The sequence below is a fragment of the Solanum stenotomum genome, chromosome 11 (assembly GCF_019186545.1).
Source record: "Solanum stenotomum isolate F172 chromosome 11, ASM1918654v1, whole genome shotgun sequence".
Lineage (NCBI taxonomy): Eukaryota > Viridiplantae > Streptophyta > Magnoliopsida > Solanales > Solanaceae > Solanum > Solanum stenotomum.
The window spans coordinates 431,644-493,783 of record NC_064292.1 but is presented as its reverse complement, the minus strand read 5'-3'; the positions used below and the strand labels follow the sequence as shown (position 1 = coordinate 493,783).

The following is a 62,140-nucleotide window of genomic DNA, read 5'->3' as shown; positions in this document are numbered from 1 at the left end:
CAAGGGTATTCCCGTCATTTCCTTCCTTAAAAGAGCTCCTACCAATACTACCAAACCTATCAAAAATGGCCACGTAGGGCTAATTAATATTTCTTTCTTTTAGCACTTTTTTCATCTCATACTATATAAGTGGTGGTTCCCTTGGACTATCAAGGGTATTCCCGTCATTTCCTTCCTTAAAAGAGCTCCTACCAACACTACCAAACCTATCAAAAATGGCCACGTAGGGCTAATTAATATTTCTTTCTTTTAGCACTTTTTTTTTGCTCTCAAATGCTACCAAACCAATCAAAAATGGCCACGTAGGGCTAATTAATATTTCTTTCTTTTCGCACTTTTCTTTGCTCTCAAATATTGCCCGTGCCTTGCACGGGCACCCTTATCTAGTATATATAATAAGTGGGAATTAGAGGAGCTTGAGGTCAAGTTTCTCAATTTACAAAGAGAGGAACCAAGTTTTTTTTTATCACAAACCTGGCCACCTACTTTAGTTCCTTTTTATCACCTACTTACAAATGCATTATAAAATTGTCTCCTCTCTAATTTCTTATTGGCTCACCTACTTTAGTTCCTTTTTATCACCTACTTACAAATGCATTATCGTATGTGTTTAATCTGTTAATATTCTTTAATGTTATAATATTTAAATATATGTGAACCTGTTATATCCTTAAGTTTAGAATAAAATTTGTATAATATGATAATTATTTATTATATGCTAAAAAAGAGGTATGATATTTACTTATTTTTATTGGGTGTGTGGATGCTATATTCTACTTTTATAGTTGAGGTTTTGATAAGATACATTTCAAATTTTTGTGTTAATTGTTCTCCTGTATGTATGCTTATTAGTTTGTTTATGTGGATTATTATGGATCATTTTCTGGTATAATAATGATTATTAGTAGGTGGTATAATTGACATCAACTCGTATTAATTGTAGTTTGACTTATGTTATTTTGCTGGGCACAATGATATACTATATTGATTTAATTTGGTTTTGTTTTAATAGTGAATTAGTTCATAAAAAATAATAATCTAAGTAGGGTACTAGTGTTTATTGACTTAGTGTTTATTGTATATGTCCAACTCCTTAAGAATAAGGATGTTTCCTACGTAATAAATGTTCATAGTATAATTTTATTTCATGATTATATAAGACTTGATTCCAATATTATGAAATTGCTCAAAAATTATGTGTGTTTAATTTTGATATTATAATGTTGAAATATAATTGTTTAAATCTTACACATCACTAAACAATGAAGATCTTTAGAATGTTGAAACTATTTATTTTAATATTTCAGGAAATATTTTTAATGTAGTATATTGACAATTATTATAAGAATAACTCATGTGCACAGGCCACGGCCTATGTCGCTTGACCGATGCGTGCATGCCACACCCTATCTCACATGGCTTATACGCGCAGGCCATGACCAATGCGCACATGCCACAGCCTATGTCAGTTGACCGATGTGTACAGGCCACAGGCGATGTGGGTAGGCCACGTCCGACATCGGCAGATCGGTGTGTACAGGCCACGGACGATGTTGGTAGGCCACGTCGGACGTCGGCTGACTGATGTGTGCAAGCTACGGAAGATGCTGGCAGGCTACGTCTGACGTCGGTTGACTGTTATATGCAGGCCACGGATGATGCGGGGGTCTATTCCCGAACCCGTCGGTTGTCGGTGGATTGCTCGAGTTGCTCCCGCGACCAGAGTAGGTCGCCGCGTGCCGGCCGGTGGATGGACTGGGAACGGTTCCTTTGGGGGCCTTCCTCAGGAGTCGAACAGCCAACTCAGAACTGGTACAGACAAGTGGAATCCGACTGTTTAATTAAAAAAAAACATTACGATGGTTCCAACAGATGTTTACGCAATGTGATTTCTTCCGAGTGCTCTGAATGTCAAAGTGAAGAAATTCAACCAAGCACGGGTAAACAACGGGAGTAACTATGACTCTCTTAAGGTACCCAAATGCCTCGTCATCTAATTAGTGACGCCCATGCATAGATTGACGAGATTCTCACTGTCCCTATTTATTATCCAGCAAAACCACAGCCAAGGGAACGGGCTTGGCAGAATCAGCGGGGAAAGAAGACTCTATTGAGCTTGACTATAGTCCGACTTTGTGAAATGACTTGAGAGGATTAGAAATTTTTTTTAATTTTATTTAATTTGTTAGTTCATGTAACAATAATAATTAAATTACATCTCAATTAAGAATGTGGCTCCACATCTTTTTGAGATACTTAAGAAACTCAAGGATGCGGTTACAGACCTTGGCCAAATTCAAGGATGCGGTTACACACGTTAGCCAAATTATTTTAATAATTAAACTTTCATTAATTCAAATCAAGATGTGTAAATAGGAATTATTAGGTGTGAGGTACTCGAGAGAAAAATACCGTTATGCCTCTAAATGTCAGGACCAAGAATGTGGTTACGCATCTAGGTTCAGACTATAAAAATTCAACAATAAAAATAAGTAAATCATGGCCTACAAATAAGATATCCAAAAAAAATTAAGATAAGTATAAGTCAATAAAAGCGACCGTGCTAGAACAACGGGACTCGAGGGATGCCTAATACCTTCTCCTTGGTCAACAGAATTCCTTACCTGAATTTCTAGTTCGCAGACCATATAAAGAGTCATTTCCTTCTGATTAGGGATTAAATAAAAAGGTGACTTGGAACACCACATCTCAATTCCAAGTGGCGACTCCGAAAAAATAAAATGATCCCTTAATCAATACCGTCACTTAAATTGAAAAAACCCTATTCGTCGTGTGCAAAAAGGGGTGTGACACTTATCACCTACTTACAAATGCATTATAAAATTGTCTCCTCTCTAATTCCCGCTTATTATATATAGTAATAGTAAACTATTTTATTTTTATAATTTATTTTTATTTTGATATTTTCCTTTTTAAATAGTACTAAAAAATAAACTAAAAATATTATAAATTTGGTTAACTCTCAAAATTTCACGCCTACTCCATAACTGGGACAAAGAGAGTAACATATATTATTTGAAAATTACATTAAAAATACCATCAATCATAATAATTAACAACTTACAATATTTGAAAAACATATTAACTTTCAAAATTTCACATGTACCACATAATTTAAATAAATAAGATAACATATATTATTTGAAAATTACGTTAAGAATACTATTAATCACATAAACTAAGTTTCTTTTTATCACAAAGGTGGTCCACCTACTTACAAATGCATAATAAATTTGTGTTGTTGGCTGGGCAATTGACCGGTTTGGCCTTAATATTTTATTTTTTAAAATTTATTTTTATTTTAATATTTTCCTTTTTAAATAGTACTAAAAATAAATTTAAAATATTATAAATTTGGTTAACTCTCGAAATTTCACGCATACTGTATAATTTGGACGAAGGGAGTAACATATATTATTTGAAAATTACATTAAAAATATCATAAATCATAATAATTAACAACTTACAATATTTAAAATATACATTAACTCTCAAAATTTCACATGAACCACATAAATTGGAACAAATGGGGGTAACATATATTATTTGAAAATTACGTTAAAAATACTATTAATTGCAACTTAAAGTATTTAAAAACATATGAATTAGAGCAGCTTGGGATCAAATTTCAAAATTTACAACGTGAGGAACTTGCTTTAGGTACTTAGGGTCAAGTTTAGAAATTTATAAAGACGGGACTAATCTGAAATCTAACCTTCATATACTACTTTATCCAATTTAATGGTTCTCATCATTAAACAACAAGTGTGTAGTGCCTTTTTCCTAACAAACTTTTCACTTCTCCATGCAAGTATCTAAAATTACTTCTTATGTCTTTAGATTCACTTTCCCTTAAAGAAAAATTTTAACTTAAAACTCAAACAATCTCAAATTTAAATTAACACTGATAATTTTAAAAAATGTGATTAACTTTCGAAATTTCACATGTACTACATAAAGTGGGACAAAAAAGGTAACATATATTATTTAAAAATTACGTTAGAAATATTATAAATCATACATATATATATATATTTCAGCACATAAAATGAACAGGAGAATGTTGGTGTTTTAAATTTTGTGTGTTGAAATTCAACTACTTATAATAACTAATCATTTACATCCTGTGGTGAAATGTTAAGCGAATTAATCATTACGGTTGGCAATTGAATCTACTTATACAACAATTATTTAATTACAACTTTAATTTTGACGGCTGCATATAGTAATTATTTTACCTTCTAAAATCAAACGTTACAACTACAAGAATTTGAAATATGAAATTTTTATATCTGCCTAGCCTTTTATGAAATGAATTCACGCTGCACCCAATTTTAATTCTATGAATATAAACCCTACATGTATTTCTTTTGTCTTTATGAGTTTGCTTGAATTATTATTTATTTTTTTTTGAGGAAAGAGGGTCATAGGCTAAACAAAAGTTAATACTCATTTTTTCATCAATACGAGTTTTGGTGCAGTGATGAGATTGTTCAATCCTTAACTAGAGAGCCTGGTATGGAGAAAATCATGTTGAAAGTGCCACCTCCAAATGGACTCTGCAGTGCGCGATCCGAATTTAGTCAAGGCTTCAATATAAACTCCGGACATTGAGTGAGAAACCGATTTTTTTTTTAGAAAATACTTATTTTGTCTCAATTTATATGACACAATTCAAATTTCTTTATTTTAACGGTTAATTTGGACATACAATCTTTAATTTTTTTGAAAAATAATCTATATTTTTAGAAACTACATAAAGATATTATAAGTCTACAGATAAAAAAATAAACTATTTAAAATGCATATGAATAAAATGCGGTAATTTCTCTTTTGTTTTACTATTTGAATTTTGAATTATATATAAATCATTTAAATAGGGAGGCCAATGTTTGTTGGAAGAAAAAGAATATTGGGACAACGTGATCCTTATTTCCTCTTTCTCATAAAATAATAAAACTTTTATTGTAATTATCAATTGCGCATTAGCATTTTTTTGGGTTTTTAGTATAATTTATATCCCTTTTAGGATTTGTGAACTATGGCATAAGAGTGAATTTATTCTGTACATACTCGAAGAATAGATAGTAACTGCAGATTTCTCCGAGGTTAAAAAAATATGAATCTTTGGCCACCCCCATATATATTGGAGTGTGTATATATATATATATATATATATATATATATATATGCAAATAATATTCTCAACTTACTTAGATACACTACCCTTTACATGTGGAGCATCATGCTTTTACATTTTTATATAAAATGAATTAGTAGTTCAATACAAGTGATAAAAAAAATATATAAAAAGAAATGATCACTACAAATGATAATACATAATTCATGGAATTAATAATCTAAAAGAACAATAGCTTGCATTTTTTTTATTTTAAAAATTGGAGTAAGGTTTGGAGAAATAGGAGAGGAAATTACCCGGCAGAGAACTGAATTTTCACCTAACAAAATAAAAATTCAGACAACTAATTAATTGAGGTACTAATGCTAACTTAAAAATTATTCCCTTTGACAAGTACTTTTGTGAAAATAACTTTTTCAAGAAGTAATTCATATTTAATTCATTCATTTGAGAAGTATTTTTTACGGTATATGATAAATAGATTATGTTTGATTAATCTTTTCATAAAATACTTTGGAGTATTAAAATAAGGAAAAACACATATTATGACTTATTTTACTGTTCATATTATCTAAAACAGAAATAACTTTAAATAAATTTAATATTTTAATACAAATATTTTTTATAAGGACATAACTATTAACTTTGAGAAAGAGGAAGTAATAATTAAACATTGTTTTAACCTTTTATAGCTTACCCTCTTCTTGGGGAACTCCCAAGAGTATCCTCGATACATTTGAGTGAAGTTGGAGTTACTTCTAGTTTATTTTTATTTGTCATTTTAGTATATTAAATTTTTTATTTATAATTATATATTTATTAAATTATTTTTAAGATATAATTATAATTATATCTTTGTGACAATTATTATTTCTTAAGAATCATATATATTTCAAAATGAATAAATAAAAATGAACAGAGAAAGCATAAATCTTCAGCTTGGACAATTAAAAAAACGAAAACAGTTGTTGGTAGGCTTATCATTAACGACGGTGGTGCAATGAGTAGGGTTTCTCTTTTCTTAATGTTTCGAATTTGAGTATAAATATGAAAAAATTCTTAATAGAAAATATTCTCCTTATTTGGACTCTAATATAGATATCGAATTAAAAATAAAAAATCTAAAAAGAAGTTGGCTTTATTAATGTTGTATCCAATGCATCCAACTCCCTAGTCTAGTCGAAGTAATGATATGAATTGAAAAAAAAAATGATATGAGACTCGTGTGATGATGAAATCATATATTAATTTATCTTTTAAAATTCCTTCCCTATAAATAGGTCTACACCTATATATTATAGTTTTTAGGTGATGAATGAGTGTACTCATTTTAATTATAATTTTATTGGTGTCGACATGTCTGCTTCTAGTTAAGGAAATTTTTGAATTTTTTATTTTATTTTATTATTTATTTATTTTATTTTTTAGTTTGTTATTTATTTAAAAATTACGTAAAAAATATTATAAATTACAATAATTAACAACTTAAATATTTTTAAAATAAATTTAAGAAAATTAATTCTTCAAAATTTATTTATGTCACATAAATCAAAATAAAAAGAGTAATATATATCATGTCTATGCTATCACAGGCTTATGAGATTCATAGTTTTACAAATATGAAAATTAATATGTTGTCAAGAGTAAAGCTAGCCTTCAGAATACGAGTGTAGAATTCAATAATTTTGATTATAACTTTATATTTATATAAAAAAAAAATTCATCCCACATGCATTAATAATTTATATAGAATCCAACAAGTTAAAAAATAATTAAGATTTAAAACTCATATAAATTTAAAAAATTTATTCCACCTCTACCCCAAGCAATATGTAAATATAATATGGTCATATTAAATTAATTTCTTACCCTATATGTTGACACCTAGCTTAAAAACGTAACTCTTTTAATTATAACTACCAAAATTAATTAATTAAAATAAAGTTAGAGGCGGAAATCAATTTCATTGAACCCACAATTAACCCTATTTAAAATATATGAATGAGCCTATATAGACACACAAGTTAATGTAGTTTCAGAGTGAGTTAATTTTTTCTTTTGAATAGTACATGCACTTCATAAAATGTACAAATTAACTTTCATTTTGTTTAAATATTTAGAATGACTAGACACATATCTTGTTGGATGAAAGTTTTTATAATATATGTTGTGATTTGTGAAGTAGTAGTACAATTGTAGGTATATTCTTAAAGAAGTGTAACATATAAATTTTTATGAGTCCGTATTTTTCACCAGAATATGTACACACAAAAGTTTAAAGGGTTTTTTTTTTTTTTAAAGGAAATTCCTTTTAATTTATTGGCTTATGTTTGAGGATAGATTAAAACAATAATTGATTAACTTGATTTTTTAAAAGATGAATAAAATGAAGTTGAGTTCAAGTTTTGTGTTATTGTTGAGAGTTTTTTTGAGAAAATGAAAAAAAAAAAACTCTTAGTGTTTGGGAATAAATTCAAATGATTTTTAAATATTGTTGAATAATTCTGATCTTTTTAAATCGTCAAAAATCAACACTTTTAGTCTTCTTTAAATATTTAACAAATATTGATTTTACGATTTTGAAAAACCATGATTAAAAAAACAGAATCACTAGGAGTCCCATCAAACCTCATACACTAGGAGTAAATCACAACAAAAAAAATTAAATCAAACACTAAAAATTTAATAGATTAAAAATAAATAGCAAACAATTACACCATGCTTAGAAAAAGAATAAAAATTATTATCAAAACTACACCTCTAAATATGACTTCATATTAAAATTATACCCGAATTTTTATCTTATTGATAAGCATTCAATTCTGAAACTTTTTAATCCTGACTTCTCTTACCCAATGTAATAAAAAAAATAGGTCCCTTGGTTAACAAGTAGAATATGAATAATTAATGAGTCTATATGAACAAAAATATATATTCTTCATCCTCCCTTAAACAATCATTCACAATCCACAACTGTCAAAATCCTCTAAATACATACCTAGCTATATAGATAGTAAAATTAATATTAATGACCCTAACTCTTTTTTTTTTAATGTGTAATGCACATTTTATTAAATTCAGTCCCACAATAAATGATATTAGGATTAATTCCAAACTACCCCCAATATTAGGCACCCCACATCTTCAATATCTTTTTTTCTCTATAAATAGATATTAAAATCTCACTTGTCCATATAGTTTAATCATCAAAAAATACAATATGCAAGTTTTGAAAAGAGAAAAAATGGCAAGGCCAACAAGATGGAGTCCAACACCAGAACAACTTATGTTCTTAGAAGAAATGTATAGAAAAGGCTTAAGAAATCCAAATGCTACACAAATACAAAGTATTACTTGTCATTTGTCTTCATTTGGGAAAATTGAAGGGAAAAATGTGTTTTATTGGTTTCAAAACCATAAAGCTAGGGATAGACAAAAACTTAAGAAAAAACTTCTTGCACAAATGAATCAACAACAAATATTAGTTCAATATCCTATTGATGCTCATAGTACAACTACTGCTAGCAACTCCAATAATAATAATACCCTCTTTCATTGCCCTTCTACTGATCACTACCAAACATGTCCTGGTGGCCTTCTTCAAGAGGTATACACAAAAATAGTGTTTTTTTTTTTGGTTTTATTATTGCATGAGGAAACTATTTCATAAGTTTTTTCTATAGTTAGTTTAAGTATCTTTTTTTTTTTTTTTACAAATTTATACCATTAGACAGAGCGTCTCTATCTATGTGTTTGATTTTGTTAGAGAATATACTTGTCCCTAGTTGATTGTATAAGAAATTTAAGTAGTGTTTATGATGTCTTTGGTAACTATATATTTAAAGCGATAAGATTTTGGATTGGATGATTAGATTCTTTTATATGATATGATGTTAGCATTATATTTTGGTAATTATACATTTTCAAGTAACGTGTAAACCTTAGAACTAAGTTATATATTAATATGAGATGATGTTATTAGAAAATACACTTATTTCTCATCGGTTATGAAATATTTTCAAAGAGACTTATATTCGTGTTGGCTATCATTTTGATGGACAACTGTTTATGTCAATTTCTCTTAATGTATTTATACTTTCAAGATCTTGATTTTAATTCTTATTTTTCTTCTTTTTGTGTTATATAGGGTGGAATCAAAGAAGCATCATCTCAAGTAATGACTTATGTCTATCCAATGGATCTCTCAAGACCAACTGATCAAAATGTGGAAAATTGCATGATAAGACCCTATGGGAAAGATTGGATCGTGATGATGAACATTACTCCGAATAATTTACCATATTGTGTCGATCGACCCCTCAAAACACTACCACTTTTTCCCATAACAACAACCAATGACCTCAAAGACCAAACAACATCTTCCACTAGTTTAAGTCTCTGAGTTTAAGTTTTATATATTGTTATGAGTATAAATAATTTTTTACATCATCAGATTATTCCGGTGATACTATCTGTCATAACAAATAAAAATGATTTGATGGTGTAAATATTATTTATACTGATGATTTATATTGCTATAGGTCTATATAATAAAAGTCATTTTGCATGAGCTCTATGCGTAGTAGTGCAACTATCTATTTTTATTTCTTTGTACCAATAGAATTCTTTGCTTAAAAAAAAATGATGGCATAATAAGATATAGTACCTAGTTTTACTGTTTCAGTGTGTACCTTGTAAAGAGAGTTGAATGTTATTTAATTGATGGTTTCTGTTAACAGTTTGTATAGTTGCAACTTACCCGTAGTAGAAATATCTGAATTGTCTAATTCTATGTGAAAAGTTATTTTGCATGATGAGCTCATTGCAAACTAGTAGTACTTGACAAGGATTTAAATGTCATGTCAAATTAAAATTAGACAAATTAATGAAACAAAGTGAGTAACAAATATTCTCTTTTTGATTAGTTAAAGTTTTTAAATAAGGTGGTCAAAATGATTCAATATGATACTTGCTCTGTTTGTATTTAAAATAGATTTTTATTTTTATTTGTCACTTTTAACGTTTTAAGAAAAGACAATTAATTTTTTTCAAGACCTAATGCTAAACATCAATTAATATGAGCATTATGGTAAAAAAAAATATTCGTATCAATTATTATTTCTTAAGAGATATGCAAAATCTAAAATGTACAAGTAAAAATGAACGGAACGAGTATAAGATTAGACAAATGAACTTCAGGTTCAATTCTCACCGCCTCCCAAGAAGGAAAAAAAAAGCATTTTCGTGTCTTTTGTCCATGAAAAAGAATTAGTTAAACACAGAAACAGATCCAAATTTTAATTAATCTTTGATAATTGGTTCAAACTTTTGTACTTGTTGAACCTATAGTGACTTTTCTTGAGCCGTATATCAGAAATTATTTTTTTATTTAGTAAAAATACTTAAAATTTACATACATCTTATTTTTTAAAATATTTTACTGATCAGTATAATGTTATTGTTGAAATTATAGTAATTTCTTACGTGTATATCTATGTTTTGCTCTTTCCAAGCAAGAGAGCTTCTTGAGACATGACATATAATTAAAAAATAAAAAGTGTAATTTTTTTTATTTTCTCTGTTTCAATTTATATAACTAATTGATACAAACTTATAGAAAAAAAGAAAAATTTTAAAATTTATGATCTAAAATAAATTATAATTTTTTATGTGAACTATAAATTATCTTATTAAAAATTAAATTAAATTATAGTTACTATATAGAGTATAAAAATATATCATTCTTTTAAATATTTAACTAAAAAAATATGTCATTGAAACAAAAGAAGTAAGGGAATGTTTGGTAGAGTGTATTGGAGAAGATAATGTTTGCATTAGCTTGATGTATTATTAGTAACTTGTTTGATACACTTTTCTAACCTATGCATAACTAATGCATGTATTAGTAATTAATACACTCTATTGTGTATTGAAGAGTGTATTACTAATACCATCTATTTATATGCATTAGTAACTCAATGGGTTCTAATGCATGATTTAACATTATTAAAGACACAATTGCCCTCAAAAACGTTTTTTACATCCTTTCAATTATATTTGTGGAGGGTATTTTTGTAAACAAATATTTTTTCTAAAAAAATTATGTAATGCATAATATTTTTAGTACACCCAACCAAACATTGCATTAAAAAAATCTCACATAACTAATGCAAGTATAACTAATACAAGTATTACCAATGCAAATATTACTAATATACTATATTTTACATTTACCAAACGACCCCTAATAGTGTAATCATTTTGATCAAACAATCACACACTTCAACGAAAAAGTGCCATAAAATATTGCCTGCATGCAGTTTAACTGTTTGAGTGTGTACTTATTAGTCTGTTACCAGTCTGAGTACTGGTAAATAGTATCTGAATTGCCTCAATCGATTTTTTTATTAAGACAATTTAAAATATATATGTGTAATTATATAAAGAAATCGAAGGAAATTTAATATATATATATATATTTTTATTTTTTTTTATCGAAGAAAGTAAGAATGAATCCCTTAGATCCGTCAATGATTCAGCTAAAATATTCACTAAGGAATTCAAAATATGAAAAAGTAAATCCACAAATTGATCGAAGAAAATCCAACATCTATCATATATATATATATATATTTATTTTTATTTTTATTTTTTTTATAATATTTATATAAATAATTAATATAATTTTTCAGTCAAGAAAATTTAGATAAACGTCACGTAGCATCAAGTTGGATCCACCCCTACGAAAGGCTAAAGCTGACACAAATACATTTATAATGAATGCATGCAGATTACTATAAATTGGAGTATTAATGGACGTTATATATATGGGTGTGCTCGTAAGAGAAAAAAATATCAGCTACTATAACAATTCATTATTCATGTCATGAATCCATCTGCTTCAATCTTGGTGGACAATGAGGAATTTAATACAACACAATTATCTCTTCGTTTATATTTATTTATTTATTTTATGTCTTACGGATTTCGTAAAAGATAATGATTAGCATGAGTATTTTTATTTTATATTTATTTTAATTTTTAATTAATGTATAATTTTATGCCTTAAAAAATAATTTGGAGAATAAATAATTAATTTGAAGATATTTTTGAAATACTGAAAAAGTAAAAATTAACGGAAGGAGTAATCTTTATACTAAAAACAGATTTGTTGTTTTCTTTTTATAGGGAATATTTGTCTCAGACGTAACTATCTGTTGGGATTATTAAAATTAGTTAATTTAAATTATCTATCATTTTAAAAGTTTTAGGAATAATTAATTATTTTTCTCATTTTATCCTTGGTAGATTTTTGTCATTAGTAAAGATGATATATATATATAGAGAGAGAAAAAAATAAACATTTGATGGAAAGAGATTATAATTAAGATATAAGAAATAATAGAAATTTATCATTTTCTTTAATATACCCTCATCATAAATAACTAAGTAAAGTACTACTAGTCAAATGTAGATTTTTTCGACGTGATTATTAAGTAAAGCACTAGGTTTACTTTGGGACTCAAAGGTGAAAGGATAGAAATTCATGGATGAAATTCTACATACTTGATAAGAAAATATTTGATAAAATTCTTAAATTTGAAGCTTGAAGATGAGGAATCCTAGTACTTGCTTGAGAAAACTTAAAACATATTGTTATGATGATTCTAAGTGATAGATGTGAATGAGCATGTTTAGTCGACTAAATTCTCCTTAATCCCAATTAGAATAGGCTAAAACATCGTGATTTAGAAGTTAAAACAGTGGAAAGGGACCAAAACAACTTTAACTGATCGAAAAGTTGTCGAAACATTCCACAGGGCCATCTATGGATTGTGGTTTGATCTATTGCCTGTAGGTCCCATCCGTGAAATTCAGGCTGAAATTTATAGTCTCAAAAGTTCATACTATGAGACCAATTTATGACTCATTGATTGATTTATGACCCATGGAAAGTAAACTAAGTAGGCGTTTGGCCATGCGATACCATATCACGATATGGTGTCATGAGATGGAATCAGCGTTTGGACATGCGATTTCACACTGATTCCATCTCATGATTCCATATCATGAGAGGTGATACCATATTCTCTAAAAACCATGATATGGAATCACCATGTGATTCCATATCATGATTTGAGATATTTTAATACAATAATTGATCCATGAGTTTATATTTTGTTAAAACAACCCCACATTTATATCTACTAACCATTTGTTTCATATGTACATAAAATTTATAATCACATAATTACTTTTTAAAATTTATTATTCTCACCAATATAAAATTTATTATCACTTTAAATTTGGTGAATATAAATGATAAAGTAGAAATTCATTTGGTGAATATAAATGAGAACGAAGGGAGTAATACTTTTTTGATTTTTCATAATAAAAAAAAACGTCTTAATCTTATGACTAAGCATAATATTGATAAAAGACAATTTTCATTGGCGGTGCCGCACTTTCTTAATCTTAGTATTTGCAAAATGTTCGTTCACATGACTGAAGGATATCAAGTCCAATTGATTGAGGACTTAGGAAAATTTGATCAATTAGTTATTAATATTTAGTCAAGTGGACTAGTTATAATTTTTTTGATTAAATTTTATTAGAAGTGTTTTTGACTCAAACTTGTGGTAACTTTTTAAAATTTCGTTATTCAATAATATTTAACTATTGATTTTTCTTGTAAATAGTTAGAAGTTAGTGATGTTTGTTAATTTTTATCTTAGTGCATTTAACTTCTAAGTTAATATTTACTCACTAATGTATGTTTTTTTTCTACTTTATAGGTTATTTGTAAGAGTAGTTGAGAGATATGAACATATCAAGTACAATTTATGTTCAATTTTTTTTAATTAAATTAAAGTTAGATGAAACAATTATTTAACTGAAGAACAAATAACTTTGTAATAATTTATTATGCGATTTTATAATTTTTGTTTATTTGATAAGATTGAATAAACAATTGGGGCTATTTTAATAGTTTTACAACTTATGGGATTTTTATGTTTATGAGAAAATATACAACACAAAAATTCCATATCGCATGTCCAAACAAACCTTCAATTTCATCTCATGATTCCATATCATGATACCATATCGCATGGCCAAACGGGCACTAAAAATCAGCTTCAAAAGTTCATTTTATGAGCTTAAATTACGAATCGTAATTTGATATTTGACTCATAGATTGAATTTGTAAAACTCAAATTTTGAAATCTTTGCTGAATATAATTATATTTAAATAATTATAACTTCAAATATTAATTTTTATTTAAATAATTACACTCACAAATCTCTATCAGTTCGACACTTGATTTAATGACTTCATTATTTGTACGATTACAAATATGTCTTTGGGAGCAATAGTTTTTTAAAAAAATTACCTAAAAATTTATAAATTTCTTTGAAAGGATAAAGGAATTTGAAAAAAAAAAACAAAACCAAAAAAAGGTTGTTGTGATTTTTGTTGACTTTTGTATTTTTTTAATTTAATAACGAGTTGACTTTGTATTTTTAAGTATAAAATTAAAGTCCTGTTCAACCATTAATTATCATTTTATATAATAACTGGTTTGATGGAATTACGTTGTCATCTTATTTTTCTTTTCATTTTAATTTGCAATCACATTTAGGTACCACTTTTATAATAGTTTTACTCATTAATGAAGTTAGTGATTTGACAAAGGGTGTGTGCAAATTTTTTTTCTTAGTTGTGCTAGTGGTGTGTAAAATTAAATATACTCTCAGAATAACTAACAATTAACATTGTATACCTCATATTTTTTCGGTAAAGGATGTGCATTGGACCACTCTTTGCTTAAGGTGACTCCACTCATGTCTCTACCCTGTAATCTATATTTCTTGCAGATTTATCTTTCAAATTATTAATATGTGTGTAACATTATATAACAATAAAAAATAATACAATGTATCCAAACATTATATTATATTCTATCGATGTAATGTAACATAATACAACACAAATATAAAATGGAACCACAACTTTTGGTGATATTATATGTTGAAAATGATATATGTATATGAGATTTAGTGAATTTGAGGAGTATATTCTATATTAGCCACTCGATTCAAGCAAAGATGACCTCACTCTCAATATTATAAAAAGGGAAAATTGCCTGATATATTCTTTAATTTTATCATTTAGAGCTGATATATCTCTCATTATGAAAGTGGCTGATACATATTCTTATTGTTATAAAAGGAGCTCACATATACTATTCATCTAACGGAAGTGAAAAATTAGTTTTTAATTTATTTTTTTGACTTTATTTTTTTAAAAAAAAAACATGTAGGGGTATATATACGATCCTTCTAAAAAAGTTCAATGTATATTTTAATTTTTTTCATACAAAAATTATTTTTTGACTTCTTTGATTATCATTACTAGTATACATGCCCGCACGTTGCACGGATAATTTAAAATGTAATAATTTTATAATTAAAAATAATTAATAAAATATGTTATGCACTTAATAATATATTTAATTTGTTACAATAATAATAATATAATAATAATACAAATCATTAACTTATTTATTTGAGCACATTGAATTAATATTATTAGTACACAATTTATTTTAACTATAACTATATCAGCTACGCTTTTCGTTTTATAATATATCAGGTTAAATTCTTTGTAAGGATACTATTAATTTTATGAACATCTTATCTTTGATCAAATATCAAATACTTCAAATAGTTTTGTTTGTTTGTACTTTATTCATATCGTTTGAATAAAAAAGTATGTTAGTAATTTATTAATTCTAACATTTCATAAGAAATATTTAATATCATAAAATTAGATGGTATGTTGATACATTTTTTATATATATTTTATTGAAAATCAAAAGATTTTACAATTTTGTTTTTCTGTATTAAATTTGTGCTACAATATGATAGAAAATTGATTTAAGGTAAAAATAATTTTAATAAATACAACCCCAGTGAAAGTAATTTTTTTTAAAAAAGAAGTAACCGAATATAAAGGTAAAACTGACATATTGTTGAGATAGTCAGTTTTTAGAAAAATTAATTTTAAATAAATTAAAAGGAAACAATAGTTGAGGTAATTTTAAAAATAGTTTTTTCTTTTGGATATTTGTAAATAATCCAAATGGTTGATTATTATTTTTAATGTTTTAAATATTTTATTTTATGTTTAGTTTTATTATATTTGTCATTGTTTTTATTAACTAAAAAGTAAAAAGATAACAGTATTAATATCTTTATTTTGAGTTGATATTATTTCAAACTGTGTGTGCAGTTATATCCTAGACAAATTTGATGAAGATATGGTTATTATAACTTGAAATTGTTTAAATTATTTTATTTTTAAAATTAGGATTTAATTGTCAGTTTTTTATTTTAAAAAATAAATTAAAATGCTCAACTTTCACAGTTAATAGGATTCCATAATTCATGGCTAGTTGGTGAAAGTCTTTATGTCGTATTTTATTTTAATTGAAAATAATTTTCAAAATCATCTCCTAGCCAAATTTGATGAAAGTATGATTGTAACTACTTGGAACAACTCTTTTTAAAAAAAGAAAAAGAAAAAAAGACGAATTAAATTGCTAATATTTTTAGAATATAAAATAAATTTAAAACTATCAATTTTCACAGTACGGTTCCATAATTTGTGGATAGTTGGTGAAAGTCTTTACTCATCATTTTTTCCATTTAAATTAATTTTCAAACTTATCACCTATCTAAATTTGCAACACAAATTTAAAACATATTTTTTTGAAAAAATTAAACACAAAATTATAATTGTTGTAAATCATTTTGGTGGTTAAATGGATGACCATAACTCCTTGGTTAATTTCCCTCCTTTATGAGTAGTAATGTTGTTGATAATGTGGTCAAATGGATGACCATAACTCCTAGGTTAATTTCATCCTTTATTGGTAGTAATGTTGTTGATAATATGGTTAATTGGATGACCATAACTCCTAGGTTTATTTCCTCCTTAATGGGTAGTAATTCTCAAGGTTTAATGTAATGTTTATGACACCTTTTGGTATTCCTCAATGTAATCCTATAAATAGTGGTGTTGAGAATAATGTTGAATACACTTGAAAGAAAGAATGTTAGTTTATATTGTTCCTCTTGTCTTATAGTCTTCTTCTCTTCCTCTTTATATTGTTCTTTTGTCCTTAAGTTTTACAACACGTTATCAGCACGAAACTCTAATATCATTTCGATTTTTCCAAGTTAAGCTTCTGATAAATAAAATTCCCTAATCTTCAGTTGGTTCAAAATGAGTAATGGAGATATGTGTCTTCTTGATAGTGCTATAACTCACACTATTTTAAGAGAAAAGAAATATTTCTCTACTTTGATTGTGAAAAAGGCTTATGTTAATACAATATCTGGTAGTGCAAAATTAATTGAGGGCTCTGGAAGAGCGGTCTTACTACTACCTGGGGGAACGATATTAACTATTGAAATGCATTGTACTGTAGTGCGTCTCAAAGAAACTTATTAAGTTTCAAGGTTATTCGCAAAAATGGATATCATGTTGAGACTGCCAATGAAGGAAAGGTTGAATACCTTTACATTACTACAATAAAATTGGGGCAAAAATATGTGCATGAAAAATTACCCGCATTTTCTTCTGGATTGTACCATACAAGTATTAGTATGGTTGAATCACATGCCATAGTAAACAAAGGGCTTTCTAATTCTAATGATTTTATCATTTGGCATGACCGGTTGGGTCATCCCGGTTATAATATGATGCGCAAAATTATTGAGAATTCACATGGGCATACTTTGAAGAATTAGAAAATTCTTCATTTAAAGAAATTCTCTTGTGCTGCTCGTTCTCAAGGAAAATTGGTTATTAAACCATCAGTAGCTAAGGTTGGGATTGAAACCCCTGCATTTTTGGAATGTATACATGGTGATATATGTGGGCCAATTCACCCTCCATGTGGGCCATTTAAATATTATATGGTCTTGATAGATGCATTTACAAGATGGTCACATGTGTGCTTATTATCAACTCGCAATATGGCTTTTGCGAGGTTGTTGGCTCAAATAATAAGATTAAGAGCATAATTTCCAGATTATGCAATAAAGACAATTCGTCTTGATAATGCTGGTGAGTTTACATCGTAGGCCTTTAATGATTATTGTTTCTCCACTGGAATACATCCAGTTGCTCATGTTCACACTCAAAATGGTCTAGCGAAATCTTTGATTAAGCGTCTCCAATTGATAGCTAGACCATTGTTAATGAGGACAAAGTTGCCTGTTTCAATATGGGGACATGCTATTTTGCATGCAGCAGCATCGGTGCGCATAAGACCAACTAGTTATCATGAATTCTCTTCATTACAGTTAGTTTTTGGTCATGAGCCAAATATTTTCCATTTTAGAATTTTTGGGTGCGCGGTATACGTTCCAATTGCCCCACCGCTACGCACAAAGATGGGTCCCCAAAGAAGGTTGGGAGTGTATGTTGGGTATGAATCTGCTTTTATTATCAAATATTTGAAACCTATGACAGAAGATATATTTACGGCAAGGTTTGCTGATTGTCATTTTGATGAATCAGTATACCCAACATTAGGGGGAGAACATAAACAGTTGGAAAAAGAGATAGATTGGAATTCATTATCTCTATCTCATTTGGATCCTCGAACAAATCAATGTGAGCAAGAGGTTAAAAAGATGATTTATTTGCAAAATGTTGCAAATCAATTGCCAGATGCATTTACTAACCTTCCAAGCGTTACTAAATCTTATATTCCAACTGCAAATGCTCCAGTTCGAGTTGATGTCCCGATAGGACAAATTGTTAAAGCAAATGAGTCTAAATCACGTTTAAAACGTGGTAGGCCAATTGGTTCAAAAGATAAAAATTCTCGAAAAAGAAAAGGAACAAATGATCATGAAGATCATACCATAGAGGAAATTGCTCAAGAAGAGTCCCGAGACATAACAAATGATAAGACCACAAAGAAGGTCCAAATAACTGAAAATAATGAGAATGAAGAAATCTCAATAAGTTATGTCTCGACAAGAAAAATGTGAAATCGAAATAGTATTGTGGTGGACAATATTTTTGCTTATAATGTTGTTGTTGAAATAATGCAACATGGTGAGGATTTTGAACCAAAATCTGTCAATGAATGTAGACAGAGAAATGATTGGCCAAAATGGAAGGAAGCAATTCAAGCGGAATTGACTTCACTTGAAAAACATGACATTTTTGGACCAATAGTCCAAACACCTAAAGGTGTCAAGCCAGTGGGGTACAAATGGGTTTTTGTGCGAAAACGAAATGAAAAAGGTGAAGTCGTCAGATATAAAGCACGATTTGTGGCACAAGATATTTCGCAAAGGCCTGACATTGATTATGTGGAGACATATTCTCCAGTGGTGGATGCAATTACCTTCAGGTATCTAATAAATCTGGCATTTCATGAAAAGCTTGAAATGCGTCTAATGGATGTTGTCACAGCCTATTTATATGGCTCATTGGACCACGATATTTTCATGAAAGTTCCTGAAGCATACAATGTGCCTGACGCATATAAAAATTCGCAAGAAAATTATTCGATAAGGCTTCAAAAATCCTTATATGGATTGAAACAATCAGGGCGAATGTGGTACAATTGTCTTAGCCAATTTTTGCTAAAGGAAGGGTACAGAAATGACCCTATTTGTCTTTGTGTTTTTATAAAAAGGTCTGGATCTGATTTTGTTATAATAGCTGTATATGTTGATGATTTAAATAACATTGGCACTCCTAAAGAAATTTCAAAAGCCGTTGAGTGTTTAACAAAAAAATTTGAAATGAAAGATCTTGGTAAGACAAAATTTTGTCTTGACCTACAGATTGAGCATTTGAAAAGTGGAATATTTGTTCATCAACATACACAGAAAAGGTTTTAAAGCGATTTTACATGGATAAATCACATCCATTGAGTACCCCGATGGTTGTGAGATCGCTTGACATACATAAAGATCCATTTCGACCTCAAGAAAATGACTTCTTGGCAATGAAACTCCATATCTTAGTGCCATTGGGGCGCTTATGTATCTTGTTAATAATATTCGACCAGATATTTGTTTTGCAGTAAGTTTATTGGCAAGATTCAGCTCGTCTCCAACAAAGAGACATTGGAATGGAGTCAAACATATATTAAGATATCTTCAGGGAACCATTGATATGGGATTATTTTATTCTAATAAATCCAAGTCAGAAATGATTGGTTATGCAGATGCTGAATATTTGTCTGATTCACATAAAGCTCGATCTCAGACATGCTATTTATTTACATATGGAGGCACAGCTATATCTTGGCGTTCAATGAAGCAAACATTAGCTGCTACTTCTTCAAATCATGCCGAAATAATAGTCATCCATGAAACGAGTCGGAAATGTGTTTGGTTGAGATCAATGACTCAACATATTCAAGAAATGTGTGGTTTTTCTATGGAAAAAGATATTCCAACTACATTATACGAAGACAAGGCTGCATGTATAGCTCAACTGAAGGGAGGATATATTAAAGGAGATAGAACAAAACACATTTCACCAAAATTCTTTTTCACTCATGATCTTGAGAAAAAAGGTGAAATAAATGTTCAACAAATTCGCTCAGTTGATAATTTAGCGGATCTTTTCACTAAAGCATTACCAACCTCAACATTTGAAAAGTTGGTATTCAAGATTGGAATGCGTCGTCTCCAAGAAATTAAATGATGTTCGCAACAGGGGGAGTAAACTACGCGCTGCACTCTTTTTCCCTTGACCTAGGTTTTATCCCAATGGGTTTTCCTGGCAAGGTTTTTAACGAGGCAACAAACAAAGCGTATTACAAGATATGTGTACTCTTTTGTCCTTCACTAAGATTTTTTTTTTCCACAGGGTTTTTTTTTCTTAGTAAGGTTTTAACGAGACATATTATCATCAATGGTCATTCAAGGGGGAGTGTTGTAAATCATTTTGGTGGTTAAATGGATGACCATAACTCCTTGGTTAATTTTCCTCCTTTATGAGTAGTAATGTTGTTGATAATGTGGTCAAATGGATGACCATAACTCCTAGGTTAATTTCATCCTTTATTGGTAGTAATGTTGTTGATAATATGGTTAATTGGATGACCATAACTCCTAGGTTTATTTCCTCCTTAATGGGTAGTAATTCTCAAGGTTTAATGTAATGTTTATGACACCTTTTGGTATTGCTCAATGTAATCCTATAAATAGTGGTGTTGAAAATAATGTTGAATACACTTGAAAGAAAGAATGTTAGTTTATATTGTTCCTCTTGTCTTATAGTCTTCTTCTCTTCCTCTTTATATTGTTCTTTTGTACTTAAGTTTTACAACAATAACGTATTTTTTAAAAATTTAAAACTCCCAATTTTCATATTAATGGGATCCATAATTCATGGATAGCTAGTGAAAGTCTTTACTTAGCTTTTATTTTAATTTAAGTTAATTTTCATTCTTATATCCTAGCTATATTTGATGAAAATATGATTAGAATTACATGGAATTGTTCATTTCTTGATTATTATTTAAAATAACGAATTTAAATTTTTGAATGTTTTAAAAATTAAAAGGAAATATATTTATTTTTTACCATTGCCAGTATAATCTTGAAATGATCAAAAATGAAAAATGATGATGTACTTTGTTGTATTTCTTTTATCATTTCAGTCATTGTATGTTCCTTCTTGATCTTTTTTTTCTTCTTCTTGATCTCCTTCGTCATCTTAATATTTCTTTTGTTGTCCACTTTAATCTTCATTGTTGTAATATCGATAACATCAACGTCGTCGTCATTATCATTGTAGTCGTTGTTGAAATCGTTGTCATATTAACGTTTTCAACATCATTCGATAAATAAATAAATTGCAAGCTGATATATGTCAACTTTCATTTATATTAATATAGAGAGATAGTACTATTATCTTCATTTATATGTAAATTAAATATAGTTAAATACATTTATTAACATATGAAAAGATAAATTTGTGAAATAGTAAGAGTTTATTTAGAATTCTATAAACATGAGTTTCTAGTTTTAATTAAGTTAATTTTTTTTTTTTTTGAAAATATAATATCTTCAAATTCAAATACTTCTAATCTTTCAATTCAAAATTTCCATTATAGTTTCATCATTAACTGCATGTTAAAAAAAATAAGATTAAAGAATTATAAATATGAAATATGCAGTAAGCAAAGAATCATAAATTATATGTAAATACATCAACACAGTTTGATTTTAAAACAAAACATAAGATGAAAAAAATTAAAATATTACATGCTTGGCATAGTTATCGAATATAGTCTTAAAAGTGTTTCTCCTTCTACAACAACATATATTCATTACATAAATGGCTTGATCGTAACTTCATCAATTGATCATCTTCAACATCTAAAACTTCCAAAATAAAGTACAATTATTGATAATATAAACCACATAAAACAGAAGAAAAAGATAATAATAAAAATAATAAAAATTACCTTTCCATGAATGGTAAGGATTATTATTGTTTAGAATTTCCTTTATTGAGATGCATTTTTTTCTTGGAAAAACTAAAGAAAAGACTACCGTATTTAAATTTAGTGAGTTAATACGGTTGAGTTTTTTTGGGGAAGGAAGTTAAGTAAGTGGGTGAGGAATTTTAGGGATAATTATTTATAGTTGAAGTTTCTTTTTATTTTTTTAAAAAACAAAAAAAAAAGTTAAAAAAGAATAGATAATTAGATAGGTTTAGATTTCTTTACAATTTTGTATATCGCTTAAATATGCTTTAGTGTTATTTAAACGGTAAGTTGCAAAATGTATGTTTTTTTTAAAAAAATTGTTTTATATTGTTATTTATTTTTAAAGTTGAATTTAAATATTAAGCTCCAAAATATATTTTTTTTAAAAGTAGTTTTATATTGTTATTTGTTTTTAAAATTGAATTTAAATGTTAAGTTTCAAAACGTTTTTTAAAAAAAAATGTTTTATATTGTTCTTTGTTTTTAATATTGAATTTATTATTTAAATTAACTAAAAATATCAGTTTTAAAACTAAAATTTAAGAATAATTGTGGTAATGACACGTGACATTTTTTCTCTCCTATTATATATAGCTACATTATTATTATTATTATTATATTGTTATTATCATTATTATTATTATTATTATTATTATCATTATTATTATATTAAATTGTACTTCAATTTTAAAATTGTATTTCAAAAAGAAAAATTTTAAATTCAAATTTAAAAATAGTTTTCGTGGAAACAGATTCCTTTAAAATCCAAATTAAAAACAGTAACCTTTATTTCTTTTTGGTTAATTTAAGATAGATAATTAAAATATTTTTAATTAATTTTTGAATTTTAAAATTGTTAAATTTGTTTTGATGTTGACATGTGTCATTCTAATTCTAATTATTGACATGTGTCTATATTTATTTATTGATTATTAAATATTTAAAAATATTTAAAATTCTGAAAATTTTGTGGTGTTGAGATGTGTCATTTTTTCTTCTCCTTTTATATATAGATAGATTATTATCATTATTATTATTATTATTATATTAAATTGTACTTCAATTTTAAAATTGTATTTCAAAAAGAAAATTTTTAAATTCAAATTTAAAAATAGTTTTCGTGGAAACTGATTCCTTTAAAATCCAAATTAAAAACAGTAACCTTTATTTCTTTTTGGTTAATTTAAGATAGATAATTAAAACATTTTTAATTAATTTTTGAATTTTAAAATTGTTAAATTTGTTGTGATGTTGACATGTGTCATTCTAATTCTAATTATTGACATGTGTCTATATTTATTTATTTAATTATTGATTATTAAATATTTAAAATTATTTAAAATTCTGAAAATTTTGTGGTGTTGACATGTGTCATTTTTCTTCTCCTTTTATATATAGATAGATTCGAGTTTCTTATTCATATTTTCTTTCATTCTTTAGTGTAAAGAAAAAATTTAAAACTAATTTTTTTCAGCTATATTGTAATTTAGTTTTTGTATTGTAAAAAAAATAAAAAAATGGGGCATGTATAATAATTTTACAAGAAAATTAGTGAAATATCAAAAAAAATTAACCATCAAAATAATAAATTTAAATTAGTCGTTGAAACAAAAAAATCAAAAAAAAAAAAAACATGTGAGGAGGATCAAATACACCCCATATGGATATTATTTTTTTGAAAAAAAATAATTTAAAAAATTAAATTAAAATATTTTTTTCACTTCTATTGAAGGAAAAGGGTATATGTGAGCCATTTGTATAAAAACTAAGGATATATCATATCCTTTTCCCTTATAAAAATTAAAAAAATATTTGTCAATATCAACATATCTTTGACACCTCTGTATCACTTAATTAAATTTGTTGACTCTATGCCATATATGCCACTCAATCGAATCAAGATGACAGCACTCTTATATTATTAAAATGTTTATAAAATTCTAATGTTTATCAACATATCTTAAAAGTTGTTAACTAATTAAATGCTACCATTATTTTAATTTATTTTCATGTGGAAATTTTCAGAGAATCAATTCAGAAAATTAAAAGAAATAAATATGTAGTGCTTTTATAAGGGGAGTTGATATTCTTAATTGATAAGTCACGAGAATAATTATTGCTCAAAGGGAGACAGTGTGAAAAGAAAAATAATATGGAGAAGCACATGCACAACTTTAAGGATAGTTATTAATGCCCAAAAAAAATTCATTATATTTTGTTACTCTTTTGTCTTAATTAAAGCAGACATGACATTAGGGAGTATCGCTATCAAGTGAGTTAGACCACAATGTGTATGGAGACATATCAATTAAAGTAAATTAAGTAGGGAGTGTATTATTTCATTAGTGGGTCTATTAAGCACAAATTTAAATTAATTGAGCTAATAAATTTTGAATATCGAAAGACTAAAAAAAAAATCTATCTTTTAGATGAAAAATCTTTTAATTTCCATTTCTCGTAAACTATAAAATATAGTTTCAATTGCTTTAACAAGCATCTCTAGAAAATGATTCTATCAAAGACAATATATGAACGCATGTATACGTAATGAATCTAAATTGTATAAATAGTGAATAGTCGTTTGGATGTGATGTATAATTATATAGTAGAGATGTAAATATCCATATACACTGTTATACAGTATTTATATATTGTAGCCGTTCATCTTTATTAACGAGTTGATTTTTTAAAAATCTTGACTAGCTTAAATCTCCTCAATCTAGTCCCAAATTTTAGATATGATCTCCTCTTGATATTTTGAGTCTTTTGATATATTATTCACTCAAAACAATTCACGTTTACGATAAGTCGAATTTGAACATTCGAGCTTTGAAACTCTTTAATGGCGGATGGCATCAATTCAAATCTTCCTCTAAACAACTCAAATTTTAGATGGGCTCCTCTCGATATCTCAATTATTTTAATATATTATTCACTCAAAAACGGTTCACGTTCTGACTGAATTTTTAAACAATATCAATTGTTTGTTTGTCTCCAATTATAAGTGAAAAGGCCTCTTGGCCCTGTATAAGTCCACCCAAAAACATGATAAATATCAAACATTGCAATCCCTTCTATTCTCAGCCCAATAAGTGAGTAAAGCCAAGCCCAAAAGTGAACTCAAATTGTAATTAGCCAAACTAGGCAAAGGTCATGCTTGGTATGTCTCACATCACCCGTTATTAAAAAGAACTTTCACGTGTTTGATTCATAAAAAAAAAAATCAAGCCGCATGTGAGAGCATTTGGGCATGTCGGCTCTCTCTAACAGCTTAAGCTTTACGTTGTCTCAAAGACTTGTGAGAATGGGAAGAAATGAACCTTCTCACTATAGTATCACATGATGCTCTCTAAACTAAAATGAAGAGATACATAAAGACTTGAGACTGAATGTACAAATTTGCAACAAATGAAATTCCACTTTTATATTTCTCTAAGTAAACTCTCTTACAGCTAACTAGTATATAGTACTAGTACAAACTTAACTGCAAACATATTGATACCGATATTTGTAGTGAACTCACAAACTATGAAATCATCGCGTACTCTAGAAGTTCTCTTTGTGGAAGTTGAAGCGCGTGGATGAATTTAAGCTAAATTCTTGACACAACCTTTTGAGTGGTTTGGTAAGTGTTGGACTTCCACAGTAGAAAACACCTGTGTAATATACCATAATGTTTCAAACATGTTTTTATAGACTGAACAATGAAGTAGTTGAGTGTCCATCAGTGAAATTAACCTTGAAGTAGTTCAAAATTAGAGGCTTACCAATGCGAGATGATGGATGTGTAGCTGCTAATTGAGCAAACACTCTTTTCCAATTTGGTCTAGAGAAATGTGTTCTTATCTGTCGGAGAATCAAGTGTTAAAACAGTTCTAATAAAAAAGTTGAAGCTAGTAGTGCAGTGATCATTAGATCTAAAGAAAATACCCGGCTTTCTGAGACAACATCAACTCCATTTTTAGCATGTTGCAGTGATTGGACCATTGTGATTAGTGCTGATCGAGCGTCCCCTTCTTCATAAACACTAGTCAAGTAGTTGTGCATTTCTATCACTTCCTGCAGGAGAATATCAAAGTTCCATGAACATGAAAAGTGTATTACTCCGAGTTTACGCTAATTGAGGAAACTACTTATTGAGAATCTCAGGGTTCAAAAACCAACATTTTCGTCGTGTTCAGCAATGTCATCCATTACACCCTTGAACCAGTCGAATGATCCTTGTTCTCGTGTCACCCAATAGAAATATGCTCTTTGAGGACCTTTCTTGCTGTCATCTTGCTGATTCTGCAGTTGTTGGATTATGTTATGTTTTCTTTTGTCTCTGTTGTTATTATTAACAAAATACTTCTATATGCATAAGCTCTTACATATCCCGATTTCTGGTTTAGTATGTCCTTTATAATGCTGATAAATGGTGTTGCTCCAATTCCTAAGCCAACTAGTAGAAGGATATCATACTTCTTGTAGTTCTGAGCTGGTGCACCATAAGGCCCTTTGATAATGATCATTGGATTTCTGATTCAAAATTTAAGATATAAGTTTCAAAGCAACATGAAGATGGATACTATTAGCAATAGAACATTGTAGCATACTCGGCTTGAGATTGTTCCGCATCCGTCTGGTTATACGCTTTAGTTTCCATTCTAACAAGATTTCTCGTCTTGGATGGTGTAGCTTGACATGCCTGTAAATGCGAGCTTTAGGATCCCAAGAGCAAAGAACAATAGGAATAAAAAACCTTAAAGTTCCTTATTCATTTCAGCGCATTATGTATCTTGATTTTACGAGTCATGCCTTAGTAAATTGTCTCCTACTATCCTACACAAAGACATTGCAAGAAGTACCTGACATAAAATACATATCTGCTTACTATGTGATAATTAAGTGTCAAACCGTCAACGATATGGCTGGATCTATGTGTTCCAAGTTTGTTTTGGTATTAGTTCATACCTTTCTTTACTCAGTCAAGTTTTGTACACCGCAGAAAATGAAGAGTAAAGTTGTTTTAAGAAATGAAATGTAGCATAGTATAATACCTTTTCAAATCTGGTTCTAAGCTCTGTAGTCCAGTCTCCTAATGTACGAATGTGGACACTTAGATAGTCGTCATCTGGTGCAGAAGTGATTGAGAATGGATGCCTGTAAGAGACAAATAGAAATTTCTTAGCACAAGGATATTGACAGTATTGAATACGTTTGATTAGAATTTGTGCTTTAGTTACCATTCAAAGTTCGATATATCTGGACATTTAACGAACAGGTACATTCCGCTCTTGTACTTGAATCCTGGAGGTTTAGTCATATATAGTGCTAGTACATTCCCTGTATATATAACAGCCTGCATTTTTTGTTTTACGACACAGAAATGAAGCTGAATTTAGAAATTTTGCAATTACCAAGAGTTTTTCATCAATTGATATAAGTTTCTTGGAACTAAAACCTTTCGGATGTTCACGTGGTAGCGGTTCTCATTGATGATAAGAACTCTTTCTGTAGAATATAGAACTACTGGGACTGCAAGATACATCCATGTCTGCATATTAAAGGTATTTTAGCTCATTCAATCATGACTTTTCGATAGAAAATTCTTTAACTAATTTGAAGAAACATTGAACTAGCTATCAAGAGTATAGAGCTTATATTCATGCTACATTTTCCTCAACATTTCGGACAACAATATGATTTATGTGCATAATTTTTGTAGTTTATCAAAGTAAACCTACAACTAGTACTTCTTTCAATACCAGGTTAACAAGTGTGATATGGTTATCAAAATGAAAGTGGGCATACCGTCTTTTTGTACCATTCTTTGGTAAGGAATAGGAAGTAGCCGTGGAGGATCAAGAGCACGTACACAAATATCAGCAGATGATGTGCGTACCAAAATGCATTAAATCCAGCCAAACGATGAAATGACCATGGCAATTTGATGATATTTCTTCGGAACGAATGTGTTGCCAGTGTGAAGGAGAAAAGCATGAAAAGGGTCATTAGTATCCCCGTTACGCCTGGAACAGATACTACCAGATCCATGTAAGTTGGTTGCTGGTAGCCAAAATTGCTTCCAAGAGCCGTCATAAATTTACTCTCTGGACAGGACGCTAACTTTACGAAGTTGCAACTTGTGTGAAACAATACATGAATAAAGGCCCCTACAGTAATTCCTACGGCAACCATTTTATGAAAATTGATGTTATCATCAAAAGGTATAATATAACCAAGGAAACTTTCTCTAATCTGAGTAAGAGTTCTTCGGCATACTGGAACGAGAATTAGAGCCATATTGAACTTGAGAGTTTCCCCTGCAGCTTTAGCTAAACAGACACAATATCCCATAATCTTGAAGGCTTCTCTCCTTTTAAATTGTTCAATCTTCCATATAAATAGTATGATATTAATGGACAACCACAACGTTACGACCCAAATTCTTTTCCAGTTATCGTATATCTTCTCTGAAGTTTTGCTAAAAAACTTGCTTACTGGAGTTCTATATTGTCTAGGGATCATGGTTTTTGCTAGTGTTTGTGATCTCTTCATGTTCTTTTGCCCATCTTCTGATCCAACCATTCCTCTTAGTAGAGATTCAAGTTGCCATATCTGTTTCAAAGTTGAAGATTTTAAAAACAAAAAGAAGACGACTTTGTATAGAAAGATGGCAACTTAGAGTAGAATTTTACCTCAATATATCCTAAATGGTCAGGATCAAACTCTTCCATGATTAAAGCTGCATATGTTGCTGCATGTTTCTTGAAATTTGTCAATTTGTTGGCTGCAGCACTAATCACTAGAACCTTTCACAAAAAAGTATTAAGTAGATTGACTCCCAAAATAAACAAAGAACATATTCACTTGTGAGTATGTTTTTCTCACCTCCTTGACCTCTTCTTCTGATAGTTTCCCATCACCATTCTTGTCACACCTGCAAAACAAAGAAGGATGGAGCTTTTAAACAACGAGTTCATCTGAACTCCGTATCTTCAAGCTAGACTTTTATACATGTAGTGGCTGTGCCAGAATTTTCACTGAAGGGTTCACAAAGAAGTTAAAGGGGGTTCAATAGTTACTATATAATGCGCATAAAAAATAATTTTAATCATATATAAACAATGTAAGTTTTTCATCGAAGGGGATTTGGATGAACCCCTTGGCCCTACGTGGCTCGGCCCCTCAATACATGCATGAAAAACCACTAAACTAAGAAAAAATATTGAATTTTGATCTCATAATTTCAAAAGTACAACATGTTCAATCTTAAGAACATTACACGTTGAATCCATCAAATTTAAATCATGAATTCATTTGTACTACAAGATTGACATGTTTAGTCCCTCCAGCATATGTTCTTAGTTTTTATTCCCTCCCAAACCCCCAGCCAGGGGTTTGGCTAAACGCCATAACTTTAGTTCAAACCATATATACATATTTAAAAATCCTATTGAATATGCACACAACTCCGTAACTTTAAAAGATTAGAATTCAGAACCCATAAGCTTCAAATCGCGAACAAAACAAAAAGAAAAAAAGAGAATTTCTTACATGTCAAAGAAAATATGAAGCCTTGTATCAGGACATTGAGTTGATATATCATCCCAAAATTCTCTAAGTTCCTCAATTGTTATCCCATTTTCTGCATTAATCTTTTTTCTCCTTGCCATTGTATCAAACAACTCCCCTGCAAATTCCTTGCTTTCCATTCCTTTCATTTCAAAACAAAAACAATATCACATTCTATCGAGAAATCTTAGTAGCTCAGTTGGTAAAAATCTTCTTTCCCTAGCCCCAATTTTAAAAAACTTTTCATACCTATAGAGGGTCCAAATTTGTCTTTAAAAAGAATGCCATTAACAGCATTTAGATGAAATCTTTTCTCAACATTTTTCCAAGCATCTGCTTCTTTTCCTGTAGTATTATCAAGAAAATGAAGGCTCTTGAACCCTCTTGCTGCCCCTGATTCTATTCTAACCATTTTTTTTCTTCCTCCTCCTCCATTTTCTAAAGGGGTTTCTCCCATTTTTACACAAATTTCTTCTTCAACTTTTGATGATTATTAAGGTTGATCTGCACATAATATGTTGCAGAGATAAATTAATAATGAGAGGTTTGGAAGAAGAAGACATGAATTTTATACATACAGGTGGCATAAAGGGTTAAAAAATGCAAAGTTGTTAAATTAGTATATATATCCTTCGTTCCGAATTAGTTGTCATGTTTAATTATTTTTTTAAGTTAAATAAATGAATTGTCTAAATTTACAACCATCACCACCACCAACACATCTCGAATAGTGATAGTTTTTGTTACTGATAAGTATATATATTGCTCGAATAGTGTTTTTTCTAATATATTTTAAAAAAAATTAAAGATAGATACTATGATTTTAGATAGAAAAGTATGGAAATCGTATATTAAAGTAATTGGATAGTAAGTAATTAAATGTTGATGTACTTTTTTATGTGGGAAAAACCGAGGCTAATCTCGTCTTCTCTGTAGTTGGTCTTTGCATGGTATTTTTTCTTCAATTTTACTTATCTTGTTATGTTGTTGTCATTTTGTTTCTTTCACCCTCTGCTTTGATTATACTTCTTTTGAGTTAAGGATTTGTTGAAAACGATTTTTAACTCAATTAAGAGAGAGAGATAAGGTTAGGTACATTTAACTTTCTTCAAATTTCACTTATAAAATTACCCAAATATGTTATTATTATTGTAACGTTTGTAAGTATTAGCACGATTAAGAGTTAGTACTTAGTAAATTTATTAAGAAAAATGCTTGCAACCAAAAGTTATGAAATTTATTTTCTCCCTTTTGGTGAAAAATGTGTTCCGGGAAAGTTAACTTATCTAATTTTCAATATTAATGTGTAGACATTGTTTCTTAAAGCAAATTTTACAAAATGAAAGACTAATGTACATAAAATATTGTGTTAGCACAATTCAGAAAAAGGTCGCATCCAAAAGAGAATAATGTATAGACAAACTATCTTAATATACGTATTAGTGGTTGTTTGTGCAATTTAAACTCGTGATCTGTATTTTATTTATTTATTTTGTGCTTTTTTTTTAATAAAAGTTTATTTCAATTCATTAGCTTAATCTTGGAGGATATTACAGCTAACTTATTCCCCCATGATGCAAATACAACTGTAGTACTAGCTTGATTTTTTGGGACATATTTATTTGAAAGATCATATGATAAGATTCGTTCATCTAAAGTTTGGTCTTTCCTTTTCTTTTTCTTTTTTTTTTTTTCAATCGCTACAAGGAAACTTGATTTTTGTGTAAATTTTATATTTGTTTTAAGAAATGATATAATACATAAACGTTTTCTTTGACTTGATCTCATCTTATATCTATATTCGACACCCTTTAATTTTGGATGTGCAAAAATACACACTTAAACTCGTATAAAATTGAACAAGTAAACACTCACATCCTACATTACATAATACAAATCAGTTCGAGTATATCTCATGCAATTTTTCATGACTTGTTCAATTTTGTACAAATTTTAATGTCTACTTATACATATTAAAAAATAAATTAAAGGACATAGACGTCAGCTAAAGTTAAGTTAAAAGACACATCTATGTATTATGCCATAACAAATCTATTAAATATATATATGTATAAATAAAGTTCAACAGATAATTACTACGTAATTCATATTTTTACTATTCTATAATTTAAATTTACACCAATCAAATCCTGACTCCGCCTCGATTGATCTATCCTATAAACAAAGAAGTAGGTGTTGAATGCATTATGGACAAACATTCTTGTAACCAAACAACTCAATTATTTTTAATGGTAGGTAGCAGACTAAAAAAATTTCTGCATAACGTGCATGTTTCTCAATTTTTTTTACTTAACAGATAGCTCTATAGTTGTGAGCACGTTATGCTCCACCTTTTTTTTTCTTTTGTTCTTTTTCTCTATTTTTTTTTTACGTGTAAATACTTTTATACTAGCGGTTAGAATATATTAGAATGTATAAATGTACTGTTCTTAAATTTAACCTCATTTCATATTTATGTCCTTTAATTTTTGGTGTATATATAAGTAGACACGTACACTTATATAAAATTAAACAAGTAGATACATGAGTTCTAGGTAGAATAATACATATAGGATGCTATATAGAAATAAAAATTTAAATGAAAACTAGAAAAACAAAAAAGACAAAAGACGGAATATATTTGGGCTTGGGAAGGTGAACGATATGGGACGGGTCAAATAAGCAAGAGGGCCCATTTTCTATAGCAGCCCATTTAAAATCCACTTCAGACTTGCGAGTTGAAGTTAAAAAATTTGGGCTTGAAGTTATAAACTTAGGATATATGATGGGCTGATACATTAATTTGATGCGCGAGATACATTAATCGTTAAGTAAGATACATTATATTTTATACATGATACACTAATATGATGCGCGAGATACAATAATATAAGCGTTGATACATTAATCTTATGCGCGAGATACACTAATCTGATGCGCGAAAATGAGGGATTTTGGAAATTGTAAAACTTATAGGGGATAATGGTAATAAATAATCTAAAATGTGGATTCGTGTAATTTTTCCTATAATGATTCAAAGTTGGGAAAATTACATATATAAACAAATATATACTAGTTAATTATCCATTTATACAATTCAAAATATTCAAACAACAAACTCATAACCTCTTAACCTCAATGACTAACTCCAACTCATTCTTATGCTCGTTCACTAATTTTGTTAGAGATATCTATTAACTTAAATGACATATCATAATTAAATACTTTTTTCAATTTAATCCTTTAAACATCATATTTAATTTAACTATTTGTTAACCATAGGTTTTTAGTAGCTATGTTGTATAATTGTTTTGGTTTTAGTTAAATTCTATTCTACTTAAAATTTTAAAAAATAAAGCATTAATGTAATATTTTTTTTCTTAATTGCATTGCTAACACACACATTGTGGGTGCCTCAGCATTAAAGTAACACTTGCAATAGCACAAAGATCCATCCTACCCTGATTATCATCTCTAAGGACATAGTATCATAAACTTGCTTATTATATATCTTTCAATTAATGTAAGTCTGTTCAATCATAGAATCATTTCTTTGTTTCTATAATTTTAAAAAATAAAATTAGATCAAACCTTATCAATTTGTAAAAAAAATTAGAATATATAAATTAATTAATATAATCAATTTGCTAATGACAATCAATACCAATTATCAAATTTAATTGTACCTTAAAATCCTCATATTTATATCTCATTTTTCAAATTATTTAGCATGTCTTTTCTTTAATTTGCCTTGAGAGAATCATAGAATTTCTCTTCTTGATCTGAAAGACTCGATTGTTCCTTTCTTGTCATATTGTATACACAACGAGCAAGAGTCTCAATCCAACACATTTTCTCTATTCATTTCATTACGTTTCTATTATGTTCATATCAGTACGAGAGTTTATTCCAAACAACGGTCGAAAAAAAGCATTTAAAGAACAAGTGATCCGTTGATTCCTCTTGTGTTTCATATATAAATTCGTGTATACTTTGTTCTTTCCAAATTTTCTCTTGTAAAATTATAAAATTATTTATTACACTTGATATATTATTATTGTTATTTAATCATTTGATTTGAGTTTTCTAACCCACACTATTTCCCCGAGTCATCCCTGTCCCTGACTCAACCCCTTCTTCCTCGACCCACACACACACACACTCTCTCTCTCTACACTCTACTACTATCTCCTTCAAGCTCTCTCCGATGCCCTTTTTCGTCTTTTCATCTCTCAATCCAACGGCGATGCCACCATCCACGTCCTCATCTTCTTCTTCTTCTTCTTCCCCTTTTCCCCCTTTTTTTTTTCTCGTATAGTATAATCCACTGTGCTCTTCCAAACACCCGCATAGCACAATATAACCGCCTCTTCTCTTAGGGTTTTCTTTCTATTTCCCTCACATTACCTTCAAGGAATTTTGGGTCGCCTTTCTGTTTCTTGCTTCTCTGTTCATCTGTTTCAAGGTAATTTCTTCTAATTCAATCTGTAATTTTTTTTGTTTACACCTATTACATCACATATGTATATGGGTGTGTTTATAGTTGTTTTGACGAGATGGGCTTTTAATATTTTGTGTTTTTTCATTATGGGTATGGAGAATTTCTGAATTTTGGCATGTTTGGTTGATTTTTTTTTCTAGGGTTTTGAATTTGGATTGGAAGGTTAGTGTGCTGGTGTGGTCTGTTTATTGTTTGGGTGTTGTTTATATGTTGAATGGTGATCGAAAAGGGAAGCTTTAAGGCATCGCGATTTGATTCTGAGTTTTCTCCTCGTAGTAGGGACAGTATGTCGAGTGAGGATGAGGAGTTTCAGAGACGAAACGTCGGAGGTGAGGTTGAATCTAATGGCGAGGATGATGATGATGATTTTGATGATTGTGATTCAGGGGCGGGATCGGACGACTTTGATTTGTTGGAATTAGGGGAATCTAAGGAGGAGTTTTGTCAAATTGGGGATCAAACATGTAGCATTCCGTTCGAATTGTATGATCTTTCGGGATTGGGGGATGTGTTGTCATTGGATGTTTGGAATGAGGTGTTGTCTGAGGAAGAAAGGTTTAATCTTGCTCAATACCTTCCTGACATGGACCAGGAAACGTTTATGCGAACATTGAAAGACCTCCTCACCGGTAATAATATGCATTTTGGAAGTCCCCTGGATAAGCTGTTTAACATGTTGAAGGGTGGGTTATGCGAGCCAAGAGTGGCACTTTACCGTCAAGGATTGATTTTCTTTCAGAAGCGGAAGCATTATCACCAACTCAGAAACCATCAGAATGCAATTGTCAGTAATCTTTGTCAGATAAGAGATGCTTGGCTCAGTTGCCCTGGGTATAGCATTGAGGAGAAGCTTCAAGTGCTGAACATTAAGAAGAATGAGAAGATTTTAATGTACGAGAAAATGGAAGAATTGGAAAGTGATGGATCTGAGAGAGAGGAGTTCAGTGATACTTTGTGGGGCAAAAGAACAAAAGATCGTAATCTTGGTCAGAATATGGGTTGTTATTCTGGATATGGAATAGGGTCAGCCTTGGATTCATCATCTAGACAAATGGCTTCGGAAGCTACCAGATACAAAAAGCAGAACCTAAAAGGGACTTTGAAGGTAGGTGGAACAAAGGGTTCTGCATTGCCTCCTTTTCGTCGTGGTAAAGGAATGGACTATGATTCTGGGATGGCTGTCCCAATGAGGGATATGTTGAATTGCAATTATGAGGAGGATGGGATGTATGAAGTGGATGTGCAGAGAGAGAGAAACTTTTCACGGGCAGGGGCTGTTGATAGAAGTGGGACTGTAAAATTGGGGAAAAAGCATGAAAGGTTGAGAGTGGAAGAATGCTCTGATGTTTTCATGGGTGTGCCTGTCCCGTTGAAGAATGATCTTTATGCCTATGGAAGAAACAATACTGTCAATCAGCTGTCAGATATTAAGGTCTTGACTGCAAAGCCAAGCAATGCCAGAGCTGCATATGAATTTGGGAAAAAAGACAGGTATGCTGATGGTCTCCCACAGTTTTTCTCTGAAGATCAGATGAATTATGGGAAAATCCGGATTCCTAAAATGTCGGTGAAGGGAATGGAACTAGCGAGCGGAAGTGAACCGTTTTGGCCAAGTAAAGCACAAGAGGATAATTATTTTACCAACCCATCACACAAGCTTGGTAACGTGAGCAAAAAGTGGAAGGTGGACCAAGAATATCCTGATCGCAAGTTAAATGATAAGTTGTTTCAGTCAAACTATAGGGCAAAAGCCTTTCCTGAGAAAGTCAAGGCGAAAATGCAGAATGGAGGACAAGATGGGTCAGGAACTAGAGGTAGAAGAGTATTTGCAAAGACTGAAGAAACTGAATCTGAATCATCAGAAAGAAGTGACGAGGGTAACAATCCATTGATGAGGAGCAAGTGGGCATATCCCAGTGGTTCCACGAACTTGACGTCTGCATTGGATACTAAAAGGGCTAAATTTGGTCAAAAGGATAAGTACAGTATACCGGTTCGTGATGGTTCATTACATTCTTCTAGGATGATGAGCGACTCCAGTGAACTTTTCCACCCAAAGAGAAGTGGAGGTCGTGGCTTGGGAGCAGAACCAATGGGTAAGATGCATGATCTTGGTCATCTGAGTAGTTTCTCCACTAGAAATCATTTCTCTGGCTTAAGTCAGTTCGACAATGACAATGATGATGAAGATGAGCAACCAATCTACAAGCTGGCCAAGAATGGTCCTTTGCAAGGGGACCATACTGAAAAGTACCACATGGCATCCACCAGAGAGAAGAAACAAAAAGGAAAAGTTAGCCGTGATATCCTGCCTGCAAATTATATACAAGATCACAAGTTTCAAGAGGATGACTCATTGCGGACACGGTTGCCGGCCAAAAGGAATGGAGTTTCTACCAAGTTTTCAAAGAAAGGTCAGATGCTTGACACAAGTGCTCTTGATCACCATGAAAAATCTGATATGCATTTAACAGGTTGCAACTCAGTCATGAAGAAGCGGAAAGTCAAAGTTGATGTCCCATACATGGATGAGCTAGATGATACTGACCCTCTCTATTCTGATACCCAGCAGCGACAAGATGACCTCTCAGTGAAGCGCGGTAAAAAGAAGCTGGAGGATGACTCATGGCCTCCTTTAGTGGGAGTTCCCAGATCCCCAACTTCAGAAATGATAGTAGAAGATGTAGATGTAGAAAGCCGACCTCAAAAAAAGCCATTCACTTTGATTACTCCTACAGTTCATACTGGCTTTTCATTCTCCATCATTCATCTTCTTTCAGCAGCTCGTATGGCAATGATTACTTTGCTTCCAGAAGAGGCTGTAGATACAATTGCTGGAAGACAGGAAGCTCTGGAGGAGCATGATGGAGTTGCACCACCCTCAGAGTTGGATGGTGATAATTCAATTCCTTCCACTCAAGCAAAGGTGCCCTCTCTGAGTGTTCAAGAAATTGTTAACCGTGTGAGATCAAACCCGGGAGATCCCTGTATTCTTGAGACTCAAGAACCTCTCCATGATTTGGTCAGAGGAGTGCTCAAAATATTTTCTTCCAAAACAGCACCGCTTGGTGCAAAAGGGTGGAAGTCTCTCGTGGTCTATGACAAACCCACCAAAAGTTGGTCATGGATTGGTCCAGTGAGCCCTGATTCATCTGATCATGAGCCTATAGAGGAAGTCACATCTCCAGAAGTGTGGGGTCTTCCTCACAAAATGCTTGTCAAGTTGGTTGATTCTTTTGCCAATTGGCTGAAAAATGGTCAGGAGACGCTACGGCAGATAGGAAGTCTCCCTGACCCTCCGTTGTCATTGATGCAATATAATCTAGATGAGAAGGAAAGGTTCAGAGATTTGCGAGCTCAGAAGAGTCTGAGTACCATTGGCCCAAGCTCCGAAGAAGTTAGAGAGTATTTCCGTAAAGAGGAATTCCTTAGGTATTCAATACCTGACAGGGCCTTCTCCTACACTGCTATTGATGGGAAAAAATCAATTGTTGCTCCTCTGAGAAGGTGCGGTGGCAAGCCAACGTCAAAAGCTCGTGATCACTTCATGCTTAAAAAGGATCGCCCTGCCCATGTAACGATTCTCTGTCTTGTGCGAGATGCAGCTGCTAGGTTGCCTGGCAGCACAGGGACTAGAGCAGATGTTTGTACTTTAATCAGAGACTCACAGTATATTGTGGAAGAGGTTTCTGATGCTCAAGTCAATCAAGTTGTTAGTGGTGCGTTGGATCGTTTGCATTATGAACGTGATCCTTGTGTACAGTTTGATAATGAGAAGAAGCTCTGGGTTTACTTGCACAGAGATAGAGAAGAAGAAGATTTTGAGGATGATGGTACTTCATCTACAAAGAAATGGAAGAGGCAAAAGAAAGAAGTTGCTGAACCATCTGATCAAGGAGCAGTAACCGTAGCTTATAATGGGACAGGGGAACAAAATGGTTTTGATTTGAGCTCAGATCCCAATGCTGAGCCCTCAAATGTGGATGAGGATCGAACAGACCTTACTTATGAGGATGGTAAGGATCATGTAGAGGGCAATATTAAGAGCAGCCATATGTCAGAACAAGGTGCTATGCATTGTGGTTCTTCTCTGATGGATTGGGATACTCTCTGCTCAACTCCTGGAGATGGAAATAAGTTGTTATGTCAGCAAAACTCTACTGATAATTTTGTTGATGAAACATGTGGTGGAGAACCACCAGCTTGATTGTGGAAAGAGCTCTGTCAGAAGCTTCCAGGTACTTTGATCCATTTCACATTTTGGAAGTTACCTGTTACCTTTTCCAATGCATTCATCTTCCTTTTCTTCCTGATACTCTCCCGAAGCTGTGAACTAGTATTTCTAGTTCATTATGCTATGCAAACTTATTTGAAATTTTAGTGTGGTTGATTGGTTTATTTGACTGTACATTGATTTGTAATTGTCTGATATGGAAGTCTCTGTCAGTTGACATTTTTTTATGTGGGAATTTTTTAGGTAAAATAGTGGCCATAAGAACTTTGATGGTAATTTCAGTTTACTCGTTTTCGTTGAAGCACAAGGTTTGCTGGTTTTCAGTGCAATATAAAAGGGCTCATTTTTTGGTACCTGAGGAGCTAGCTTATACGAGCAACTTGACCTGGTCTTTCGTCATGTTTTTAGTCTCTTTCTGTTTTTGTCGTGAGAAGTAGTAAACTGACAGGGCACTCTTTATTTATAGATGGTGATTTAGGCCAGGAAGTTATAAATTTGGATTTCATTTTATGAGGGTGTTTGAGGATTCGATTCATTGTTTTGGTTGATTCCACCGCCTGGGGGAAGGGGGAGAGTGTTGGAATTATACTGTTTTATTTTTCCTCCTTAACATACTGTTCATTTGGTCTTTCCTGCAGAAAAGCCTTATATATTACCTACCTGAAGAGACAGGAACTTTCGGCCGTCAGATGGCTCTAACAAAAAATACTGTCCAATTGTACTCAGTGAAATTCATCATCCACTTCAACGGTTCAGTTTTTTTTTTGGCCATGCTGGTCCGCTAAGATGGTATATTTTGGCCATGACAGTTCAAATGTAGATTCGTTCTTAGTTAAAACAAGGAAAAAAGGGGAGCCTCAATATGTAGACGGCAGGCTTGCAGCTGCACAACTTTTTTTTTTAAGTCTCATTTAGCCTTGTCTTCTTATCTATCCCTTTTTCATTCGTTCCATTTTTTTCAGTGTATACAGTATATTTACGTGGCATATTCATACAATACGAGAATGCTGAAGCCTAATCACTGTTCTGCATTGAGAAGCAGCAGAGTCCATATGTTATGATACCCTCTCGTATGTAACATTAATCTAGTTATTATTAGATGAGATAAATGAAAATAAGTTGGTCTTGTGATCAAGCCTCCCCATGTTCCTTTAACTGCATTCATACTTCAAAATCGAGGCCTGAAATGATCAAACGTTGGATTTTTTTATTTTTTTTTCTTTTTCGGGTTTTCGCCCTGAGGTTAGCTTCTGTACTATCAGCAATATTGAGTCTCTTTGATTAGAGATGCAAGCAACAATGTTAAATACTACTCCCACAGTACATGATCTGATGATTTGCATTGCAATTATAAGACAGGTTAAGAGTTGAAATCTCAGTATACAATGTATTGTTTGCTAAAAGTTGCAAACGAAATTTACAAACTCTATCAATATTGCATCCACGGACACACTTCAAACTAACATGTTCAGCACAAACATTACATATTTCGATCACTCAAATTAAATAAAAAGAATAGGGATAAATTATCTGCTACGTGTATAGATGAGAAGATGGAGATTCAAGACACATATTATGTACAACTCTCCAGTCTCCTCCTTAATTGCCCATATATTATGATGTATGTAATTGTAGTCTGGAGTGGACTCTTCTAATTTACAGCAGTAAGGGGAACTCTTGAATCTCGTAAAGAAGGATCTACTACCTCTATCTCTATACTATGCTTTACATCTCCATTTGATAGCTTTGAGGATTTTTCATCCCAAAATGAATTCAACAACTCTTCGAAAGCGGGAGTTTTTAGTTCTTCAATAGACTCAACGCTTGGAAGATTAAATGGTCTCTTTGTAGGAGTCGAGCACGACGGTTCATCAACCTATTATAAATAAATAATAGGAATTTGAAATATAGACTTAGAACATAGTCCTTATAAACAAACTAAATGTAAAATTTGAGGTAACGCCCTTACCATGTATTCTTGTGAAAGACTTTTTCCAGTGTACTCTGTAATTTCAACAACCTTGTGGTAGTGTCCGCTGTTTAGTTCTCGCAGCTCTCCACAACAAGGAACAATCGTAGAATCAAGGTTTGCACAAGCATCACGGTCGAGTTGTAAAGAATCTGCATGTGTTGATCAAATTAATTGAAAGACAAAAAAGCTAAAACTATTAACGTGTAACTCTAGATAGCTTACGGTCAATAGATGACAGTAGGTGTTTGCTAGCAGCATCAGTGTCTTCAAGAGTGGATGACACTCCAGATGAAAATCTTACACGTAATGCTTGATTTGCATCCATTCCTCCCCTGCAGAAAACGTCGGGAGTAACAGTCTAAGTAAAATATCACCACTATGAAACTGAAGTAGTGAACAGTCACTGAACCAACTGACCTAACAATTTCATCGACAAACGCAACATTTCTCTCCTCTAGGTCTAATAAAGACTCTTGAGCATTTGTCCATTGCGTAGCTCCCAATTTAGCCTTTTGCACACTGCACATTGCATATTTCCATGTTAGCACAGAAAGGATGATACACTTACAAACACCAAAGAACAAAGTTTTTCCTAAGATATCTGTGTGGAATATATCAGCTGAGTTTACATACCAATTCTGTAGCACCTCTTCCATCTCTTTCTTCCCATTTTCCACAGCAGCAGTATCTTCAAGATAGTGTGATTCAGCCTTGTCCATGTAAGCAGTCCATTTGACTTTAACTGAAGAAGTTGAATCTTGCATGGTTGACATCTCTTGTTTCAGTCTGTTAGTTCTGTTGGAGGCACTTTCTCTAAGGTCATCGATAGCAGTTTGAACCTACAGAAGGAAGCCATACAAAAGTCAATTAGTTTTTTGCAACCAAAAGTAGATTATAGCCAATCAATGACTGTGATTCAGGATACAGGATTTTCTGCTTGATCATAATAAGCCAATTATTACTAATGATCATTGACTACAAGCAATCAACCAAACATTTCAAATATAAAACTACACAAGAAAAAGGAAGTCCCAATCTGTCTACATTCTACAACACCTATAAACTTTCTCATGTTGATACTCTTATCATCATCTTTCTAAGGTTTAGAATTGTGCAATCTTAGCCACATCGAGAACTGTGATGCACATCTTTATCATTATTAGATGACCTACCAATTTTTTCTTCCTAGCATTTGATCCAGCGAGCAACTCTGCCACTTTCTCCAAGATTTGTCTTTCCTCATTGGCAGCACATTCCTAATATTGAGAAAACCAAATAAAATGAGGTAACAAATGCATATCAACATTGTCTAATAAAAAGTCATATTCTAGTGATGAAGTCACTGACCTCAAACTTCTTTTCTAGTTCAGAGAATTTCTGGTCACTGACCGTCTGTGCTTCTTCCACTATTTCACCTAACTGGGACACATGCATATCTAGAGTCTTAAAGAAGTTCCCAGTAATCTGAGAAATGGACCTTGACATTGTGATACTCCCGCAATGTGCCTATATAGAGGCATCCAAAGTTTATAAGCTATACTCGTGCAGGAAAAAGAAAGATCCAGATAAGGAGCATTGAAAGAATATATGTGCTTCACAAATAGTTAACTATTGATACCTCACGTTGCTGTAGTGCAAATGTGATTAGTTTCTCCTTCTGATCATGTAAACTTTTTTGAAGATCATTAACCAAGGTATCAGCCTCAGAAGCAATCTCCTTAAAAAGCTACATCAGGAAAAAGGAGATAAGAAACAAATTCCTCAGAATGTCTTAAAAACAGCAGAAAAGATACACACCTCTCCTAAAGCAGAAGAATGTTTAGAAACTTCACAATTTAAACGGTCAAAGGTTGACTGAGCATTGCCGTCAAGTTCCCCAGTCAAACCATCTAAAGCTTTGATACCAGAACCAAACATGGTTTTTAAGTTCTCCAGACGGCCTCGAAGCTCTTCCACTGCCTGAAAATCAGACAAGAAAGTGATATTGGTTAATAGGAATACAATTTTCACCAGAAATATGTAAACCTATTAGACAATTGAAGCACTACACTTATGAAGCATGTAGTTTTTTTCTGTCAAAAGAGCAGGTTCAAATAATTATATATGCTCCCTAATTAAATAAATTTGGTAAATACTGCAACAAATAATATCTGAAAACTATGCTTTATCAAAAAAAAAAAATAATATCTGAAAACTACATATTGCCATCTCCTTTTGGCTTTGGAATCAGGTCATGCAATTTTTCTAGAAACATGGCTAATAACTAAATTTGTGTCCAGAATACCTCAGTCTTTGTAGAAACAAAGGACTGCATGTCTTCCTCCATGCCTTTGAGTTGTTGCTCTTGTTGTGTGGTTGAAGAAGCAACAGTCTTATGCAGGACTTCAAGCTGTTGAGTCAGCTGGGATTGGAAATTTTGGATGAGAACTCTGTTTCCATCTTCTATTTTGTCTTTGCGCTCTGAAATCACCCACTATCAGTATGCAGGAGCTTGATGCAACATTGTTTTCTTAGCAAGAAAATTAATCATGTATTTGAGTTTTAGAACTGTATAGTGTATACACACCAATCTTGGCAAACAAGTTCGACACGTCTGATGCAGCATTTTCCAGTTCAGCTCGAAGTTCAAATGCTTGCTCAACCAGTGCTTTTTCTGGTAGAAGACATACAATTCCAGATATCATGCACTACTCTAATTGTGAAATTATTTTACATAAATCCCCACATTCACTGCCAAATCATTATGGCTACATCCAAATTTGCTAATGTTAATGAAAAATGTAATATACCCATATCCCAAATTTACTTTTATGAAAATGTTAATGAAAAATGTAATACACCCATATCCCAACTTCACTTTTATGAATATGTTAAAATAATAGACTTGGCATAAATACGTTGCTTCCCCAAGCCAAATGACAAGCCAAAAAAGTTCTCCTTTCCCCAGGCATAGAGGATGAAGCTTACCAGATTTTAGAAGGTTAGATATCAGAAATTCCTTTTCTTTTATAGTGGTAATTGCCTGCCTGTGTTTCTCTTCGAGATCAGCCAATGTATGCTGAGTTTCCTGAAGCTTTTTCTGAAAAGACACAAAAAGTGTAGCAAATTTCATGAGAAAGAGTCAGACAACAAAGATCTCGAATATGATGAGTTAAGAATTCCACTAACCTCTGTCTTCTCAAGTTTGTCACCCAACTCTGCTGTCAACAATTGCTGAGAATTGTATAGTTCCTTAAGTTCCATAAATTGCTGTTTGCAGAAAGCAACAGGATAATGAGTTCAGATTAATCAGTTTTTACAAGAAAATTAAGATGCTCCAGATTTTTTCATCTCTTGTGCACCTTGTCCCTGGATTCGAAATCAAGTTCCATCCGTTCTATCTTTTCAGACATTGCCTGAGAGAGGAGAAAAACAAGTTACCATAGAGTATTAAAACACATGTCAAGTGACTGCAACCAATCTTAAGATCCTGAAAACAGTACTGAACCTTCTTCTCTGCTTCGTCTTGAAGATATCGGTCTCTTGGTATATAAATGCCATTCTTCTCTCTTGCAGCATACACCTCTGTTGGCGATAAAATAGAAAAAAAAATGTTGTTAGATAATTTGTTGCTGTAAAATATAGATTTATATATAGAAAAAAAGAGGAAGAGAGCAATATAGACCTTGCTTCAGTCTGTCAATCTCGGAGTACAAATCTTTGATTAATGCAGATTTCATCATCTTCTGGTTAATCTGAAATAACAACAGAAAAAAAGCTGAAGGATAGATAAAGATACATTCTTTAGGTAATAAAAATCCTGAAAACTAACCTCTGGTTTGTTCTTTATATTTTTGGCACGATGAGCGTAATCTAAAGTGCTCAGTGTCTCTTCCAGACAGTGAACTGATGGTGATATTGTTGCAATAATGCATGTCTTTGTTTTCCCTCCAAGAGAATCCCTCAACAACCGTGTCAATTTGCTATCCCTGACATATACAAAGCAATACTTACTCAGGATATGTAAGAACTAAAAGCACTCTAGAATAACATAGGACTGGATTGAAGAAGACCTGTATGGGATATGACCAGAGTGTTCAACTAAAGCATTTATAACACGACCAAGTGTAAGCAAACTCTTGTTGATTTCTCCAGCTTCCCTCGCTCTGCCCTGCAGCAAAAAAAATAATTAGTTTATTATACTGTAATTGAGAAGAAAGCAACTGAACGAGGAAAAAGGATGGAAAATACAAAGATCTTAAAAAGCAGAATATCTAGAGACTAGCTATCATGAACAAAAGATAAATTTGTGACATTGCTAAAACAGCATCTCAGCATTACATTGTTTCTTTAAACTACTTTTACGTGCATTAAGTATACTGCCAAACGCATTGGCCTGGCAGACGGATATTTTTACATCTTACCTCCCTTGCACCAGAACGTGATATGTTCTCAGAACCAGCAAGGTCTACAAGGTTCAATTTGCCACATTTGATCATCTCTTCCCCTTCTGGAGTGCATTCCTTGATATGAATTGTGATAGAGAAAATAGAGTGAGAACGACTACTCTGTTTGTTAAGAAGAGTCTCTGCTGTACGCCTCTTAGCTGAACCTTTCTCCAAGATCTTATAGATTTCATTTGCAGTGGAAACAATCTCCTCTTCTAAACCTCTAACTAAAACTCCACCCTTACCATCTTCCATTAGCGCTATTGGTTTTTTGGATTTATCATCTACATACTTTGTGCATTCCTCAGGAGCTAAAAGATCTGTGATCTCCTCATTATAAAGCTCCAAATGTGTTACTTTCATGCTATATTCAGCATTTTGAGCTTCCAATATCTCAAAAATTTGTTTAACAGCTCGGGGGATAACACCTGCATCACTTGGAAATTCCCCATTCTTAAATGGGGCAAATTTAACAATTAGTATGAAGAAGTAGCTAGTAGAAACAAACACATTTCTATCAACCACCAACCTTCTTTCTTGCCCCTCCCTCCATTGTATAAGTTTTTCCTGTTCCTGTCTGCCCATAAGCAAAAATGGTGCAGTTATATCCCTCTAGAACTTCAAAAACAATAGGCCATATTGCAGAATCATACAGGTCCTTCTGTTGGGATGTTGGACCAAACACCTGAGACAGAAGAATTATCCAACATAAAGTTAGGGTCTTGAACACAAATAACCGGTTTTAACTCATTGTGAACTGTAATGGACAAATTCATTTAGAGTGTATACTACAGGTCTAGTGAGAATCATGAAAATGCTTTATTTTATGGAAAAATCTAAGGAAAGCTATAGGAAATTAGGAATAAGTCCAAATTTTATGCAGAACCACTTCATTTCTTCAATTCCATTCCGTATATCTGTTCCAAAAATCGAACAGATGAATGATAAATTAGCTGGAAATTATCAAACCTTATCAAAGGCAAATGTTCTGTCAATCTGCTTATTAGCTATGTTCTGAATAGCAGAAACTTCTCTTCTACCCTCATTACAGGAAATCACAACTGGTGTATGCAATCTTATCTCATCCTCACTCAACGGCCTGCATATTTTCACCATACCATTTCCATCAACTACACTCAATTAAAATCAGTAAATATAACAGACTCTAAAGTACATTCATTTTACTCACCTGCAACGCAAAATAACTTGCACATTTACACCTTTTTCTTTATCATGCCTTCCATTCACATTCCCTTCCCCCGATCGCAGATCTCTCACCACTTTATCACTCGACCGCGGCGTATGCGACGGTGACATCGAAGCTAAACCTCCTCCTCTTCTCTGTAGCTGCGATTGCGATGACTCCATTCCTTCTCAAATCTCACAACCTTATTCTCTTAGTCAACTCAGTTCAAATTCAAATCTGAGCAGCAAAATTACATAACACAAGCAAATAAACAAATATATCTGTAAGCCAGTGGAAATCGCTGAAAAATGATGAAGGAGAAGTAAAATGTGGATTTTCTCGAGTTTAAATCGCAAAAACGATTCAATGTTTACTCGAAAACGGCTTACAGATGCGAAAAATTCAAGCAAAAATATCTTAATATACGAAGAGAAAAAAAGGATGAGTAGAATCTAGGCATTCACAGATACGTACAAAAGCATAATGCAGGAAGTGTGTGTATATATTTATATACTTACAGAAAGTGAAGTACTTCGCCGGCCGTTGAGAGCTTTAACAATTTCAGCAATGGCGAATGTTCTAGAGAGAGAAAAATGAGTAAGAAATGTACAGTGAAAGTGTGAATGTAGTGAACGGAGAAGATGGAAGACTGGGAATTTAATTAATTGGTGAATTTTTAGGTTAAAGTTTTTTTTTAAAAAAATATTGAGAGATTCTTTTTGGAATCCATTTTTTATACCCTTATAAATTTATGTGAAAAATAATTAGATATAGAGACCGTTTGGATTAGCTGATTAAAAATGTGGGCGATAAATATATATCAAGTATAGAAAAGTATTTTTAAGTGTTGAACTTAAATTAATAAATAAATAATTAATATTTGAATAGAAATATTGAATTTAATTATAAATATTTGATGTGTTTGATGAAAGATGTTGATAAGAACTTTTTGTGTTAATTGAAATGTCTTTTTAAGTTATTTATGTAAAAAAATATAAAGTGATTTACATAGAGATAAAGAATAATGAAAATAGAACAGAGAAATAATAAAATATGCTCTAGAAAGAGTATTTCAAAGATTATGAAGGATATTAGTGATAGAATTGTAAAAGGTTTCGTTTAATAAAATAGTTTAAAAGTTATAAAATCATAAGTTGGAGATGATAATATTTTAATTGATTTTAATTTATAAACACAGGTTGTATTTATCAATTGTTTGTATAGATAAAGCTAAAGAATACGTATAAGCATTTTGACTTATAAGGATTTTTATATTAAGCAGGCTAAAACAAAGTGTTCGAGTGTCTGGAGTGTAAGTCCAGTGACGTAACACATGAGGTGACAAACCTTAGAAAGAAAGCTTCAAACATCTTGGATTCATAATCTAGGAAAAATCAATGAGATCGATGATAATATCGCAGATCGTATTAGAGTTAGGTGGTGAAATAAAATGCTCGCATTCGGAACACTATGAGAGAGGCCTCCGTGAAGGACAAAATAAGGGAAGCGAGAGAATGAAATAGTCTGGACATGTGAAGAGAAGGTGAACTAGTTACAAAGGGTGAGAAGTTGACGTAGCAGGAGTTAGGAGAGGTAAATATAGGTCAAAAAAGAACCGAGGGGGAGGGGGAGGCGATTAGACAAAAAGGACACAACTTCAACTTATTGAGGATATTATCATGAAAACAAAGGTATATATATATATATATAGTTTAAAGATTAGGATAAAAGTTTAATATATAATTGAATGTCGTCCCTTGTTAAGTAGGGGAGGAAATAACCTCTTTAATCCATAAAAACTGAAATAAATTTTATGTACATCTTATCTAATTCAAATTCTATTTATAAAATTAGATTGCATATGTCGTGTAGTTTAACTACTACTTTAGAGAATGCCAAATTTGCACCATTTTCTGGAAAATAAAGTTTTCTCTACTGACTATATAAATTAGTTTTAAAATAATGATCTCAGGTTACTAATTATAGAGTTTTCTATATTTAAAGGGAGTCAGGGTGGAGCCATGATAAGGAGCAATGGGGTCCAAAGCATGCCAATTGTCTTACTAATAGATTTCATGATTATTTTAATTAAGAAGGATTATTGGATTAGCAATATTAATTAGTATTTGAGTTGATTTTGAATTCAAGAAATTGTTTACTATGTCTTCAAGTTTTGTTTTATTATTTGAAAAATGATTAGCATTTTAAGTTTAAAGTGATGGGGACAACTAGGTAGATTTGATCCCTAGTCATTCAAGTTTACTAATCATTGTATTGGTAAATTTATGTTGAAGTTAATTTATTTAATTTTAACCCTTCTTTTATTTAATTATATAAGTAAGTTAGCATACTTCTATTTTATTTTCTCATGTTCTTATAATCATTTTAACTTTATTAAAGACATCCCTATTGCTTTGATGTCACATAATATGTTATGTTTGGTTTGGTTTAAAATTAGAATATTTTAAGACTATAATTTTAATTTTTTTTCTTTGGTAACAAGAGAATCTGTTGTTAATATCAAACGAACACTTTGAGTAGTAAAATTCTACGAATCACAATGATATATAAATCTTATTAGACAAATTTTATGTAATGAGCTCGATAAAAAGAAATGCATGTCAAATCGAAGATCTGTCATTCGAGATATCCCTTACGCAATCAATTTTTTATTTGTGTGATAATTTATTTATTTTTTAAAAAAGAAAAAGATGATTAGGTGAAAGTAAGAAAATAAGAAAAGATAAAAGTAGACAAAAGTGGGGTTAGTATGTGGTGTCAAAGTTGTCCCACGTGATAAAGAGTGATGTGAGTCTCCCACATGCGCTCCCTTTTTTTTAATTTTTTGAGTCGAGTATAATTTTTTTTTATCGTCTTTTATAAATTAGATATAAAATTGAGTATATATATTTTTTTTTAAAAAATATTTATGATATTGACATTGAAATATTATTGTTATCATATTTTTTGTTTTCTTTTTGGGCATATATTTTGATGTATAATACTCACCTGAAATTTAATTAAATTTAAATTTATACTAATATATTAGATGATAAAATATTTTCTAACAAAAATGATTATTTATTCAATATTTCTCATTAGAAATCACTACCCCCTTTACCACCTTCCCTATTACCATTTTTTTTTTCTTAAAAGGAAAAAAAAACACTTTTTATGCTCGATATTTTCTCAACTTACAAATATTCCTAAATATTATTCTTTTGTTTGGTTCCAATTTATATTTTGACATTATTATTTAATGATATCAATCAAATTTGTACATACGAGACGACTCTGTGCTACCTAATTAATTATAAATATTGTACTTTGTATTATCTTATATGAAACTCTATGCTAGAATTAATAATGAATATGGTACATTGTATTATCTTATAAGAGACTCCGTACTAGAATTATTTTTTTTAAACCCAAACCAAAAAAGGTTTATCCTATTAAATATTTTATGTTGAAATTAAACCTATTCCATTTCAACTTTTCATATATGATTCAATTTAAATTTGGTTTTAAAAAAGTGAAACTAGACTACTCAAGAAACTAACAATTTTTTTTTTAATCATATAATTTCAAACTAAAAACAATGATAACATGATACTTGTGAATTTGATTTGACTATGTGTGCCGCCCGCAATCTTCCATTTATATTAATTTTTATCTTGAGTTTGATATTCATATTAAATTTGGTTAAATTTTGAATCATATATTACAAGGCTTACTTTTAAAATCGAATATTTTAATAATTTTTTCTCCCTTATTTTTAATAATTTGAACCTGAATCTTTTTAATTAAAAATAGAAAAATCTCAATTATTTCATTGCAATTCATATTGAAGTTCGCTCTATTTCTACATAAACCTTCCCAACAAGTTTACAAGCTTCTAGAGGATACACATTAGTCACTATTTGAACACTCACAAATTAATTAGCTAATCAATATTCAATATTACATTAGTAGCTATATTTAGAGCACTATTTCAATAAGCCACCATGATTCTTAGTATTTGTTATGAATCATGTGGCTTTAAAGTAAAGATATACATAAAATATATCAAAATATTTTTTAATTTAAAATATGTTAAGGGAAAATTAAAATTTAAAAAATATTACAAAAACAAACTAAAAAGAAAAGTCAAACAATCAAATTAAATGAAAAAAATATTCGATAAAATGAATATTGTGGTGTAACAAATTCTACTGGATATGTTATAAGTAGTACAATATGACAGTTGCACAGCATAAAAGTCCTTGATATTGAAAAAAAAACTCACGTAATATATTTAAGATCATAAAATTAAAATATATAGTAATAAAAAAAGGATGGATAAATTGAAATTTCAAGCTAAAGCTGCTCCATTGGAATTTTTTTATGACTATATAATAAACTGATACTAGTGTTACTTAAGGGATACTCAATATCTCCGTGCAGCGTAGGCTTTACTTTTCCTCTTTATTTTCATCTATAGAAATTAATTAAAGGCCCCAACACTTTGTCAGTACTATTAATTTAGTAAAGATTTTGATTCTTCTATCCTCTAAATCCGCTCCAATAAGTAAATTTCTATAAATGTGAAATTTAAAATCGTGAAAGTAAGGTATCTTGTCTTTAAAATAAATAAAAATTTAACATATTAATACTATATATATATATATTGTAGTATTTTTAGCATCAACATATTTTTGTAAGAAATTCGCTTACTCCTAAAGAAAAGACATTTTCTTAGTTATGTAAGAACCACTTGTCTAAATAAGGGTAAATTTGAAGGGGGGAAAAAATACTAATATTATCTTCTTAATTAATTATGTAAAACAATTTATGTATTTATTTTGAACTAAATATATAAAGTTAAAACACCATATAATGTGGACTAGTATTGGAGGGCATATAGAGGGTCATAAAAAATAATTTCCTCGAATATATTACTTTAAACTTTTTGCAATTACCCATACCTAGACTCATGGTGGAGCTTCATTTCATCCAAATTATCGGCTGGCCATTTCAAAATCGTCTATACATTTAGAGAAAACAACAAAGTGGCAGACTCTTTAGCAAACTTCGGCTGCAATAGTCATATACACTTTCGGCAGGCCTCACTCAACCTTCTAGCCCTTTAGCCAGAATAAGTGTTGTTCTAAGCTTCAACCAATATTATATGATACTCGTTAATTTTTTCTTTCATTTTTTTTTTCTTCGACATTGAGATGTTCATGCAAAGCATAGGTTAGCAATTTAGCATGAGCAATCCACATGCTAGTACGTTATCAAGTCACTGACCATATCCATTTGCAGATCCACAATTGGTGGAATTAATTATTAGAAAATGTATAGTATACTAGAAGCAATAACGCCCCCATCCAAAGTACTCTTGTGACATTCTCTGTGCTACTTTCCAAATAATACACACACTGACACACACATATATATACATATACATACAAATACTAATTAATATGAAGTTTATTCAATATTTCGTGAATTAAAAAAGTTTCAGGATGGTATGATCCATAAAATTATAAAGTATGTATAATGATTACTCAAAAAAAATTGATTTAACAATAAAAGATAAGATCTTAAAAAAAAAACTTGATTGTGCATGAGATCAATATACCAATTTTAAAGTTTAATTAATAGTTTTTCCTTATCCGATTTGATGAGAATACAAACAAAAATGGACAGAAAAATATTAGACTTTAGCTTTTATAAATAGAAATAAAATCAATATAATAAATGCTGAGTTGTTCATTTCTACACTATAAAAAAAAGATGTAAAAACTCACCACAAAAATCCATCAAATTAGAAAAAAAATGTTCAAAAAAATATCATATGTTATAACATTTCTTTGTGCAATTTATGTTGTGCAAAGTCTCCCTGCTTATCCTCCATGTTATACTTGTAATTGTGTTGGCAATCAATGTGCTGGTACTGGGATGTTTCCTCTATGGGCAAAACTGGAATTTTCCGAATTAACATGTACGTATCGATACCTAATTTTGTCGTATAATTTTAATTTTCGCGATTTAAATGTTTTTCTAATAATTTTATTTTCCGAATTTTGAATAGTTACACATGAGAAATATGCTGTGGAACAAGTGAAAAAGGGTAACCCTTTTGTTACTCCTGTGGTTATTTACAAACAAGTCCCTATTACAGATAATTGTTGTAATAGAGTTTGGATTCTTGTAGATAGACCAGGTGGTAATGGATTTGTTACAAATATTCCTGCAGTAGGATAAGGGATTGTAAATTATTTGATGATGGAATTTTGAAAACTCATTGAATATTCGTATTAGAGTTTGATTAAATTTATATTCGTACATATAGGACTCATTTTTAATTATGTCTCATTTCAAGAGCTTGAACACGAAATTTTTTATTAAAGATATAAGGAATCTACTTCACCATAATGAGATATTCACTTTGTGGTTTTTTTTTGTTTGGTTTCTCACCTGGTGTCTGGAGCCCACATTGAAGCCCGGACTAAATTCGAATCGCGCACTACAGGGCTCATTCGGGGGTGGTTCTTCCAGCAAGATTTTCTCCATACCTAGGACTCGAACCCAAAACCTTTGGTTAAGGGTGAAACACTCTCACCAATGCACCACAATGCATGTTGGTCACTTTGTGGTTTATTCCTTTTCGATATTATTTTTTTTCAAAATTAGAGAGAGGAGAGAAAACTAATATCTAACTTTTACAAATTTGAAGAATTCGTCTTCAAATCTTGAGGATAGAACAACTTTATATTCGGTAATTATGAAATTTATTTAATACAATATACTACTATTTTTACTTTATATCAGTCAAAGATAATTTGAAATTATTACTCTCATTAAAGACAATTGCTATAAAAAAAATTAAAATTGCTTAATTCTTTAAATGAAATATCCCATCACTTTAAATCCTCAAATTAGTCAAAAATTCAAGGTCAACCCCTTGGTAAATGTACATTAATTACTATTTGCTACCAACACTAGAGTAGTCAACTTCTCTTTAATCCTTTCATTATATGAACTTCACTATAAAATGTCAATAACAACATGATATATGAAAATAAAAAATTAGAAAAAATGTTTAAAAAAATTTCACTAGTTATAGGTATTCTATGTGCAATTTATTCGTCAATTGAGAGTCGTACTAGTTACCCTCCTTGTATGGTTTGTAAATGTATTGGTAATGATTGTGCTGGATCGGGTTTGTTCCCTAAAGGTTCGAGATATGAATGGCCAGAGTTAGTTGCAACCCATGAAAAATATGCTGTGAATCAAGTTCTTAATTCAAATAGCGTTGTTACAGCAGTGGTTATTTACAAACAAGTTACAAATATTACAGATATTTGTTGTAATAGAGTTTGGATATATGTCGATGTCCCAGGTGGTAATGGCATAGTTCAAAATATTCCTGCAGTAGGATAGTTATAATATTATAAGATGGTAATTTAAAGAAAATCAGTCTACTTCAATTTCAGTTTAAAATATAATTTATTGAAAATTTTAATTCTTCTTTATTTTAAAAAGTAATAAAACTTTAAAACTGAAATATACGCCTCGTAGATTTATGGGACTTACGTTTTACCTTGTGTTGCATAAAATGTCTTACCTTGTGTCCGTGCGTCTTAAAACACTAACATATAATATTATTTATTTACTTTAAAAAGGTTAAAGTTCTATATTTGAATTCACATCGAACATTAGTTAGTTTGATCCTAGCATTCCAAATCAAGACAAATAAATTAAATAATGGGAGTAACAATCATAACTTTTATCAAAATGAATTTTTTTTAGTCAGTAGAAATGAACTTTTTAAAACTTTATTCTAATTCAATATGAATGAAGTTTTCACAGTCTAAAGATGTATTAATTGTTCTTTTCCTAAAATTACTCTGCTCTTTAATGAATTTTTCATTGACTATATTTAATTTTAAGGAAACTTTTGACTAAAAGTGAAAGAATGACATTTACTAACTACTTTTTAATTAATGTTATTATTATTTAACTTTTTTAAAAAAGTATGTTATACGTCAAAAAATTATTTAATTTAAAATAGAGGGAGAAAAATATTATACAAAATACCTAATCTTTGAAAAATAGATACTAGACCAGCTTATGCTATACCCCACATAACTTATGTAAGAAAAAAAAAGGAGTCAATTTCAAAATGAATTTAAAAATCAAATATAGAGAAAAAATAATTTGAAATTTTCATTTATTTCTAATAATAAATTTTACAATCGCATAATTTAAGTAGACTTCTTGACTAAACGTCTAAACCCATAGAGGCACAGGCAATTACCTATTGATAGGTAGGCATTATTAAGAATACAAACATTTTAAGAGTCATCGGCGTGCATCTTCTGCTAATTAAAATTAAAATATATTACTATTTCTTATTTGTCCACGGTACTAAAACTAGTGTTCAGTTTAACAATTTTGAAAATAATTTATTACTTAATTTTTAATTTATCCTTATTATTAATTATAGTCATTTTCTAATACAATAAATATTCAAAGAATGATATGTAGTAAAATTATCATTGTTATTTGATATGCCGACTAAACTATAGTCCTTGGATCATAATCCCTTGACTAATTTATCTCACCAGGAAAATGGATAAAATAATCTCAAATTGAATGGAATAGATAGGATTTCTGCAATACGTGTCAATTCATTATTGGACAAGTAAGTAAAAATGGTCGTTGTAGTTGTTTTATTAAAAAATATTTAATAAAGGAAAATGACTGAGTTTTCGAAAAATCGATTGAACTTATGGTTTAAGAGAAATCGAATTTCCAAAATGACAGAGTCGCCACTTAATTTTTACTAAAAATTCAAGAAAAAATCAAAGGTTTTCAAAAGATTTAAACAGATAAAATCAATTGAAAATGAAAGGGTTCGAAGTTCAATGTACATTCCGAGAAGGTGTTAGGCCCTCGAAATGCCCGCTAACTCGCGGTTGACCGGCGATTTGACTAAAAATAACTTTGACTAATTTTTGAGAAAATATTAACTAAGTAAAAGAAATCATTTATTTCAACTAATTATTTTTATAATTTAACTAAGTAAAGAATTCACGACTTTGACTAATTTTGAAAAGTTTAACAAAGTAAAAGAACTAATTTACTTCAATTATTATTATTTTTTCTTTGAAATTTAAATTAAGTAAAAAGAGCTCATTTATTCTAACTTATTTTTTATTATTACTACTATTTCTATCATTTTCTTATCTTAAGGGGGGAAATAAACTAAAGGAAAATTTTCTAAAGGGAAATAGTTTATAAAATGTCAACAAGACTAATTTTTTAAATAAAGAAAGAAAACTAATAAAATATACATATTTTAATTCGAAAATAAAATGGAATGACCATTCTTGGGGAATTTAATTAAATTAAACCATAAGATAATTAGAGTGTTAGTTAAATACAATAAAAATGAGTAAGAGAGGGAAAGGGAATCTCAAATTTGGGCCTTTGGCCCAAATCCTCCAAATCTTGGGCCTGCTGTAACTTCATTTGATGCTTTGAGAACCTGTATATACCAAGTGTATATTGATGTATACAGGTCACATTTCGGTCCGTTTTGTGTATATCGAACCATATATCAAATATGGATAGCCCACTTCAATTTTCCAGCACATGCATCGTCATTTCAGACCTGTATATCGCTATTCTTTCTATGTATACTTGTGTATACACTTGTATACATCGTGTATACTGCCCTCTTTTGGGCTTTTGGGGCCTGCAAATTAAATTTCCAGCCACCTATATTGCTTTCCACCTGTTCATCAATTTCTTTCACTCGGAAATGGGGGTTGACTCGATCAAAAAATGTAATTGGGCCTTTATGGCTTATCCGGAATATGGGGAAAAGATTGGGGTCCAAGAGGACTCGGGTGATATCACATGCAACAAAAATGAAATAAATAAATTAGTGGGGCCTCACTTCGTCAAAGTCTGGTAAATATGTATTTTAAAACAATCAAGTAGCATAGCTAAATAGTATTAAGGGCAATAAATGATCTCTATGCAAACAAGAAAGTAACACTTAAATTTATTGTTAACAAAGTAAACACTTTAATCTGCTGTGCAACTTGTTTCAAGTGTAAAATATTCATTTCCATCAATATGGGAAGTAGAACACATAAGAAAAATGAAGAACCTAAATTACAAACTTTGACTTGAAGACTACACCCATAGCATAAAAAATAAAAATAAAATAAAAGAAAAGAAGGAAATAAAAATAAGAACTTATAACAGAATATGACCACTAATCACTTAAGCATGATGGAGCCTATTTTTTAAAAAAAATACAGACTATGAAAAAGGGTAACATGATAGCCACAACACATGAAGTAAACATATCCATACAGAAGATGTACACGAATACATTATATTCTATAAAAAAAACGGACCTCTTAAACATCCTAATCCACTGATATGTTAGAGCTATAAAGGAACAATCTTCATCCAAGGTAAACAGTGAAAGACCAATTCATTATCATATTAAACATGGATCCAACTAAATAGCTTCAGTATGTAAGGAAAAAAAAAAAAAAACGCACCTCTAAATATTTTAGATTTTCTAACAGAGACATTGGAATGGACACAATAATCCAAACACTCTCGTAGTGAATCTAATTATCATACTAATTTAACTATGAACAAGACATGTTGGATTAACCCATACATACACGCATCATGTAATATATGATCTAAATCGAATAAGAAACCCAATAAGAAAATCTATACTTCTGTTTAAGTCATACGAACAAACAAAATAAGAGCAAGATGACCCGGCAGCCAACAACAGAACTCACTCGAGATATTGGACTAATCGAGTAGCATTAGACCAAAACACACAGCATTTGATGTCAAGATAAAAAAAATAAACGAAACTAATCGAAACAACTCAAAAAAGAGAAGAAAAAAAAATAATTCTAAGGCAAAGAGCTAAACCAACTAGTTTAATGGGAAAGAAAATACCTCTTTTTGAGCAGGAACTGGGAAACGAACTGAATGAGAACGAGCTTTCACTACCAAGATCCGACTCTGAGGGTTCGGATGAACTCGTTTTGGAAAAGAAAAATAGAACCTAAACACTCTGTAATGTTTTGTGGACCTTTTGATCTATTTTCGCCTCAAAAAGCCTATGTATTTCACTGATAACTCAAAAGTTTTTAAACAATTTTTCTCTCCAGCCTTGCTTTTTTTCAACGCCCCCCAAAGAAATGAGGAAGATGGGGGATTTAAAGGGGAAATCTAGGGTTCGAAAATGGGGGGAAAGGAATCAAAATCCGGATGAGACAAGGCCCATTTCGAATTTCAAAACTCCAAAAATCTTTCACCAATTTAGGGAGACCTCTTTTTTCTGAGATTTTCGCCCTATTCCGAAAGAGGAAAGGGAGAATGCGCGTGCCTGCTATTGCTCTGTTAGTACTATGGAGAGAGACGTTGAGGAAGGAGATGGGGGCGCGTGTTTCGGGTCAATTTTTGAGTTTCGCGTCTGGTCACGCGAGGGAGAAGAAGAGCGTGCTGGAGTCGTGTGGGTGCTGTTTTGCGTATGTATGGCTGATGTATTTGCTGGGATGAACATTGTACATTGTTGTTATTATTTTTGGGTTAAAATTGGTGGACTAGGAATTAAGAATAGGAGTTGGGCCTGGGAATAAGCTGCTGAAAGGTGGCCCATACTTTGGTCTATTAAATGGGTTGAATGAATGGTTAGATTAGGCTAAAGTTGTGATAGGAACTAATTGACAATTTAACCAAGCGGATTAAAAGGGTAGCCAAATGAATTAATTTTAGACGAATTGACATAATTAATTTGTGAGCTTTTTAATCTTAACGAGATAAGATAATTAACTTAATTATAAACTAATTAATTTAACAATATAAACGACTAAATAATCAAATGTTTAAATAAAGCTAAAATCTTTTTGAGACAATTTTTGAACCTTCATAAAATATACTAATTAACCACATAATTATATAATAATTAACTTAATTATAAACTAACTGATTAACTCAAAATTGCAAACTACTAAATAACTAAACAAACTAACCAAATATTTAATTAAACAAAATATTTTGAGACGATTTTTGAATATTTATAAAGTTCAAAAGTATACACATATTATTTAAAAATTATAAAAAGTGACAAACCATTTAAACTAACTTGAAAAATATTTTAAATTTTATAAAGTCAATTATTTTCAATCGTTTGAAAATTAAGAAACTCAGAAATTAATTATTATCGGGGAGGGTCAAAATTGGGTGTCAACAGTAGTACTACTTGTTGTTTGTCACATTCATGACTCACCAACCAACTTAAACGTTACGCTAAAAGCCAACACTTTTAAATTTCTCTTTTGACTAATACACCAATCATACATTCAAATTTTGTATATATTTTCTTTTAGTTTAATAAAATTCTTGACCCATGTGGTCTTTGATTTAAAATAAAAAATAACCATACATTCAAAAAATCTACGAAAGGACCATTTATTTAAACTCCACATCTTCAATCCATTCTAGCATATTATAAAGCAAATTTAAACATTTCTCAACTTCATGGAGCTCTCCAAGATTATAGTTTCATTTTTTGTTCTTCAATTCTTACTTTTTCAATCACCAATCAATGCTGCACCTGGAAATTCCAATATTTTCAGGGAATACATTGGAGCAGAGTTCAAAAATGTCAAATTTAGTGATGTCCCTATTGACTCTGGCGTCGAATTTCACTTCATTCTTTCCTTTGCTATTGACTATACAATGTCTTCTTCTCCTCCATCTCCCACCAATGGTCAATTCAACGTCTTTTGGGACACAGATAACTTCACCCCTTCTGCTGTTTCCGCAATTAAAAACCAACATTCTAATGTTAAAGTAGCATTGAGCTTAGGAGGGGACAGTGTTGGTAGAAGCAGCGCGTATTTCAATCCTTCTTCAGTTGATTCTTGGGTTTCAAATGCTGTTTCTTCTCTTACAGATATCATTAAGCAATACAATTTGGATGGAATTGATATCGATTATGAACATTTCCAAGCTGATCCTAACACTTTTGCAGAGTGCATAGGCAAGCTAATTACAACTCTGAAAAACAATGGAGTTATTTCATTTGCTTCCATAGCTCCGTATGATGATGATGAAATTCAGAGTCATTACAAGGCACTATGGAAAAGCTATAGTCAAGTTATAGACTATGTTAACTTTCAATTTTACGGGTATGATAAGGGAACCACTGTGTCTCAATTCATGGACTATTTCTCTACTCAAAGATCAAATTATGAAGGGGGAAGGATCTTGGCTAGCTTCAGCACTGATGGGATCAGTGGATTATCACCAGAAAATGGATTTTTCACAGCGTGTAGTGAGCTTAAAAGTAAAGGAGAGTTGGTTGGAATATTTGTGTGGAGTGCTGATGATTCTAAATCAAATGGTTTCGAATATGAGAAGCAATCACAAGCATTATTAGCCATATCCCACTAGTGCTTTCATATCATGTACAATACTGTAATAGTCATTTAAACCCAAAACTATGTCACACCTCTTTGTTTGAATAAATTTCTGAGGATTTGAATCAATATATATATACTACTATTTAGTTTATGAATATATTGTGCATTTTTCGGTTAAGGAAACTATTCTTTCGTTCATCTTTGGTCTCACTGCATTTCAGACTTTCCAGCAACAAGCGCCCCATTAACACCAAATCTCTCAACAATCACTCTCTCCAAATCGCGACTATGAAGCTCTCAACACTTCCTGTGACCAAACTAGGTGCATTGACAGGAAACAAGAGTGGTACCAACACTATCATTTCTTACAACTCCTACAACAACGACAGAGCCAAGACTTTCACTAAGGGGTTTCAAAATATCAATAACTAAACACACAAAGAAGTCGAAAGAGATTCAACATCTACTATATAAACATAAAAATAATCGTAACAAACTGTAATGACCCTAAAGGTCATTTTTGGAAATTTTCACAAAATGACCGTTTTACCCCTTCCGATAGTTGCCCCGAGTCCTAATTGTTGTATTTTCGAAGTTGGTTTGAAGGAAAATTGATGAAAAGTTGAGTTTTTGGAAAGTTAAGTTTTTAAGAGTTAAAGTTTGGTTAAAAGTGTTATTTTGAGTCATTTGGAGTTTCGAGACTCGAATCGGATTTCCGTCGATTTCAGCAGTTTTAGAATGTCGAAACGGGTCTATGAGAATTTACGGAGTCGAATTTGAAGTTAAAACGAAGATTTGAGGTCCTAAGCTGCAAAAATTGTGAAATTTTGATCAAGAGTTGACTTTGGTCATCAAACGAGGTTCCGGTGCTCGAAATGGAATTTCGAGGGCACCATTGGATTCAGGGGGTGATTCTAAGTCTAGAATGAGTCTTGGTTGAATTTTTAGAGGCCCCGAGTGCATTTCGAGTTTTTGAGCCTAAAGTTAGTTTCTTGACGCCTTATCGGATACCGGGTCAAGGAGACCTCAAATTCAAATTCCAACGATTTCATGAGTCCGAAATGTCATTTTCAAGCTAGTAGCATATTTGGTTTGTGTTCGGAAAGTACCAAATGAGTTTAGGGTGAGCTTTTAAGCTTCTTGGATGTTTTGACACTATTTCAGCAAATTGTGGCAACTAAAGGGTTCATTAAGTATACTGCCAAACGCAATGGCCTGGCAGTCGGATATTTTTACATCTTACCTCCCTTACACCAGAACGTGATATGTTCTCAGAACCAGCAAGGTCTACAAGGTTCAATTTGCCACATTTGATCATCTCTTCCCCTTCTGGAGTGCATTCCTTGATATGAATTGTGATAGAGAAAATAGAGTGAGAACGACTACTCTGTTTGTTAAGAAGAGTCTCTGCTGTACGCCTCTTAGCTGAACCTTTCTCCAAGATCTTATAGATTTCATTTGCAGTGGAAACAATCTCCTCTTCTAAACCTCTAACTAAAACTCCACCCTTACCATCTTCCATTAGCGCTATTGGTTTTTTAGATTTATCATCTACATACTTTGTGCATTCCTCAGGAGCTAAAAGATCTGTGATCTCCTCATTATAAAGCTCCAAATGTGTTACTTTCATGCTATATTCAGCATTTTGAGCTTCCAATATCTCAAAAATTTGTTTAACAGCTCGGGGGATAACACCTGCATCACTTGGAAATTCCCCATTCTTAAATGGGGCAAATTTAACAATTAGTATGAAGAAGTAGCTAGTAGAAACAAACACATTTCTATCAACCACCAACCTTCTTTCTTGCCCCTCCCTCCATTGTATAAGTTTTTCCTGTTCCTGTCTGCCCATAAGCAAAAATGGTGCAGTTATATCCCTCTAGAACTTCAAAAACAATAGGCCATATTGCAGAATCATACAGGTCCTTCTGTTGGGATGTTGGACCAAACACCTGAGACAGAAGAATTATCCAACATAAAGTTAGGGTCTTGAACACAAATAACCGGTTTTAACTCATTGTGAACTGTAATGGACAAATTCATTTAGAGTGTATACTACAGGTCTAGTGAGAATTATGAAAATGCTTTATTTT

The 62,140-nt window shown here is 31.0% G+C and overlaps 6 protein-coding genes across 7 annotated transcripts; 3 read left to right on the top strand and 3 right to left on the bottom strand.

Moving 5' to 3' along the window:
• The first annotated feature begins 8,376 nt into the window (after positions 1-8,376).
• Positions 8,377-9,691, top strand: LOC125844824 (WUSCHEL-related homeobox 3-like). The gene is made up of 2 exons (XM_049524163.1): positions 8,377-8,768; positions 9,309-9,691. The coding sequence occupies exons 1-2, from the start codon at positions 8,382-8,384 to the stop codon at positions 9,561-9,563; spliced, it is 642 nt and encodes a 213-aa protein (XP_049380120.1). The 5' UTR covers positions 8,377-8,381; the 3' UTR covers positions 9,564-9,691.
• A 16,416-nt stretch (positions 9,692-26,107) lies between these two features.
• Positions 26,108-30,728, bottom strand: LOC125846136 (putative respiratory burst oxidase homolog protein H). The gene is made up of 14 exons (XM_049525585.1): positions 30,511-30,728; positions 30,244-30,403; positions 29,578-29,626; positions 29,385-29,498; positions 28,498-29,304; positions 28,148-28,240; positions 27,930-28,045; positions 27,744-27,846; positions 27,300-27,391; positions 27,075-27,222; positions 26,869-26,991; positions 26,635-26,763; positions 26,472-26,550; positions 26,108-26,360 (listed from the first exon to the last, which is right to left on the bottom strand). The coding sequence occupies exons 1-14, from the start codon at positions 30,716-30,718 to the stop codon at positions 26,251-26,253; spliced, it is 2,331 nt and encodes a 776-aa protein (XP_049381542.1). The 5' UTR covers positions 30,719-30,728; the 3' UTR covers positions 26,108-26,250.
• Positions 30,729-34,455: 3,727 nt separating this feature from the next.
• Positions 34,456-40,127, top strand: LOC125846135 (uncharacterized). Its single transcript, XM_049525584.1, has 3 exons — positions 34,456-34,726; positions 34,903-39,000; positions 39,635-40,127. The coding sequence occupies exon 2, from the start codon at positions 34,977-34,979 to the stop codon at positions 38,967-38,969; it is 3,993 nt and encodes a 1,330-aa protein (XP_049381541.1). The 5' UTR covers positions 34,456-34,726; positions 34,903-34,976; the 3' UTR covers positions 38,970-39,000; positions 39,635-40,127.
• A 194-nt stretch (positions 40,128-40,321) lies between these two features.
• Positions 40,322-47,250, bottom strand: LOC125843731 (kinesin-like protein KIN-5D). 2 transcript variants are annotated; one of them, XM_049522917.1, is made up of 23 exons: positions 47,100-47,250; positions 46,585-46,818; positions 46,365-46,494; positions 45,925-46,080; positions 45,372-45,848; positions 45,021-45,118; positions 44,780-44,936; positions 44,633-44,702; positions 44,456-44,532; positions 44,310-44,363; positions 44,137-44,217; positions 43,936-44,047; positions 43,535-43,621; positions 43,253-43,428; positions 42,766-42,927; positions 42,587-42,694; positions 42,316-42,474; positions 42,141-42,224; positions 41,602-41,807; positions 41,386-41,487; positions 41,191-41,300; positions 40,966-41,117; positions 40,322-40,872 (listed from the first exon to the last, which is right to left on the bottom strand). In XM_049522917.1, exons 2-23 carry the CDS (start codon positions 46,761-46,763, stop codon positions 40,648-40,650), a joined length of 3,162 nt encoding a protein of 1,053 aa, XP_049378874.1. In that variant the 5' UTR covers positions 46,764-46,818; positions 47,100-47,250; the 3' UTR covers positions 40,322-40,647. The 2 variants fall into 2 exon arrangements, with proteins under 2 accessions (XP_049378874.1, XP_049378875.1); XM_049522918.1 differs by having other exon boundaries at positions 46,585-46,783; positions 47,100-47,217.
• Positions 47,251-59,090: 11,840 nt separating this feature from the next.
• Positions 59,091-60,202, top strand: LOC125843734 (chitinase 2-like). The gene has a single exon (XM_049522920.1). The coding sequence runs from the start codon at positions 59,161-59,163 to the stop codon at positions 60,076-60,078; it is 918 nt and encodes a 305-aa protein (XP_049378877.1). The 5' UTR covers positions 59,091-59,160; the 3' UTR covers positions 60,079-60,202.
• Positions 60,203-61,236: 1,034 nt separating this feature from the next.
• Positions 61,237-62,090, bottom strand: LOC125844427 (kinesin-like protein KIN-5D). Its single transcript, XM_049523742.1, has 3 exons — positions 62,052-62,090; positions 61,844-61,999; positions 61,237-61,767 (listed from the first exon to the last, which is right to left on the bottom strand). The coding sequence occupies exons 1-3, from the start codon at positions 62,088-62,090 to the stop codon at positions 61,237-61,239; spliced, it is 726 nt and encodes a 241-aa protein (XP_049379699.1).
• Positions 62,091-62,140: the final 50 nt, after the last annotated feature.

Coding starts and splice junctions, on each gene's coding strand:
- LOC125844824 (XM_049524163.1), top strand. CDS start 8,382: ATGCAAGTTTTGAAAAGAGAAAAAATGGCAAGGCCAACAAGATGGAGT. Junction 8,769..9,308: donor CTGGTGGCCTTCTTCAAGAG/GTATACACAAAA, acceptor TGTGTTATATAG/GGTGGAATCAAAGAAGCATC.
- LOC125846136 (XM_049525585.1), bottom strand. CDS start 30,718: ATGGGAGAAACCCCTTTAGAAAATGGAGGAGGAGGAAGAAAAAAAATG. Junction 29,305..29,384: donor ACCATTTAGGATATATTGAG/GTAAAATTCTAC, acceptor ACTTTGAAACAG/ATATGGCAACTTGAATCTCT. Junction 27,392..27,743: donor TTAGAACCAGATTTGAAAAG/GTATTATACTAT, acceptor TCGCATTTACAG/GCATGTCAAGCTACACCATC.
- LOC125846135 (XM_049525584.1), top strand. CDS start 34,977: ATGGTGATCGAAAAGGGAAGCTTTAAGGCATCGCGATTTGATTCTGAG.
- LOC125843731 (XM_049522917.1), bottom strand. CDS start 46,763: ATGGAGTCATCGCAATCGCAGCTACAGAGAAGAGGAGGAGGTTTAGCT. Junction 46,495..46,584: donor CAAGTTATTTTGCGTTGCAG/GTGAGTAAAATG, acceptor GAAAATATGCAG/GCCGTTGAGTGAGGATGAGA. Junction 42,695..42,765: donor ATTCTTCTGCTTTAGGAGAG/GTGTGTATCTTT, acceptor TTCCTGATGTAG/CTTTTTAAGGAGATTGCTTC.
- LOC125843734 (XM_049522920.1), top strand. CDS start 59,161: ATGGAGCTCTCCAAGATTATAGTTTCATTTTTTGTTCTTCAATTCTTA.
- LOC125844427 (XM_049523742.1), bottom strand. CDS start 62,090: ATGAATTTGTCCATTACAGTTCACAATGAGTTAAAACCG. Junction 62,000..62,051: donor TTCACAATGAGTTAAAACCG/GTTATTTGTGTT, acceptor CTTCTGTCTCAG/GTGTTTGGTCCAACATCCCA. Junction 61,768..61,843: donor AGGGAGGGGCAAGAAAGAAG/GTTGGTGGTTGA, acceptor GCCCCATTTAAG/AATGGGGAATTTCCAAGTGA.